Source organism: Ascidiella aspersa, chromosome 1 (genome assembly GCF_963924565.1).
Source record: "Ascidiella aspersa chromosome 1, kaAscAspe10.2, whole genome shotgun sequence".
Lineage (NCBI taxonomy): Eukaryota > Metazoa > Chordata > Ascidiacea > Phlebobranchia > Ascidiidae > Ascidiella > Ascidiella aspersa.
The window spans coordinates 3,544,811-3,616,899 of record NC_139447.1 but is presented as its reverse complement, the minus strand read 5'-3'; the positions used below and the strand labels follow the sequence as shown (position 1 = coordinate 3,616,899).

At 35.5% G+C, this 72,089-nt stretch overlaps 2 protein-coding genes across 2 annotated transcripts in view; one reads left to right on the top strand and one right to left on the bottom strand.

Moving 5' to 3' along the window:
* The window catches only part of LOC146166591 (CREB-regulated transcription coactivator 1-like), a 20,118-nt gene extending 5,771 nt beyond the window's left edge, over nt 1–14,347 (bottom strand). Inside the window, exons 1-11 of the mRNA XM_083383307.1 lie at nt 14,117–14,347; nt 11,943–12,065; nt 11,012–11,205; nt 9,257–9,369; nt 7,033–7,156; nt 6,268–6,419; nt 5,718–5,879; nt 3,428–3,684; nt 1,607–1,681; nt 1,484–1,538; nt 39–196 (exon numbers count right to left, since the gene is read on the bottom strand). Coding sequence (XP_083239433.1) covers nt 39–196; nt 1,484–1,538; nt 1,607–1,681; nt 3,428–3,684; nt 5,718–5,879; nt 6,268–6,419; nt 7,033–7,156; nt 9,257–9,369; nt 11,012–11,205; nt 11,943–12,065; nt 14,117–14,230 — 1,527 coding nt within the window. The 5' untranslated portion in view covers nt 14,231–14,347. The remainder of the gene's footprint in view (nt 1–38; nt 197–1,483; nt 1,539–1,606; nt 1,682–3,427; nt 3,685–5,717; nt 5,880–6,267; nt 6,420–7,032; nt 7,157–9,256; nt 9,370–11,011; nt 11,206–11,942; nt 12,066–14,116) is intronic.
* A 22,729-nt stretch (nt 14,348–37,076) lies between these two features.
* LOC146166590 (ras GTPase-activating protein 1-like) lies at nt 37,077–71,881 on the top strand. The gene is made up of 22 exons (XM_083390944.1): nt 37,077–37,194; nt 38,053–38,210; nt 38,645–38,797; nt 39,066–39,165; nt 40,234–40,346; nt 40,829–40,929; nt 41,556–41,657; nt 42,199–42,349; nt 42,958–43,169; nt 45,111–45,282; nt 46,317–46,401; nt 54,545–54,622; nt 57,895–58,052; nt 60,087–60,218; nt 61,094–61,226; nt 61,448–61,555; nt 62,376–62,570; nt 63,610–63,818; nt 64,542–64,665; nt 65,430–65,555; nt 66,257–66,376; nt 67,195–71,881. The coding sequence occupies exons 1-22, from the start codon at nt 37,138–37,140 to the stop codon at nt 67,279–67,281; spliced, it is 2,874 nt and encodes a 957-aa protein (XP_083247070.1). The 5' UTR covers nt 37,077–37,137; the 3' UTR covers nt 67,282–71,881.
* The last annotated feature ends 208 nt before the right edge of the window (nt 71,882–72,089 follow it).

Below are 72,089 nucleotides of genomic sequence, written 5' to 3'. Positions count from 1 at the left end.
TATCTATCACACCGTTTTTTTTCACACTTGAGTCTCACCCTGGGCGAAGTAACTGGCGAAAAGTTGGAGTGGCTTTGTAAGGTGGGTGAAGTGGGTGAGGTTAGGGGGCTGGAGAGGGAACCTTGGGTTGTTCGATGGTACTGCTGCTTCTGACCCACTTTGGAAGCGGCGTTCACGTCAACACGAAGAGGGTGACCTGGAAAAATTCACTGTTATCGGCGTGCTACAGGGTCCTTAAACTTGATTAGTTTTAATGGGTCAACCACGTATGTCGAATTGATATTTTTCTAGAATTTGAAAAAAAAAAGTAATTGAAAAAAAACAAGCAAAATAAATACGTTAAAACCGATGCTTTGGCGCTTTCTCGCATGGCAAATAAAACTTACTTACCTACTCAAAATAGGCTTTATTCACGCGAACCGTTTTTTTAAGGGTCCGTGTAAAAAAAGGTTTTTTTTACCTCTGGCTTACTCTGCACTAGGAACCGCCTACGCAGACCATTACCACAAGGCAGTGGTTTTACCTGTTAAAAATCACCCTCAAAAGAGGTAGTTTGACAAATATTATGGGACAATTTTGACAATGGTATGAGACGTGTCTGCATCATAAATAGCTTATATTTTTATTATTCTTTTGATTGTTAAAAAATAGATAGTTCTTATATTGTTTTTTATTAATTTATTGTATACCACAACGAATTTATTGTATACCACAACAAAATTGAAATTATTCAGCTCCTCTCAGAAATAACGACACTAAAAACCACGATTTTCGGGCCATATAATTAAAAACCACTGGTTTAGCGGCTCCAAATGTTCAGAGTGTCGTGGGCATGTCTATTGTCTACACCCGAAGATTGCCAAGCTGTGTACTCGGATTTTAATTTAGCAAAACGCCATGCGAAAACGTGTGTACGTGTACAGTTTGATTGGCAAATGTGGTTTGCATTAAAAACTAACAATATATGAGCATTGAGCAATGCACCACAGCCGGTTGGCCGCTGTGTGAATTGCCTAATGCCAATCTTGTGCAACAATATGGCCACTTCAACAATATAATTAGTCGTTTCCAATTTTACGAACCATTTCGTTCATTCGTTGTGTGTTGCAACCACTCATGAAAAGTTAGTTAGTAAGTGTGATCAGGAGCATAACGGCATTACACGCGCATACATATTAGAAAGTCCACAGTGGACCATAATGATTGGGGGTTGTAGTAAGACGAAGTAATAATATTAAAAGCCATGCAGATTAGGAAGCATTTTGAACGTTTCGCATATATTTTTATTCATTTGCAACATCTCTTTGTTTATGACATCATGTTATTTTGAAGTTCAAAACCTTTAAAGAGTTATTGAAAACGTTTAAAATAATTAACACCTACATATGCATGGGCTTTGGTATTCTCACTACGCCAGACTACACACTGTTCCAAACAAGTTTGCAGTGAGAGTCTAACATAGACGATGTTCATTGAAACTTACATGTTTCGACGTTTTGTTGCGAAATGTGCCGCTGCATGTTTTGTTGGCCTGGAGGCTGAAACAACAGAAAACACAGCTTAAATCACTTTCTCAACACAGATAGAGGTTTTTGGAGGCATTTACCTGCATTCCATGGGCAGACATGTTTTGGTTGTGCGAAGGACTTCCTGGGTGATCTGGGCTTTGGTGAGGCCACCCCTTAAGTAAACAAGAAAATTTCAATTAGAAAAATGCAGTGTAGTAATGACTTAATTCATTGACCTGACTTAAGTGCACTTAAATAACAATTTTTAAATGACTTGACTTAAGTCACTAGACCAAAATGACTTGACTCGACTTAAGTTTATTGCCAGAATGACTTGATTTGACTTAAGTCTTTTGACCGAAATGACTTGTCTTGAGTTTAGACTTGACTTAAAACTTTTGGAAAAAATGACTTGACTTGGACTTACAGTAAGCGTTTTTAATAAAATATTATCTCAAGTTTTGCACGTTTAACAATTTTATTGCTGCATATTGAGTTTGTGTTATTTTTTAGTTCAATTGTTGCTCATAATTGGACGAGTTTAGCAGTTTTAATAATTTAATGTTTATTTTTTTATGTCGATGACATGACTTGAAGTCGACTTGCTCTCATAATAACTGGACTGGGACTTGACTTGGGCAACCGATGACTTTAACTGGGATTTGATTTCATATATTGGCAAAAAAATGATTGAACTGAAGTTATTTTTGAAATGACTTGTTTACAACACTGAAAAAGTGTGACCTGAATTGGGGCAATCAAACCAGCACAACAACGATTCTATTCAGTCAGGCGGCAAAAAATGTCTTAGCGACAGATCATTTTTACCCATGGGTGAACAACATCACACAAACCACAAAAGTCAAAATGCAGTATTATCTAGGTAAGCATGGGAAAGTACAGCTTTATCGCATTATCTGTTCCTGTATTCAACTATTGGGGATGGAAAAGTTCTTACGACACATAGAATTTGCATGATAAAGTTTTTTACTTATTATTTATTCTACCACTTAGATTAATTATTATGATTTGTTTTTTTATTTCAAAAATAAGATAATACATTTAGAGGAATTGTCTTACACAAACTATGAATATATAAACTTTTTAACAAAACTCAGCAGAATATAATCTGTTTGATACCTATTCGCAAATATGTACAATTACTATATAATGCTTTACTTTTCATAATCGGTTATAACGTTTTACTGCTATTGATTTAATAGATCGGTTTTAAGGCTTCTAATGTGAGAGTCAAAAGCGAGGTCTTTTAAAAAAGTTTAAAAAGCATGGAAAGTTTAGAAACAAATCAATTTCGGACAGTTTTCGTCAGATAACATGGCACAACATCGTACATCATGAAGATATAATCGAGGTCCCTTTGTGTTTTACAGTGTTGCAATGACTTTGACAATGACTTGACTTAAGTGCACTGAAGTTTCTGTTTTCAAATGACTTGACTTGACTTTAGTCTTTTAGACATTTTTTTGTAAAGTTGGGCTATTTATCCTTTTTGCACAGAAAACACAAGTTTCTCAATTTTAATAGCACACAGTGATTACCAAACTGTGTGTCATGGCACACTAGTGTGCCTCAAGAGATTGTCAAGTTTTGCAAGAATTTTTTGTAATTTCGGAAAATAGGTTATTTGAATTCCCAATAGGCATACACGCAAGCATTTTAGACTTTAGGTGATTTTAAATTTACTCCATTGTTGTTCTGTTAGTGTGCCACAAGCTTAAAAAGTTTGATAACCACTGGATTAACATGTAATTTAATTTGACTTTAAATTAACTTGCTCTAATTATGACTTGACTGGGACTTAAGGTATTTTTACATATGAATTGACAAGTTATTTTACAAATGACTCTTCTTTAAAAATGACTTGTTTACAACACTGGTATTTTACATGCTTCTCTTACCCTGTTATCCATTCCAGGTTGGCCGTGGTGGGGTGAATGAACACCAGGTTGAGGGGGGTATGGGTAGGTGTAACTGCCTCCGATTGGGGGGCTCTTCATCTCGGGTTTGACCCCCACCATTTTGGGTGAGGTCACGTTGGAGTATTTTATTCTCCTGGCATGTTCCGGGGACCCGAGACTGAGGGGGCTCGGCCCGGGGCCATTGTGGGTGTGGCGGCGGGCGCGATTTGGACTTGTTGGCGTCCGCATGCTGCCTCCTGCGCAAAATAAATAGGGTTTGGATAACTGACTTCAGAGTTGAGAGTTTAAATTGGCCTTGTCAGGTGAAAAACGATAATACACAGTTTCTGCAATTGCCTTTATATATAAACATAGGCGCCGAACATGCGCGTGCAGGGTGTATTTTAATGCCCTGGATTTTTCCCTGGCATTCGGCCAAGTTACATGCGAGAAAAATAATAAGATTACGCAAAATATGACTTCGGTAATTCAGTTTAGATTCATTAACAATGTTCATTACTATGCTTTGTTGGTGATTAAGCATTTTGCTCTAGTTAAAAAACACGCCCTGGAATTTTGAAAGTTCGGCGCCTATGTATATAAATATACACAATATATAGGCAATGGTTCCAGTATTGTATGGGTAGGGATAAGTGTTAATTAACATTTTTGCATGTTTAAACATGTAAACAATTAGGGTTTTGTTTGTCAAAATTAAAAAACAAAGACGCCGATATAACTTAACGGCTTCTGGATCAGAGGCAAAAAAATCATGATCAGTATTTTTCGCAATTGAAGTAGTAAAAATTATTATTGATCATGAAAAAATAGTCATATGCCAGGGAAAGTTTTAAACAACATTAGTACAACAGTGCAATTTAATTTCAAAATTAGGCAATTTAATTCAAAATTATACATAGTTGTCTTCTCAGAAAAGGACTATATAAAGACAAATTGTATTGAAATCTTGACTGGTCTATTCCGAATATACTTTGTCCTTCTTACTTAAAAGTAAACATTACTTGGGATTTCACCATATCAAATGAATGCCACAAAGTTGAAGTACTGTTACAGCCAGAAGGGGTAGAGCAATGACAATTGACAACACTGGCCAGGTTTTGTCTAAATTATTAAAAATTTAAACCACCAAAGCATTAGGGTTGTCACTTCTAAAGCTCCGATGTATTCTGAAAAAGCGTAGACCCTGTTCTCTTGCAAACAATGAAAATCCAGAGTCAATAGATAAGTTTTGTTAGTTTTAGCTATAATCTCGTTTACACTCTGCAGACATCCAGTCTGTGCTTTTAACCGAATTGTGTACACCCGGCACATTTGTGGTACGTCATACCTACTATCAGTAGATAACTACAGTAGCCAGTTGCTTTACGTAGTAACTGCTGAATTTATAGAAACTATATATTACCAACAGTACAATTTACAGCTTTCATAACATAACAATCTTGCTTGGTGCATACTATTTTAATCTGAAAAGTTTTTGTATCAACTGATAACATTTACTTCTAATATTCTAGGAAAAACTTTCTTCAAAAATAGACCTAGTTTACCTTCAAGTGCCACACAGCAGAGACTATCTATTACTTTTGTCAGCAGTTGGTCGCTTTTAGTAAGTGCAGCGCCTGAAAGTCCACATTTGTATTTGCTAATGCTGAGACCGTACAGCTTTTTCATTGTCAAATCAACACTGGACTGGCTGGAGCAAGAGTTCATGCTGACTGCAACTTTAGTTTGACTTTCGCTGCAGACTGGATAAACTGTAGATGGCTCAGAACAGATTCTGCCACTAGACTGAATCATCATTCTTAACTCTCTTAGCAATTGCTCCAACTTGATTTCAAATGAACAACTTTGGTAATTTTCTATATACAAATGATTAGCTTAATTAATTTTACAAACTAAACGAACTACAAAATTGGATTACCATTTTGCTAGACCAACTGTACACTTAAAATACCCATCTAAACTCAGTTTTTACACAAACAAATCTAAATCTTGGCTAATTAACGACAAAAAGTCCACCTGACCAAGAAACTCAAAAATGCAATCTAAAATTAAGGTAATTTTGCCAATACTACAAAGTAGAAGGCTAAACTTGGGGCATTGTGTCTTTAGTATTTAATACCACACATAGAATTTCTTTAGTCGGCTTAACTTTCAATACCATGGAAGTGTGAAACCACATTGGCAACATTGACACAAACTTGAACTGTCCAGTGTGAACTAACGCTTACCAAAACTAGTTTAGTTTTGCAAAACAACAAAATCACTTTACCGCCAATATGTGGGATGGCCGCTGGTAAGTTACCAGTGCTGCGAGCCTGGTTGTACAGACTATGGGGGTTGTTTTGGGCCCCATGTTGAGGGGGTTGCTGCTGGGATTCATCGTAGTCGATAGGGTTCGATAACGGTGATGGAATATGAAGGTTGGTCAAATCTGAAAAGAAAAAAAATAATGAATTCTACTTCCAGAGTTTGAAAACTGCTATGTAAAATATGTCGATAATTTGTTTTTGCTATATATATATATATATTTGTATATATAAAGAACATCACTGTGAGTCAGTAACAGACTTGACAAAACATTATAAACGAAAAAAACATTTACCAGACACTATATTGTTATTAAACAATTGCGAAATTTCAAGTCAACAGTATTTTAATTACAAAATAAAAAATGATCTTTGCAAGTAAATATTTAAAAATTTTTTTTTATAAATTCAGGCAAAACTACTCAAAACTACATAAAAATATAAAATACAATTATTTTTTATCATGGATAAGAAAAAGTCGGTTTTTGAGAAGTGTAAAATAACATTATTTACCAGGTAAGGAGCCAGTATTGTTTCCAATTTGGGTGACATGGGAAAGTCCCTGGGCCAACGTAATCGGGGCTGGGATTCCGTTTCCACTTAAATTCATGGAGGTACCGTCGGCACCTGTCCTTATTCCAGACATATCACCACTTTGAACAACACTAGAATTTAAAGATGGTTTGTTTAAATCCTAATGCTTAAAGGCTATGCTTAATAAGTAGATCTATAAAAGCCTAAACAAAATGGGCAACTTTCAAAACAAGAAATTATTTTGAACATAGAAATGAAAAAGCTGTTGTGGAAAACGTACACTTATAAATTTAACTATTCCTCTAAAAATCTATCTGCTAAGTGCTCATTCTACCAGGATCACATAATATCTATAGAATAGATAAACAATTTTTTTTAAATGCTAGCACAATCCTTAGTTTGTATGGGCTGAAGTAATTATTTTATTACGCTGCCCTTATATTGCAATTTAAATTCAATTAGTAAATATTGCAGCTGAAAACCTATTAATCGTATTTTTGTTTTCTTGTTTGACAAAAATGCTATTAACGTAATTTGGAAAAATATGATTTGAGGTTAAGTGATGGGCTTCCTAAAATTTTGGCCTGTGACCAATCAACGGGTCGGTATTCTGAATGCAAAATGAAAAAGCCCTGGTTTTACTAATGTTCCATTGATACACAACAAAAATACTTTTTTTAACCATTGTAATTGACAAAATTTGATTTATTCTGTTTAAAGGTAAAATAGGTTGGTTTGACGTACTTGATATTTGGGGCTTCACACGACTTTGGACGATTTCCCGCTTGAAGGTGCGGATCCATCTTCTTGTTGTCCAGGATAGTTTTATATGCAGGTGGCATATTTGGAAAGTTGTTCTCCATGAAATCTGTCAACAAACAATGAAGCCTATTAGAAGTTGTTAAGTAAAAGTGTGTGTAGCAGTTGTGAATGCCTGTATTTACACAGGAATGTTACTATAATAAATTTTGTTTAATATATACAAACAAGTTTTTATTTTATACTATTTAACAGCGTGAAAATCCCATAAAGATCAGGCCCAACAGTGACACAGCTGATAAACATACAAAGCATCGGCCCCAAATTGAAAAAAGTTATTGTTTTTGTCTGAACAGGGTTCTCAACAAAAGCATTGTTGCCAAGGTTTTAAAGGATTTGTACATAATGGAAAAGAATCCAGCATTGTACCGATGTCAAGCTCATATTAGCCACTTTGGCTTTTTCAGCTTGGACCAGCCATGTTAATAATTTAACATTCGGCAGTCTAATGTAATATACAAAGAATGCTGGAATCCAAAATCATCATATTGACACCCTGTCTGTGGAATTTTACATGCACAGCTTGATGTAAATGGTGACACTTTTTATAGACCAGGGGTTCTTAAACTGGGGTCCATGGACCCCCTGGGGGTCCGTGAACTAGTTTTAGGGGGTCCATGAAGGCCTAGTTAAAAAACTAGTGTATACTTAAAGCAATTAATTTTTAAAAGAAAACACTTTAATTTAAAAGTAAACGGTTTTGGAATGAATGTATAGTTAGACTCCATTTAACTTTCACATTTTTCGGACCGAAATAACAGATTCATGAAGTCTATTTGTATTGTGATGTCAATTTATGATGTCATTTTGGAGCATTTCCCGTCTACCGGGGTCCGTGCAAAGCCAAAAAAAATTTTAGGGGTTCACAGTAAAAAAAGTTCAAGAACCCCTGTTATAGACAGTTAAAAAGCATGTGTTTTGCTTTTTTGCTCCAGAGCTATTACAGGCAGGTTTCCCAAACTTTTTTTGGTTGTCTTGAACCATGGCGGCACATTAAAAGATAAGAGCAATTGCACCACCTTATCTACGAAACAATAATATCATAGCAACAATTGCCTTAAATACACATAAAATCAATATGTAAACATCATAATAGTATCAGTTTCAATACACAGTGTACTTTTACATGCTTCCTTACATGCCTCATTGTTGTATGTATACTTTGATTTCCAAAATTATATAAAGGCTCTCAAGGCAGGTAGTTAAGAATCACTGGTCTTGACTCTGACATTGTTCACTATCTTACAATTACAAACCTTTAAATTCATAGTAATATTAGAACTAGTTTATTATTTCAATAACATTTTTTATCCACTTGTTAACTGCATGCCAGGTATCAAATTCAAAAATATCAATAAATGATTAAAAATTCAATTCAGATTGGCAGTGTGTTACAATTGGAAAATGACTTCCTGGTAAATTGCAGCAACCACAACAATTAATATGACAAGTAATAACGTGCTGCTGTTAGCTAGTGACACAAAATCAGTAGAAATTGGCAACAACACAACATTGTGTAATTGCAATTTGAGCTACAACATTGTAAGGATAAGTATAAAATTTTATTGCACAAAAATGCATTTCGTGTTTGGCAAGTGCACGTTTTAAAGATTAGTGTGTACAGTTGCGCTAAACAAGAGAATAACATTTGTGCAATGTTTTTTTTCATTATGGAAAACAACAAAAAGAGAGTTTCAATCCAGAAAAAAGGGTTATATTTAAACTTAAATAACTGAATTTACTGTTGCTGCCAGGCATTGTTTCAAATTATAACATTGTTTTTCCGTCAAAAATTTATTAAAGTGTCAATGTTTCGACCACCTATACAGACAATCTTCTACTATTTTATCGCCTATAGTTGTAACAATATTTTTTCCAGAAGAACAATTTTATAATTGAACAATGCCTGGCAGCAACAGTATATTCAGGTATTCAGGTATTCAAGTTAAATGTGACCCTTTTTTTAGGATTGATACTCTCTTTTTCTTGTTTTCCATAATTAAAAAACATTACACAAAAAAAACATAGTTGTTGCCTTTGTTTAGCACTACTGTACACACAAATCTTTAAAACATGTGCAAATACATGAAATGCATTCCGTCGCAACAAATATTACAATTAAATAACTGGCAATGAAGCTAATAGTTACCTCGACGCCCTGGGTGGTGCATCTGTTGGTTTTGTGCGAACGGGTCCTGCGGAGTGGGGTTCATGGCACTTTGGTGCAACGCTGAATCCGAGTTGGTCCTGGACAGAGCAAAACTGTGTGGGCGACCGGGAACGAGTAGAGAGAGATGGGGCATCCCATGAGAGGGTGGGTCAGTAGACAGGCAGCAGGCAATTTTCACCACAAGGCAAAGCAAAGCAGGAACCACAAACAGGCAAAATGAAAAGAGAATGATTTTCGGTTACGTTACTACTTTTGGTCATTCACAGCAAGTCCTTCTACTACAGTAACAAATTATGCTCGGCAAGGCTAAAAAGGGTGACTACAAAAAAGTGCACAACAAATTTGGGAACATTTATATATGGAAACTAGCAGTAGCAATTTGGTCAAGAATAACCATGCAGCAAAACTATAGGATTCAGCGAAAATTATATGAATGTCATTTGAAAGAAATATAAATATCCTAAATAAATTTTACTTATCCTAAAAAAATTATAACATAAAAAAAATTAAAAAATGGTTAATTTTTGTTTCAAGTTGAGCTGCATTGGTTTAAAATTTTGTGAAATGTAATGGATCAAGGTATCTGATTTAAACAAATTGCTAAAAGCCACTACATGTTAAAACAAATAAGAACAACTGGCAGAAATGTTTCCAGTATCTAAAACAGAACAGTTTGGTTTAAAGTACAAGTTGTAATAAAAATCATTCATTTCCGTGATAATTAGTAGTTACCACCAAAAACAGTTACTGTAACATAAAAAAATCATAGCATAAAAAAAATAATATAAAAACCAGTTACCCACAGTATGAATGTGATATCACAATTCAGTTAGCAGTTTTACAAACAATGTTGATTCGTAAACCAAACAAATTGGTGTGAAATAAATTTATTTGCAGTTTGGATTGTACTAGAAATTTACTATTTTAAAAAATTTTAAAAATCTGAAGAGTGATTTTATACATAAACCATATTAAGTACTTAATATAATATGCAAATCAATCTCTACAAGGTCTGAAAAAAGATTTCCATTAAATGATTTAGAAAGGTTTAAAATTGGCTATAACAGAATAAAATAAGCTAAAAAAACACACAGAATCTAATAAGGAAGTTAACACATAAAAAATCATTTGACATAAAAAATATATTAAATAAGTTCATACATGTTGTTGTTAATTAAACAACACCAAAAGCAATTTAAATGTTTTAGTCTGGTGTTTAGCATTTCCAGCTGACATTTTTTTCTCGACAAAAATCATGCAACAACTAGTCCAAAATCATTTTTTTGCAAATCCATTGAAATGATCATGCAAAAATGAACAAAATAAAAATGCATAAAAATACTACCTACAAATTATATCTTGTGACCTAAGGAAAACTTTAGAATAATAGCCATTCAACAAAACCAAATAAACAGCATAATTCAACCGAACACATAGAAATCAAAAAATCATAAACATCCAATGATGATGTAATCTATTGTTATATTACATTGCAAATTATTTACGATTCTGTGTGCAATTATTAACTTTTTTGAATAAACAATTTTTTATTCAAGATTTTAAAAAGATGATTTAACAGCATTTGTTTAAAATAACCTTTTTAATAAATAGCTAAAAACAACAATTAGGTTATTTTATCAATCTATTGCACGTAAATCTTTTCTTTACATCAAAACCATTTTAGCCGATCCAAGTCACAATAGGCTGATTTATAATTGAACATTTAATTCTTACCTTCTCCAATTTGATTCTGGTGGAGGTGATAGAAATGGACCAGGGTACTGTCCTGAATTAGCATCAAAATGCCCAGGTCTATTTCGATGCAACTCGAAAGGCATCACCCTTCTGTGGGTCATGTAGGGTCTCATTCTTGTGTCGAACCTGGGGTGTCTCATCGGATGTTTCATATCATCAAATCCACCCGGTTGCTAAAGAAACATACAGCTTTACAAGACATCGTTTTATAAAATCTATTGGGGTGAACTGAGCAAAACAAGCAACCAGTTTGGCAAAATGCTGGCAACTTGCATGTATGTCTGCCAAAGAATCAGCCAGAAAGCCAGAAAACCAAAGTATTTGGTGAAAAATAATAAATTCATTTTAAAAAATTCTTTTTTTTGAAAGATTCATTTCACCGGCAGCGCTAAGTACTCATATTTGACTTCAAAAAGGAAATCACTATAGTTGTATCTTTTGGTGTTTACTTAGAAAAACAAGTCAGCAAAACAGAATTTGAACATGAGTAAGGAGCAGGACATTCGCTTACATTTATTTTAGGGATTTGTTGACAAAAAACTTATCTTTAATACTAGTGCAGCGGGTTTCTAGTCAAAATGAAAAACAAGCAATAAACAGTGGGAAATGAGTTTTACTAATTTGGATGTTACATTTAACAAAATGGAGACAATGCTGCACACATTTTAAATATATATATATATGTTAGAAAAGAGTAACAAAGTTTACCAATCTGTTTACCAAAGGCTGTATTTGACTAATTCTTAATAGGGTAACCAGGTAGAACTATATAAAAGACAAATTGTATTAAATATTATACAAGAAATAAACACAACTGTGCTTGACCTGATAAGAATCAAAAATTTACTGCGAACTCCTAAAAGGCAGACTGTTAACTTTCTTAGCGTAACTACTAACATAAAATGCTAACCTGGAGTTCCACTTGTGGGTTGCTTGCCATCTGATTGACATTGGGTAATGATCCTCCAAGGTAAGATCGCAAGTAAGCTTGAGGATGTGGGTTCAGATGGTGGTGGTTGGGTGGGCGAGGTCCCTGAAAAATAAGCCAAGGAAAATACGTCAAAATTGTATATGTCGCTTTAAAGCAGTAATGGAACAGGCAGTCGCAATATGGTGTAAATCAGTTTACCAATAATATCGGCCGATATTTGGCTTCTACAGATATCAGTAAATGTAGGCCGATACTTTGACCGATATTTTAGTACAAGAATATCACACAATTTTTCCTGTACACTTAACAACTTACCCTTTTTCGATCAAAAAATCAGGGTGTTGGCATCATGCCAAGTCAATAAGCAAAATAATGGTTTATTAATGAATAAAGGTATATAAACTAAAACGTTATTTAGATGTTATTCTCAAAACATTTTCCTTGGGTGACAAATTTGTAATAAATCGGGTATCTGTCAAAAAAAGTGATATTGATCTCTAGTGTAAATAAATACATTTTAGCAGATATAGCAGACCATACTGTTGGTACTCCTAGTAGAGATGTTTAAAGTAGAATATCGAATCCTTGGCTCAAATCCCATCTGGATTCAAATCCAATTCTGCAGTTTATTTCCGGTAATTGGAACCGATATAATTTAATGTTTTACCGCCGATTGTTGCGCCTAATTGTACAAACACGTGTGGTAAGTTGGCTTGTCGGTGCGGAGTTCGCAATTTCCCTAAATGCGTTAAGTTGCAAAAGTAACATTACATTGTAAAACGTGCTGGCAGTTAACAAAATGCGCTATAGGGTTACTTAAGGTCAACTTTAGGCCAATATTCAGCGAGGTTATGCAGTTATGCAATTGTCAAGTATTCGTTATTACAATAGTAACTTTATATTCTTTGCAGTACATTATTTGACTGCATAACAGATCACTAAGACCCAGCAATGCTTTAAAAAACAGGACCAAATTGCAAAAGAGTTCTGTGTGCAGTATTGCATTGTACTCACTATTGGCAAAAATATAAGTTTTGGCAACAACCTGGACATTTGACATATTACACTTTTCACAACTGCTTCAAATGACAGTTGTTAAGAATGTTAAACATATGGGAGATTTTTTTATTATAATGTACACATGTTAGCAATTTGTTTGGGCGATTTATTGCTGTGATTGTGGGCCCTGTAGGGTAGATTAAGATTAATCCCTTCCCCAAACAAAACCGTGGTTAAATAATTTAATAAAAATAGACTAGGATTCGCTATTCTGGATTCTAAACCTGTTATTCTAGAATACATTGGGATTCTACTTTGAACATCCCTACTCCTTAGATAAAACGGCATTGAAACAATTATTAAAGCAACGCACAATATTTTGGTGGAGGTGTCGTTAGTGTTTGGGTGAGGGTGGGCCGAGAACTATTATTTAATAATATTGCTTAACCTACCCAAACCAGAACGCTAACTCGCAACCTAACCCAAATGAAATTTCTCGTGGTGAGATTCTAGACCAGCGAACATTGGTAGGTGAACAAGAGTTTAGATTAAGGGATACGCAAATTTTTTGTGGAGAAAATAACAAGAATTTGGGACAATTATATGCTTGTCACCAGAAGGTTTGCAAGTTTTGCCAGCATAAGAACAACTGCGAAAGATTGTTGTTATACAAACTCTTACTAAATACCATCATTAGTTATCCATATATATATATTTTATTTTATCAAACTTAAAAATCAGCAATATTTAGACACATGGTTTGAGGTGACAGCTCCAATAATAACTCCAGAAACATTATGACAAATAAAAAAACTGTTACTTTGGTAAATTACAATAGAGCTAAACATACAAAAACTAATTTGGGGCAGCTGCAGCAAAACCATTTTTTTTAAATAAACCAATTTTTTTCAAACAACATATATTTAAAAAACGTGACACCAGATACAACAAAATACTTCATTTCAAGTTGATAAGTAAAATACATTTTTGAAAATACATAACAACAGAAATGTTGTAAACAAAGCGTTGACACATTTTTTTGATAAAAGCATAATCCAAACAAGAAAAAACAAACTGGACAAGGCAGCGTAATGGCTATTAAAAAAAGGTGTTGAATTATTGTACGACGAGTAATGAAATTATTATTGATTTACCTGTACTCTCGTAACAGACACTTCTTGCATGATACGTTCGAAGGCGGCGGTTTCCTCAGCTTGCTTTTGATTGTGCAAAGCGATCTTTTCAGAGAACTTTCGAGGGTTCGCCATGGCGGCCGCTTAAATCCACCTGCGCTCGGCCGAAACAACACTCGTCTCTTTCTATTTACGTTTATTTTCACCTAGAAATCCGCGACGTTTATTTACTACAGTTACAGCATAGCTAGCTCGGCGATCAGTCAGCCTAGCTCTGTAAGCTAATCACATGATCAAATTGTAGGCGTTAATTGGCTAAGAGGAGTGCCTTCGACGAGCGATTAACACACAATACAACACTCGGCTGCGCTAGAGCGCCCGTCGGCACGTCATTTAGCGCGATATCGATTTATATTTAGGTATTATAGCAATACTTTTTCAAACCGCAAGACGAAAACAAACGGCCTAGCAAAACATACAACATCAATTATTTATATATTTTGGTTTGTGGTGTTTTATACGGAGATCGAATAACTGGCATCCTAGATTTCAGCGTATAAAGGGCAATAGTTAAAAAGTAAATCTCAATTAAAAACGAACCTATCTTTTAAATTGAATTCATTGTAAAAAACCTAAAAAGAACAGATACAATACAAATTTCTGATGTAAATCACGAAGCCAAGCACAATATTCATAAAATAAAAACAAAACATATAGAAAAAGATATTATTTTAGCAAGGATTACGGTTTGTTGAAATTAGCAGGTAAAAATAGGCGTTAGTCCGATATTTTGTCTTAAGTAACAAACAATTAGCTTATTACAAATTTCGATTCATCATTTGCTTATTTAAACGATTTTGTATTTTTGCCTTTATTTTTTATTTCACTTCCTATACTCAAACCATTGGCCAGTATGGGGCATCTTATATTGTATATTGCCGACTACTAGGTGTACTGTTAGCTTGCTTTGTTCCATACAGAAGATCACAGAATAGAGGGAAAGCAAGGAGAACAGAGGAGTGTTCTGTTCTGGGTGAAAGACGAGGCGGTCTTTCTCGAAGAGAGGAAGGAAAAATGATGTAGGCAGAAACAAGGAGAAGTCGCGCTTAGAATATAACAAGAATATGATCGCTATAAACAGACCTACAGGGTCACTACAACGAAACGCTATTAAGTTTACTATGATATGATTTTCTGAAAATTGCATTGTAGATCCTAATCAAAACGTAAAAATTGCTTTATAATATGTTTTTAGTATTTCCTTCACATTCTGTTAAAAGTCCTTGGCCCAAGAGTTATTTGTAGGCTACGCAAACATCAAATAAAATACGGGCGCTATGAACAATATGGTTACCGGTACTGTTGTAAATTACGCTGGACTATGCAGGTATGAAACAATGCAAAAAAACTTTTTATTTCAATCTCATCCAATTTCTTAGAAAGCCAAACTGCTTTATCCTTATTTTGTTGTGCGTTATTTTACACGTTTTTGCAGCCTCTCTATATAAACCTAATAAAATTTTGCATTTAAGCTGTTATGCTGTTAAAATGTATTGGAAAACAATCAAAAGTATCATAAAAACAAATAGGAACAGACATGTTTATTATTATAGAATAATACACAAAGGTGGTACACTAAAACGATTTTAATATGGACTTTTATAGGCTACAAGACCAAACGTAACAAAATACTCTCAATTATGCTGTTCTGGAATACAAGAAAAACGTGTTAGGCAGCTATCACCTGCCTTCAAAATGTGACCGGGATTTTAATTGAACATCTTACGGTTTCTATTACTATAACATTATTTAGGTGGGAATTAGTGTTTGGATTTGGATGGGACAAGTTTTATTATTATTATTACATTCTCCTATATTTATTTCTTCCTTGCAATTTAATTTTTGACAACTCGTTTCGTTACTGTTAAAAACAAGTGGTAGGATTGTAGACAAGCGCCAATATTGTTTGCTGATAGTTAAATTCCATAACTAAAACTAGCGACACGCGAGACGCAAAATGAGCAAACCCCATGGAGTTAGCGATGCTTTGAACTGTGTTATTTTAACCATTCAGAACGATGCCACGTCGAGATTTGGCGAAGAGCTTATCGGACGATTTTCGGCATTGTATTGCCCGAAATCTTGGTCGATGCGAATGTAGAGCACGTGGTATAGGATGAATAGTTCAAAATCGGATGTGGTAACGAAAAAGATGTATTTATGGAACGTAATTTATTTCGTGCGAGGCGATCGCAAGGACCGACGTTTCGGCCACCTATTCGGGCAATCTTCTTCAGAACGTGGTCCATTGAGTTTTTCCTTTTTTGTTTGTCTATTCTAGTATATTATATATATTGTCGCCTATAGTTTAATTACATTTTCCCTGAAGAAATAATTAATTAACACCACAGAATCACACAGAAAAGAGTTGCACAAAAGAATATTGTGTAACTTTTAATGGTTTTAATCGGCAGGTGATTACATCAGTGTAGGTTATATAGCCTTATATACCAAAGGATAAAATTTTCTAAATGTTTTCGTACTATATCAAAATATTAAATTCTTGTCATCACATTATATATAAAAATAATTATATTGCATTAGCAACCAATGCAAAAAGAAAAAGTCATCAAGCTGACGGATTTTTACAAAAGCATTATGAAAAAGTTTAGTTGTTTACTATAGGCCAGGGGCAGGGGCGCCCGCAGAAAATTTTCCAGGGGGGGGGCAATCAGGAGAAAATCAAAAAAGGGGTTCCTGAATTTTCAACTTAGGGAATTCCCCTATTTTTCGTCTGACTTAATGAATAATGACGTCATAAAACAGTGACAATATGACGTCATAGAATGGTGATTGCAAGACGTGATAAAAAACTAATCAGAAACAGCCAAATACGTCCAGCAAAAGCGACCACGTGCGTCGTCAACAATCCTGTCAGGCGCCAGCTGCGAAACACGGTAACTTCAGGCAAAAAAAAACAAATTGTAGAACACACTTGCTAATCAGTCAACCTAAACAAATAACGAAAAAGAACAACTTCCAGCGTTCACGGTCGACCAAACAAAAGACGAAGAACGGCGTTTTGCACTCGATTTTGGTTTCGCATTAGATTAAGACGCGTGACCCAATTACTTTAAAAGCACGCCGCTTCGAACAGTTTTTTAAAACATGACAAAAACGAACAAAAAACGACAATATCACTTACAAAAAGAGGGTAAGAACTTCCGCCCCCTGGATACGCCCCTGGGGGCAATGGATAATGTATAATATTTTTAACCTTCATATACATATTACACTTATAAATAATACTAATAATCGCATTTTGAAATTCCAGGGGGGGGGCAAGTGCCCCCCCTTTCCCCCCCCGTGCGGGCGCCCATGGCCATGGGTTTTCAAATGATTTCTGCCATGATCCGCCACAGCCAAACCTGACAACATGATGATCCACCAAATACGAATAGTAAACATATTGGACACGCTTTAATTTTTATGGTGCTTTACTTATGAAAACGCGATAAAATCTTGTTTAGTGTTTGTTTGTAAGTCAGGGCGAACGTGGCGAGCTGGATTTTTTAGGTACACCGGCATTTTTTTTTAATTTCTTGCAAGCTTTTATTACATTGCCGAAAATACAAAATGCTAAAAATATATGTCCAATAGTTTTGAATGCGTTTTCCATTAACGGTAAAGAAGCGCTGATCTAGTTCAAAAGACCTGCATCAAAACGTAAACAAGCCGGACGTACAAAGATGATTCACGCGAAGCGGGAACATTTTTGCACTTACATAGTTAAAATAGTCAAAAAGTATTTGAAATGGACTCGTATCTAGTTTGTCAAATAGGCGACGGGCTGAATGAATTACATTGGCGGGGCGCATCGGGCCCGCGGGTCGTAGGTTGCCGACCCCTGTTTTAGACTTAAGGTTTAATAGCATCGAATTGGGGCATTCTGTCGCTTACTGATATCCTCAATAGGTCACAAAGATTAGCATTTGGAAGTCTCGTTCTATGCTTGATTTTTTACAAAATTCATTAACACTGACAATTGGTATTCACATGAAAACACTGTAGAAAGTTTGTTTTTTAAGACTACATTAGAAGATCCGCACAAAACGCTGAAAAGATCCGGAACCGGATCGCGATCCGCCGTTTGAATATGACCGCTATAGGCCATTTGCTTATTTCAAGGGAATGAGTAAATTGAATTACTCAACACTAATTAAAAGATGTCAGTGACAGTAACTTTCTTCATTAAACGTTGACTATTTAAAGATATTAACGCAACTGGTCGATTTTCACACGTAATAGGGAGTTCTTAAAACGGGATCTGTTTCTTTAAAGGCTGCTAAATTTAATTAGTCTACTTAAAACCTGGGCTGTGGAGTCGGAGTCGGACTTGGGACTCGACCGAGTCGGTTTGTTCTACTTGAGTAGGACTCGCTATACTCGAGTAAGGCTTCGTAAGACTACGCGAGTCCCAAGTATGTGCGCATCTTCAGAACCAAATTTCGAAATTGAAAGCCGCAAACTGTAAAATATAAGGTGGAGTATTTTGTATTGCGAGTGGATGTGTTGTATGACGCCCCTATGCTTTAATGGGTTCAATACGGGGCTGCAGATTTTGAGCCGGACTCAGGACTCGAAAAACTTAAACATTTGGCCGGACCCGGGTTCACTTTTTTGCTGTATCGGAGTCTGGAGTTGGACTCGGGTTATCTTTAAAGTTATCAGATAAAGAAATTGTACCGACAAATAAGGTTTAGTAGGCCTACCTACCTAACCGTCCAGTGATGCAACCGAAAAGAGCAATCGAATAAAGTCAGCATTGTTTACAACGCTTGGAATATGGTCGACTAGGTGAACCTGGTAATGAACATACTTCTACTATTCAGGAAGGACCAAAGTGCAGTTGTTTCAGACATAAGCTATGTTCCACCAGGTGGACGTTGCTTCAAGAAGACACACAGTTTACAGATAGGAATAATTCTTTGCACCGAAGACGGCGGAGATTCTGATAAAGAATTGTATGTGTGTGCCTGCTTGACTGCAGCTTCAGAGGCGTGACAAAACAATGTTTTGCACAATTTGTTGCACATTATGCGCAAAAATGTGAACGCGAAAACGCGCACTTCATTCCCAATGTGCGCACTTTTGAGATATTAATAACTCTAACTCATCCTCTGTTGACTGCTGCGCTCGAGGCCGCTTTCGTTTCTTTCAGTATTCTGCAGATTCATTGACGAGACTAATACAGGAGTGTATCCACAGTGGATTATATGCAACCTAACTACCCGGGGAGAGATGTTATGCTTCGGTTGACCAATCCACCAGGGCAGTTTATGCTGATTTTTTTTATAATTTTTCTAAAAGTATAATTTCGTTAAAAAAGGATAATTTTTTTCTTAAAAATTTTACTATAGGCCTTTATATGTTTATTTTGCTTGATATATTTGGTGCTAACATTGTGTGCTGTGTAGCTCCAGGTTCCAATGCTCTGATGTACTCAATGCACTTTGCTGTTGATTTACGAATTTCAAAAATTGGTTAGATTGTGGATAAAGTTCCAAACTAACAATGTAAGTGCAAACAGAGAAGAAAATTACACATATTTATAAAACACAATGTTTCCGTGTTTTTGTCCAATTGTATTTTTAAATGTTGCAACTAGGTAAGATAATTAGAATATTATTATAATAGTCGACTAAACAACTAATTTAAAATGTTTTTAAGTTTAAAACTGATTTTCCTTCACCATAATTTTCACCACCCGATTCGTCGGCAAGTTTGGCTTAGCCATGCCACAGCATACTGCATTTTTGTCGCAAAGATAAGCCAAAGGAATATGATTTCCTGATTCCAGGATCACGCCTGTTAGCATAGAAAGAGAAATGCCTGATTCCCGTTGGATGGGGACTCCCCTTTACCTTTTTGCGACTGAAACGCGGGAAAACGCGAATCTAGGCTAAAAGGCGCTTTTTTCAAGCAACATAATTTTATAAACTAATAAAACAGACAAAAGCAAAATAGCCTGAAAAAGTAACTTGGCGCTGGTCTAGAATCCTACCACGATTTTGCAGCTTGAAATTTAGCGGCTGTAATTCCTGTAATAACGTTATTTGTAAAATTAGCGCGACTGATAATGGAGTACAAGACTGAAAACCGTTATCGCGACGAAAGTTTTGCGCGTTTGAGCGATTTTTAGTGGCTGGTCGCATTATACGTTGATTTTACATGGAATGCGCGGCTATGACCGCGTCTGAGCGGGCTTTGGGCGTGCGTGTGGGTGGGTTAAGTGTTGTGATATTCATTATTTAATTATTATACTTGTCCCACCCTAACCCAAATAATGTGCGTTTTGGTAGGATTCTAGACCAGCGCCAGTAACTTATTGTACTTGTAGTGTAGGTTAGTTATAATGAAATGTAATAAATTGGCACAGAAGGGGCATATGCAGGGTTTCTGTAGTTTATGTAATTGGCTGCCCTCTCAACAATCAACAGGGAAGCTCTTTTAACACTGTAGCTTTCAATTATGTTTTTACACACCTTGTGCTGGAAATCCTACCACAAAAGCTTTTTTCAATATTTAAGTGTAGAGTATACCAATTTAGAAGTTGGAAACTCTGGTTGTTGCAGTGCTAAAATAAAGCTCTGTCTAAAATTTGTTGTCGTTTTATAACTGACATGCACAGGCTCAGTGGGAGCTGTTTGAAACATGACAATTAACACAGATGCCTGCTGCAATTTGTTGTTACATACAACTTTATTTGAAGGGGATTAACAGCCCATATACAACAAATAAAACAATTTACAATTTGTGACCAAGCCCTTCTGGAGCTGTGCTGACTAGGGTTCCTCTTGTTCCCAGATCTTTTCACTACTGGGTAACAGGATTGAAAAATGAAAATCCTGACGAAAATATTGTGCCCAATTTCATCATTATGATGTTTAAAACTATTTTATTTTAGCTCCAAACATTTAATTAATTCTCCCTGGTGCTGACCTACAACCCTAGTGCTGACCACTAATATTTTCACACATTATATACCAGGGGTGGCCGCATGCGACTCTTCATGCAGTTATATGCGGCTCTTACGTTCCTGTTGCACTTTTTTTTAAATATTTTGATTTCGTTTGGTTAAGCCAGTGGTTCTCAAACTGGGGCCTACGAGATAATTTTCTGTGACCGCAAAGCACGTAAAGTTACATAGCACGATGCTCCCGAAGAAGGAAATTTTTGTGCAACTTACTTTTCAAAACCAAGCTGATTAGTTTAGGTTATTGCTCGCTTAAAGTTGAATTTGTTTGTGACGTCATGGTGTTGCGTTATGCTAATAAGAATTACGTTTTTACACTTTGCAGCACTGACACTGTGAGCTATACGTTCACGGTTTTAAAACTGTTCGTGATTGCTTCACTCAAATTAAGTGATTCGTTAGAGGTTAACACAGCCGAGCTAATACCAAAGAAGCAAGTGCGCCGTCTCATTGATACCATTAAAAACAACGTGTTATTTTGTGTTAATTTGTGTATATTTTTAAGGGACCCTGAGCAATTAAAAAAATTGCTGGGGGAACGTTGCGAAATTTCTGTAAAAAATATTTTAAGAACTACTGGGTTAAGTTATGGAATATTGCCGGTTCCGACTCCCGACTGTTTGCCTTAAGGCCATTGTATTTTTAGTAACACTTTTTAAAGAAGTTAGATCGAGAAATGTGTAATTTATCATGCAATGTGTCGCGTCTCCTTTTAAATTAATATTTTGTCTATTTAACGAAATAAAGGCATTTTTGTGGGAGTGAATAAGAAATGGAGTGATACGCCTTTTTTTCGTTTCATGTGTGTTAAGTGTGGCTCTTTAAGGTTAACCAAGTAACAAATGCGGCTGTTGGTATGTGATTGGTTGGCCACCCCTGTTATATACCTTGCATCATGCCTTTGGGAAGGCTTACTGAAATTAGTTGGATCAGGATTTTAGTGCAAGCAAAGAAAGGCCATTTTCTAGCCTTGCTTGCATGCAAATCCTGATTAAGCTAACTGATTTTGGGGCACCAATTTTTTTTAATTTGGTAAAGAGTAAACGCAAAGTAAAAAAGAGTAACGCAAAGAAAAATGGTTTGCAAACACTGCAACGCACATTGTTTGGGTTACCCTGCAGGTTGGGGTTTCAAGAGTTCACACATTTTTTTATTTACTATTAATAATAATGATGTTTTTTTTACTATTAAAAATAATCACATTTTTTTTTATTTACTATATAAAATAATGGTTTATGGAACTACTGAATGTATAGTACTTTTTGCCATATCCAAAGCACAGGTATTTCAATAACTTGCATTAATTCTTTTCTATAATTTGTCAAAGATCTTATCATTGGGTTAAAAATACCGTGAAACAAACACCACATACACTAATTTAATGGTTTTCAACCAGCCTTTATCGATTTTTATTATACCTCATAATTTTTGCATTTGATTGCAGTTTAGTCCAAGCCCATCCGCAGATGTTTCGGTTTGAATGTTGTCTGGCTAAATATTCCCTAATTTGATTTTTCTTGTGATCAATTCCCCTGTACCTAAAATATCAGCGTGTACAATGTCTAAATTTGATTATTATATTATATTCTAAGGTTTAGTCTCACAGTTATTAATTTTTGTGATTACTTAGCCTTTCTTAATCCATAGAACAGTGAATCAACCAATACATCCACACAGGAGACCATTTTAGATATTATGAGAGTTACCTAAAGTAATCTCTTAATGTAATTTTCCGTATTTTTTTTTTTTATTTCCTTCTTTAAAGGGTTATGTTGATCAGCATTGTGACATGGTAATCCCAAAGCATTTGTTTTTTGCCCTTTTACTATTTGTGCTATTGTTGTAGAACGACACACCTGTTCAATCACACTACTTACAAGACATGTTTGTGCTATGCTGTGAGCTATATTCACTAAAATCCTAGCAGGGCCATCTCTTTAGTTACCTAATGTGAACTTTCTTAAGGGAGTCTGGCGCTAAATAAACCAATACAGTTTAGTCTTGAGAACGACCTCAGCTACACAGCCCCTAAACCTAGTGTGCTAAGTTATTTTAATGTTAAATAAATTCTGCAATATATTAATGTGCACATAAAACTTTCAAGTTTAATCAGCTTCTAGGAGTTTTGCATCATATTAAATTTCTAGTGAGTCTCAATAACTGCCTTCTTTTTGCATTTTTTTAGCTTGTAGTTTAGTATCAAAGCAAATTCCTAAACCCAGTTTAGATGGGGTATATATAACCGTTTTTATCGCAATTTTTTTCAATTTGCTTTTTAGAATTTTAAAGCAATAGTATATCATAATATAGTGTGGTTTATGTAAAGTACTGACAGTCAATGATAAACATGGTTATGAAAAAAAAGATGAGATGGATTTGGAGGATAAATCTTTGAAAAAGCATTGATTAATACAACCAGGTATTTTAAAGTTAAAATGGCTTAACTTTTATTATTTACATATTTCACAATAAAATTTATAGTGCCTAAAATATAACAAATTGTATTTTTTAAATACATACTAAATTCATTTCTTTACCAAAACAGTTAATCAATATCTTACAGTCCCCTAGCTGTTACTTAATGATAAATCAATTTTTTTTCTGTGTTTGAAAGCACAACTCTAAAAGTTGAAGTGTAACCCTCATGGATATTAATATGTTTGCATAACATAATACATTACTTTTCATTGTAGTATATTAACAACTTTTATATATAGAGAACAACTTTACGGATCCCAATGTCAACTTCACAAAGACAACTGCTTTCAAGTTTAGCACAAATCATGAGCTTACAGACTATGTTGAAAATGAAAAAAATTTAACAACAATATCCAGCGATTATGCCTAAAGCTCTAGATAGATTAATATGCTGTGTGGATTGTTTTTAATCAATAATACCCCAAAAAATTTGGAACTTTAATGGCATCAATATATAATGGTTTATAATAACTTTATTGAAGCTTTTGGACTCAACAATTGTTGAATGCCCATATCCATAATCCATTTTAAACGAAAGTAGCAAACTATATCAGTTGTGACGTAGCAATGAAGTAACTAAGAGATAAGGATGTTGCCAATTAACTAAAATAGCTATCAATTCGGCTGACCTAAATCAATGTGTTTTAAATGTTCTGGCCCATAAACCCTTTGGGGCAGTGGTTCTTAACCAGGGTTCAATCAAACACCTGGGGTTAGACGAGAACAGCCTCTGAAACATTACCACACTGTTTACTTATCTCCGCGGGACCTTCAAACCTATTTTCTCTCTTATTTGTATATTTTAAGGAATCTATTAATGCTAATGTCATGTTTCTCCGCATGACTCATAAAAAATGTTTTATAGGCAAGCATATGTCGAGTGAAAATTGGGTTTAACAATGCTTGCAGAGTAACACAGGGGTTTGACAGGGTATCAAAGGTTAAGAACCTCTGCTTTAGGGTTCAACAAATGTCCTTAAAATGGAATTGTGCACAGGGAAACTGTAAACCTGCGTATGTGTTGTAATGCTATACACACTTAAATTATATTATATCCTATTATATTACATATATAACGGAAAATGTCCTTTGTCACTCAATTCTGCATTCCATTCACTCCTATTTAAAACATAATGCAAAGCCATATATTCTACTGAAGATTGTGAACAGATCTGTGTTTAGTGTTCCTACATATAGACTATTTTTTGCATTTTATGTAAAAATATATGGTATATTTGAGGAAAGCCCTAAATATTTGCCGACTAGGGATGCTTTTTTGTTGGGCAGTGTATTTGTTACAAATGTGTAGCCTGTTGTTCGTGTATATTGTATTTTTAGAATTACACATTTTTTAAGAAATTCATCTTTTTCTTTTAAGAATTAAAACAAAACTATGCCCAGTGAAAATTATTTACAAATTTGAATATTGGGTTTAGTTTATATTGCTAAAAATATTTGTTATGTTTGTCTTGTTTTCAACCTCTTTTAGGCCTTTTAGATGGTTATCTATTTCTTGTGACCTTTTTCTTAAACCGTGTTTTGAATATGCTTATTTCCAAAAATAACGAAACAATACAACTGTATTTGCTAACTTAATCTATTTATACTGTCTTTACGAAACATTTATTCTTGTTTAACTTGTGAATTTTCAAGTTTACAATTGATTAGTTTCTAATGAGTTTGTTTTTGCACTATAACATGTAATAAACAAAAAAGATTTTATTGAAAAGTGGTGATAGTGTTTTTGCAATATTGTAAAAAGTTAACAAAATGCTTTACATTATAAAAATCATGTAAATAACGCAATGTTATCAATAAAACGTTGATAAAACACTAATGACCAAGCTAAGCCAAGTCATTTAAAGCAAAACGTTAATGCACCCATAAAGTCATTGAATTACGGTACTACAGCACGGATGCGTTTTACGTATGTTGTGTCAAATAAAGGGGGAGGGGCTGTTTAGGAAAGAAATTGTTATATGGAAAGTTGCGTTCCAGTTGTCTGGACGACGTTGAGTTGTTCTAGCCAAGTTAAAAAACACTTAGCCAAAGTAAAAAAAAAACAATTTTAAAAATGGCTAAACGTATTTTGTTAAATAGAATCGGGTTTATTCGCCATCCTTCCAACACTATAGTGTTAAATACGAAACAAGTTGTTGGCTGCTTATCTATTTGCTTTCCTCTGAGCCTCCGTAGCTCAACTTATAGAGTGAAGTTTTTATGTGGGGACGAGGTCAAAAGTTCGAAACTCGCCGCAGGCTACATTTTTCTACTCTTGCCTTGCCTGCATAATTAATAGACTGATTTGGTTAGTCACTTGAAGGTTCCTGGTTTGCTATTAGGTTATCTCTGATCAAAAGACGGCTTCAGAAGGGATCTCAGTGGTTGTAATGTACACGTATGTGTGTGATTATTGAAAATATGAAAACATTTTAACCGATGAGTGTCTTCATCACTGGACATTCTGACTACTAATTGTATATCTGCTCCTGTATTTGCCTTTTGTTTTCGATTGATACTGTCCTCACCAAACTTTCTACTTTTTACCTTAATTCATCAGCTATTAGCTTCTTTACGATCCACAAGATCGCTTTGTCTTGCGTAATGTTAAAAGTTAAACAAAAAACAATTAATGTTGGAAGACGGTGTTAGTTATTGATACATATTTTGTATCAAACCACGGTTATGCCACGTTTAAAAATAATAACTCACCTTAGGTTTGGTAAAATGTGATGTGGTGGTCCAGTGACCAGAGTAAAGACATGTAACTTGCCCTAAAAATTTGTGAATAACGACTTTGCAATTTTGAAGAATACTAGCGCCACCTTGCGGGTATGCTTCAAAGTAAAGGTATACAAAATGCTTCAATCACAATGATAAGTCTAAGCACTATAATTAATAAACAGAAATAATCAGAAAGGGGTACAACTAACAAGCTATTAAGTTAGCAGTCGAGATCGACCTTGCGAGACGAGAATTTTGAGGCCAAAATATACACTTTAGTCTTACCTCATTCACATTACATTCGACATTTTGATTTGTAATATCAATAATTACAATTTAAATCAAAATACAAATTTTTAGTTTAATTTTAATTTATTTCCCAACCGAAACGAAACATATGATTACCTTGAGACACAGATTTCAGTTCGAATTATTTACTTCACAAACTGTACGAACAGTTTAGAGCAGGGTGATCTAAAGTTGACAGCATCGCGGGCCACAATATTTAATGCATATTCATTGCGGACCACAAACATAAGGTCACAGGAGCGGATCAACGATTTTGTTTGATCGGGGCAAGAAATGTTAAAAAATGACGTCACAAAGCATCGTCAAAGACTTAAAAGTTCCAGAAGCATGCTGCATTAATGAAACGGAGTATTATTGATACTGGGAAAAATGGTGGGCGAAGCGCGAAAAATTTGCGTATTTGACAAAACTTTTAATTTAGAAGACTGCTTTTTATAAGCTTGGAATGTTCGCGGAAACCGTACGAATCTTAGTAAAGTTTAAAGAGCGATGCTGCATAGGCTACTAATCGCTAAATTACAAAGACGTTATCATTCCGCGCAAAAATGTATTAACCAGATAAATTTGGGTAAAATTGCATCTTAGAAAGGGACGCGTTAGCCTAAAGTCACATGAAAACCTTTAAAACAATGCTTTTCAGCAGCGTGATATATTTTACGGTCTATTTTTTTTCATTAATAATAATTTATATAGGGTCATACTTTTTATTTAATCTTCATATCAAAAAAACGAAAAACAAAGCGCAAATATATCTTATAAGTTTGCAAAACATCCATTTTACAAAGTTACATGTTATAGGACGCACTGCGGCTTTTCCTAAACCGGTCTAACACATACAAAATGTAAGTGTTCTTGCCACCCCTTGGGTCCGAATTTTGTGAGCGATAGGAAACTGGTTTATTTAACGATATGACAGAAAAATGTAATCATACACAAACAATTGCAGTATGCTTACTGTTCGTTGCTCTACGCATAGCTTTCATGTTCGAAGTAAAGATTTCGAGTTGGACTTATTACGTTCGCGATCGAGATATGGATTTCGAGTTCGAATTATTTACTTCACAAACTGTACGAACAGTTTAGATCGACGCATAACTTTCATGTTCGAAGTAAAGATTTCGAGTTGGACTTATTACGTTCGCGATCGAGATATGGATTTCGAGTTCGAATTATTTACTTCACAAACTGTACGAACAGTTTAGATCGACGCATAACTTTTATGCTCGAAGTAAAGATTTGAGATCGACTTATTACGTTCGCGATCGAGATATGGATTTCGAGTTCGAATTATTTACTTCACAAACTGTACGAACAGTTTAGATCGACGCATAACTTTCATGTTCGAAGTAAAGATTTCGAGTTGGACTTATTACGTTCGCGATTGAGATATGGATTTCGAGTTCGAATTATTTACTTCACAAACTGTACGAACAGTTTAGATCGACGCATAACTTTCATGTTCGAAGTAAAGATTTCGAGTTGGACTTATTACGTTCGCGATTGAGATATGGATTTCGAGTTCGAATTATTTACTTCACAAACTGTACGAACAGTTTAGATCGACGCATAACTTTTATGCTCGAAGTAAAGATTTGAGATCGACTTATTACGTTCGCGATCGAGATATGGATTTCGAGTTCGAATTATTTACTTCACAAACTGTACGAACAGTTTAGATCGACGCATAGCTTTCATGTTCGAAGTAAAGATTTCGAGATCGACTTATTACGTTCGCGATTGAGATATGGATTTCGAGTTCGAATTACTTACTTCACATACAGACGAACAGTTTAGATTGACGCATTACTTTCAATAATGCTTTTGAAATAGACTTATTAACTTGTGATCGAGATATCAATTTAATCGAATTTGATTTATATTAATTATGATCGAAACAAACCTTTAAAGATCGACAATTTGCCTTTATGATCGACATACTGAACGAGACAAATTTACGAAACGACCGAGTTTCTCGAGATCGACTAGGTGCGTAGGTCGCAGTAAATATTTAATGTCAAATTGTAAACTTTTTCCTGTTAAAACTGTTAAAAATGTAACAAAACACATCAAATATTACTTAAACACTTATTAACACATAACCTAGAGAAAAAGCCTTCGCTAAAACTTGCTTTTTAACATTTTCTTTTGTGTTAAAAGAAGTTTTTGGCCTATTTAACGCTAAACGTTATAACTCTTAGTTGAATACTAATCCTGGCATTAAGCGACAGTGGTGTGCGCTATAAACCTGTGCTGAATATATTTACGTGTTATAATCTTTAGTCACAAAAATATTGCAAAAATATTTTAACTAAATTTAATTTACAGCAGAATTGTCATACCCGCTAGGTGGCGCTAGAACTTATCAATATAACAAAGTCGTTTTTAATAAATAAGAAAGGTAAATTAAACGTCTTCGCTCAGGTTATTGAACCACCATGGCAAATCAGAATGATTTAAAAACAAATATGTATTAATTACTAGTACCGTCTTCCATTATTAATTGTTGTTTCGCTTAACATTACGCAAGTTAGAAAGTCTTTCGCAACCTGATACCGATAGAAAATAAATTTCACTAGAAAATACTTATTTTTCGTATTGGCAGTATCCATCGAAAACGTTTGCGTAAACACAGCAGAATGTTTAGGACGTGTCGTATATGTTAAGTGATCAGTTGGAAATGACCTACCATCTACTATACGTTCAATAATATGTGAACAAATATGTGAATTGCTGCATTTAAAACAACGTTTTGTGAAAACGACCTGATTCATTAATAATTATTTACGATTTTTTTTTAATTAAGTATGTTAGTCAACGAAGTTATGAAACACGTTTTAAACTTGGCTCGAACAACTCATTTGTACGACAACTTACTCTTTACTATTTGTTAAACATTAAAACACTATGTCGCAAAAAATAACCCTTTTGAAACTCTTTATGCTATAAATAAAAAATAACAATCTTACTATTGATAAAGTTACCGAATATGGTTGTATTGTTTTGTTTTTTAGAGAGGAGCATACTCAAACCATTGTTAACAAGAAGGTCAACTGATTACGTTTGTGGTACTATTCTAAATAGAACGACAGGAAAAAGACAAACGCGAGAAATTTTCACAAATAGACGAAAAGTATTTTCCAAAGCAACTCAAAATAAATCCAATATTCAAATTTGCAAATAATAACTAGGCATAGTTTTATTTCTAATTGTAGATGCAAAATATGCACTTATTTTATAAGTGAGAAACAATGTAGTCAAAATAACAAACGTCCAAAATTCTGTTATACCAATGATAGATACCTGCTAATTTTATAACGTTATACATACAAAGTGGAAACAACGTCACCAGTGTGACAAAGCAGTAAAAATACGAAAAAAAAAAACATATTCAATGACGAAGCCGTGACCAGCAGAAATACCCAAGCTCAAAATAAAAACAAAGAAGAATTATAAGAGCCACTGAATATGACAACTGCGCACGGAACTGTTTGTCATTTAGAACAGATCCAATGTTTTAGAAAAAACATGGGTTATGTCACTGGTTTTGAACCTTTTATGAGCTGTGGTTTCCTTCCATAAAATCACAACAACTTGTGACCTTTACGCTTACATTTCAGTGTTTAGGAAACAAATATTTTAAATATAAAATGACCGACACTTCCCAAAGACTGTTCTTACAGCCACTCTACACAACAAATAAGTCAATGCGTTTGGGCAGAAAAACGATGGAGGTTGTAGTTAGATTTATACAGAAGTAGGTAGCAAATGATGAATCTTTAAAATAATCTTTACTAATTTTTAAAATTGAAAGGAGTTGTCTTCGTGGATGAATCTTTAAAATAATCTTTACTAATTTTCAAACATTGAAAGGAGTTGTCTTCATGGCGTTGACAATGGAATCTGTAAAGTTGTTCAGTATATATAAGTTGTTAATATGTATATGAAGTGGCTAACATGCCAATATTCATAGATTAACACTGAAATAGAAACAAAAGTGCTATCACATAGTGAAAAAATCGATTATGTCTCTATTAGGGTTAAAGCTTAAGATAATGCAGTTCGAAAATACAATTAGTTATTTTTAGACACTCTAATTTTTATCCTGAAACTATGTTTTAAGGAAATAATAAAATTTAGACCATTGTTATTTCATAATACCTGTTTTTACTGATCAATCTTTTTTAAACGATTTATCCTCCATAGTCATCGACTCATCTCATTTGGTTTTTAAATTCCATGTTTATTTTTGACTTTCAGTATTTCATATACACATTATAATATACTATTGCTATTTCTGAAAAACAAATTAGAGAAATAATCATGTGTAATTAAAAAACATTGTTAAACCTTCTTAAACTGGTGTTTTAGAGGTGATTTGCACGATTTGTTATGTAAACAATTTTGAAAAATTATATGTTTTTAGAGAGAAGGTGGTATTTACGTAACATTTAGAAATTTGGTACACTAGAGACCAGACCAGTACACCAAAATATGCATGGGGTGCACCAGTACGAAAAGGTATACACTGGTGCATCACAAAATTTTAATGAACCATTAATACCACAATTTTTTTGATAAAACAGTCATTAAATAGCTTCTTTGCTATTTTTTCAAGTTTGTTGGAATGCTGTTTTATGACATTCAATAGTACTCGCAAGCAGCCTACAGGCAATCTCTTACCAAGAGTGTATAAAACTTCGGCAGATTTGCTCAGTTTAATTGACATAATGTCAATTTATATTGATATGCATAATGATTTTCCATACTATTTTTTTTACCTCAGTTTAACTTTTAAGTAAACAGGGTGCATGAGTTCGTCATAACAACTTTAGGGGTCACACAATCAAAAAAGGTTGAATAGCACTGCACTAGACCGCAAAGAAGGAAAACTGGGAAAATAAATTAAATGAGATAACTTTAGGTAACTATCCTAATACATAAAATGGTCTCTGTTTGCATGTATTGGTTGATTCACACTTTTATGTGTTAATATTCACAAAAATGAAAAACTGGAATACCATATCTTACTATATTTTTTAACCTATCTTATCTTTAATTTTTTTAACCTCCCATAATATTTAACCTACCTGAACCCAACCAGAATATTGTGCATTGATATAATAAACTATTTAAACCAGGGCTGCGAAGTCGGTCAAAAATACCCCAAATCCAACCCGGTCAAATGTGCGATTTCGTTGAGCCCCGAGTCCGGCCCTAACTCTACATGGTTGGAAAATATTCCACTTTTACAATTTCCAGTTAGGGCCATATCAGTTTCAATATTTGGTTCTGCGCATGCGCATGTCGGATTCGGGGCTCTGGTCGTTTTACGTGGTTTTACTCCTCTTGAGTCCGACTCCAGCAAAACAAACAGAGTCCTCAAATCCAGAGTCCTAGTCTGACTCTGATTTAAACACTGTAAAAATGCTCGAGTGGACATAATTGTATTCCGACATTGTTACTTAACACACTGATATTTTAGGTACAGGGGTATTAATCAAGAGAAAAATCAAATTAAGGAATATTTAGCCGGACAACATTCAAACTGAAACATCTGCAAATTAGCTCTGACTAAACTGCAATCAAAAGCAAATATTGTGAGGCATTATAAAAAACAATAAATGTTGGTTGAAGTCCATTTAATCAGTGGATGCAGTGTTTGTTTCACAGTATTTTTAATCCCATGTTAAGATCTTGACAAATTATAGAAAAGAATGAATGCAAGTTATTGAAATAGAAAAATACCTGTGCTTTAGATATGGCTAAAAGTACTATACATTCAGTAGTTCCATAAACCAGGGGTCTACAAATAGTTGGATTGAAATTTAGGTCACAAGTAAGTTTGGGTTGCGCCAAAAAGTATTTGCGGACCCCTGGCGTAAACAATTGGGGTTGATTACATTGACAACATCTAAGTCACCGTTTCTCAACCGGTGCGCCGCGGCGCACTGATGCGCCGTGGAAGGTGGCCAGGTGCGCCGCGAGAAAATGGGGAAAAATGTTACAAAAATTCTGTATTAGGCCTATTTGTAGAATTTGCGAATAATTTTAGAATAAACTCTAGTCACTAATTTCTGTGAATAAACACTGAGCAATATGAACGGATTCGTAGCCCTTATTGAAGTCCCAATGGTTGATGTTGGCTCTTCGCTAACAAAGAAAGAGGAACTATTGCAATCTAGTGGGCTTCCGCCTTAAGACCACAATTAAAACAACAGCAACTTCGGCATAAAAAACAGTTCGAAGTAAGACCAAAATAGGACTAATATCTAATACTCGTAATAGCGTTTAAATCAAAATAAGACATAAATTCGTTTGAATAAGGCCTAAATGGCAAGAATAAGGCCTTTGCTACCTTTTACTTAACCCCAAACCCCACCCATAACTTCGACACAAACTCCCCTAATAATTTTTACCATAACCCAAATTCTAATTCTACCCATTACTCGCGCCTAACCCCAAACAGAGGCAAACAATCCTGTGCCAAAACACTATGGCACCCAAACGACGACACCAAAAGGCTGATGCCAAGAATATGTCCTTTAATTCTCTTTGGGCATGTCTTATTGAGCACATCGTATTTTATAGGTCTGTGGAGCACGGAGTCATATTTGAGACTCTGCGTACCGTAATCGATTTATTTTGCTGAAATCGGACTGATGGAGTCCCGAGTCTGACATGCGCAGTATCAATTTTAAAACTAATAATCCCGCCAAATGCAAATTAAAAAGGCGAAACAGCATATGGTGGATATTTTCCAGTAATGTATTGTGGTTGGATGAGATATATGACACCCCTATGAGGGGATTGTTGAAAATCCACCTTAATTTAGATACGTAAATGGGAAAATTAAACGCTGTAGGATTGCAGACGAGTCGGACTCGGGAGTTGGAGTCGGGTTATTTTTAACCGACTCCGCAAGCTGCTTAATAGATAATAGAATTGGGAGCCTGATGTAATAAAAATTGCCAGCAAAAAACAAAGTTAGCAGTCGACTCGCTCGTCAGGTGCGCCACCACGTTTTGAAAGGTTTACAAGTGCGCCCTGGGGTGAAAAAGGTCGAGAAACACTGATCTAAGTAAACTCTCCGAAATACAAGGCAGGTTAAATCATTGCTTAAACAATGGCATAGAATGTAAACTTGCAGATGACAGACTGATATTTTTGGCATGTGGCATTTTGTCCAGGTGAGTACTGATTTGTTTGCACTTACCAGACTGACAGGGCTGCGGAGTTGGTTAAAAACAACCCAAATTCCACTCCCGACTTCGACTCCAGTCAAAAGAGCGATTTTGTCAAGTACCGAGCCTGGCCCGGACTCTACAGACTGTATTTCACCAAATTGCGTAACTCTTATAACGTGGATATTCAGCAATCCACCTATAGGGGTATCAAATAATTCATTCACTCACAATACATGGTTGGAAAATATTACACCATTACAATTTCCATTTGGCGGCCATATCAGTCTACTTGGGTAGATTTACAAGGTCTTACCCGAGTCCAGACTCCGACTCCAACCAAAACAAATCGACTCCTCGAGTCCCGAGTCGATTCCACAGCCCTGCTGGCGAGTGAAAATTAAACTTCAAAATCAACCCTGGATCACTTTGTAATTTTGCAGATCCGTGGACAGTATTGCAAATTTCAAAATTTGATGCCAAGAAAACACAACTTTCAATAGTTTTAAGAGCACTTATTTGTTGTATGTTATGCAATGAATTTAGGAAAAATGAATGTAACAGACCAAGAGCCATCATAACAAAATGATTGATTCTACAAATGTACACATGCCTTTAGAAAGGCTTCTAAAAATTGGGTGCTCTTTTAATTTGGTACATCAAAAACGGCAAAAAAATACAAAAAGTAACGGTCTACAAATACCACATACTGCAACGCACATTATTTGAGTTAGCGTGTGGGTTAGTGACAGCCAAGCATTATTATTAATAGTAAATAAAAAAATGTGTGAACTCTTGAAACCCCAACCTGCAGGGTAACCCAAACAATGTGCGTTACAGTGTTTGCAGACCATTTTTCTTTGCGTTACTCTTTACTTACCAAATTGAAAAAAATTGGTGCCCCAAAATCAGTTAGCTTAATCAGGATTTGCATGCAAGCAAGGCTAGAAAATGGCCTTTCATTGCTTGCACTAAAATCCTGATCCAACTAATTTCAGTAAGCCTTCCCGAAGGCATGATGCATGGTATATAATGTGTGGAAATATCATTGGTCAGCACTAGGGTTGTTGGTCAGCACTAGGGAGAATTAATTAAATGTTTGGAGCTAAAATAAAATAGTTTTAAACATCATAATGATGAAATTAGGCACAAATATATTCGTCAGGATTTTCATTTTTCAACCCTGTTTCTCAGGAGTGAAAAAATCTGGGAAAAAGAGGAACCCTAGTCGGCACAGTTCCAGAAGGGCTTGGTCACAAATTGTAAATTGTTTTATTTGTTGTATATCGGCTGTTGATCCTCTTCAAATAAAGTTGTATTTACCAACAAAATGCAGCGGGCGTCTGTGTTAATTGTCATGTTTCAAACAGCTCCCACTGAGCCTGTGCAGGTCAGTTGTAAAACGACAACAAATTTTAAACGTAGCTTTATTTTAGCACTGCAATATCAAGAGTTTCCAACTTTTTTTCTAAATTGGTATACTGTACACTTAAATATTGAAAAAAGCTTTTGTGGTAGGATTTCCAATACAAGGTGTGTAAAAACATAATTGCACACCTTAAAAGCTGTTTCTGTATGCCAGAGATCTCGGCGTAAAGTGCAATGAAATTCAGACAGCAGACTGGTGCTTATGTACTGCATGGTAGCTAATGGGAAAACAAGACATTTGCTACTTGCCCTAAACGTTGCTAAGTTTGTATAGCAAGCTACCATTTTGTACGCTTAATGGCACCTTTCCATGAGAAAACATATAAAGCTACTATGTTAAAAGAGCTTCCCTGTTGTTTGTTGAGAGGGCAGCCAATTACATAAACTACAGAAACCCTGCATATGCCCCTTCTGTGCCAATTTATTACATTTCATTATAACTATAACCTACACTAAAAGTACAAGAAGTTACTGGCGCTGGTCTAGAATCCTACCAAAACGCACATTATTTGGGTTAGGGTGGGACAAGTATAATAATCAAATAATGAATATAACAACACAAAACTCACCCACACGCACGCCCAAACGCTAACACGCACGCTCAGGTTCGAAAGTAAGGCCAGTTTCCCGCTCATAGCCGCGCATTACATGTAAAATCAACGTATAATGCGCCCAGCCACTAAAAATCGCTCAAACGCGCAAAACTTTCGTCGCGATAACGGTTTTCAGTCTTGTACTCCATTATCAGTCGCGCTAAATTTACAAATAACGTTATTACAGGAATTACAGCCGCGAAATTTCAAGCTGCAAAATCGTGGTAAGATTCTAGACCAGCGCCAAGTTACTTTTCCAGGCTATTTTGCTTTTGTCTGTTTTATTAGTTTATAAAATTATGTTGCTTGAAAAAAGCGCCTTTTAGCCTAGATTTGCGTTTTCCCGCGTTTCAGTCGCAAAAAGGTAAAAAGGGGAGTCCCCATCCAACGGGAATCAGGCATTTCTCTTTCTATGCTAACAGGCGTGATCCTGGAATCAGGAAATCATATTCCTTTGGCTTATCTTTGCGACAAAAATGCAGTATGCTGTGGCATGGCTAAGCCAAACTTGCCGACGAATCGGGTGTTTTCACAGTAATTTTATACAAACTTTATTTTGGAATTCCCCCGTTATGCGAACAATATTTTTACTACGATGAATTCTTGGAAAAGCTTTGATTCAGAATAAATTAGCAAAAGACCATATGGTTACCGATGGTTTATCGAATTGAAACCACATACTAGCTTTTTGTACATGTTATGTATTTAGTTTATTAGGAACGCTTTTACCCGATACACAAATCAACTTTGTGAAAAAAGAAAAAAGAAAGTTACGTCTAAGGGAAAGTCGCAATTTCAGTCACACTTCATTCGCTTTACTGACTTGATGCTTTTGCCTTCAAACACCTTAATCTACAAATTGGGGAGAATTTCTTTCGATTGAGCATTATTTCTGGATTTGCAAGCATAGCTTAGCAAAATTAGTTGAGTTTAAAAGAGACTTTAGCCATATGACCAAAATAAGAATAACATTAACGTCAGAATAAGACTAAAACGACGAATTTAGCTTATTTCGACAGGGTTATGTCTTATTCAGAGGATTAGGTTGTTATTCTGTCTTGGATATTACTGTATAGTTGGCCTTGTTTTATAGATTTTTCTGCATTAGGTATTGATGCTTTTAGATCATATTCTGTGTTCCCTTTAAAAGTGGCAAACCACTCAGTAAAGAAGATAGATCAGATGGTGTCTATATACTTGAAAATACAATTTAGTACCCATATTATGATTTAGGATAGCTATCAGAAAATTTTTAAAACTGTACTTCTGAGAAAAATCTGATGCCGTAAAAACATGAATCCGTACGATGATGTTCCTTTGCCAGATGGAATGATGTCAAGTCCTTATCAGGTGAGAAATATAATTTTAAATGGTGATTTGGCACTGAGCTAGAATCCTACCACAATGTTGAAACAATTATTAGCGCACAATATTCGGTTAGGGTGTATTAAATATTTAATAAGTTTGCTTAACCTACCCAAACCAAAACGCTAAACATTATAACCTTGCGATAATCAAGTGTACAAAAGATATGCTTTCTATTTGTATTTCGCTGCTAATAGTCACCAAAATAGTTCTCTTGTACATAGTTGTTAACAGGTCAATATTCAAGTTGCAAAACCATATATGTTTTAAAGTACAGGATTTTAAATAAGAACTACTTTTGTATTTATATAGTCGCAGACAGCGATTTAATGATACGGTATAAAGTCAAACAGCTTTTCACGTTGTTCCCATAGATTTCTATTACACGACCTGGTTGCATTCCAGTCCCATATTGCCAAAACTTTTCAGAAATTGTTTAACAACAGTTCGGCCAGTGATATCATATGTTTTGGAATGTAACCGCCATAGTAGTTTTATAGGCTATTTGGCATACGCATTGCAAAACCTTTTAGTGGGATTTCTGCTAAGAACAATTTTGGCATTAATTTTTGCTGGTAAAACTAGAAATTATATTGCAAATAATAAAGATTTGCTGTTTGCAGAATTGCCCATGTAACTTCCTATTTAAATTCAAATATACTTTCCATTTTAGCTGAAAATGGTGTTTGTAACAGCATTTTTTATTTTCCCAATCAAAACAAGTTTTAAGTCGTGCAGGTGAATTATTCAGGCTGAAAAGTGCCAGTTAATCTAAGCATAGAAATATTTGCCATACACATTCTTAGAAACATTTGAATTTTTTTAATTGATTGTGATTTGTAGTGGGCATCAAATCCTGGTGGCACAAACTATGAGGAACCACAATATGATCAATCATATGATCATGAAGAGGTTCACGAAGATGAGCTGGTGGCCATGATGAGCGGAAGTCATGAGTTTTCCATTGACAGCGACTACCCCGACACGCCTCTACAACACTGGTAATTTTGATGTGAACTGTTAAGCCAGCTGCATCCAGCCGGGCTGATTGCTAGTTTTTAACTTACTTTCTTACCAATCTCCTTTAATTACCTGCGCAGCATTTTCATCTCATTTACTAAAATAGAAATTCTGACCTAAATATGTTTATTTTTGTGACATTTTTAAGTTTACCTGGTACCAATGGTAAACTGTATTTTCTTCAGTTTAGCTAAAAATTAAAAAAAATTTCACTACTTTTAGTAGAAAGTTAGCAAAACCATGCATAACATATATATTTGCTTTTTTTCATTTTTTTTGTGCCAGTAGGTGAAACAGCAGATTGTATCAACATCTTGCTATAAACCTTACCTTTATGGAACCCACTTGCCTACAGATAAGTGTTAATATTACCCATGTTTTTATTGTTCTTTTAACACCGCTGTTGTTTTTCCAGTTGGTATCACGGTCGATTAGATCGTCACATTGCCGAAGAAAGATTAGAAGACGCCCGCTTACCTGGATCGTACCTAGTTAGGGAAAGTGAAAGAAAATCTGGATCTTATGTCCTCTCCTTTCTCAGTGAAAACTGTGGCCCGACCCATTTTAGGTACTGCAGAATTTTATACTTTTTCTAAACATTCTTTTGTGTATGTGTATTGCCTACATTTTTTTATACATATGCATTTGTGTCACTGTAAGTTTAATATGATTAATCCTCCAACCTAGAAACTAACGAGAAAAGATAATTATTAATAAATAAACTAAGATTCAATATTCTGGATTCATTTTTCTGGATTTGAAAATCTATTATTCTAGAATCCTCTGGGACTTAAAACATCCCTAGCTATGTGTAATGTCTGCGCTTTACCATGTAGGATAATATCTGTTTGCGGTGATTTCTATATCGGAGGTCGACAGTTTGATTCTCTCGAAGGTCTGGTGGCTTACTACACAAGGGTCTCATTTCTTCTGGAGGTACATCTTGTTAATTATACCCTGTAAAATGACACATGCTTTAATCTCAAGTTTTTATTTTAAGATTAAATAAAGGTTTTTGTGCTGGTGTACATCCACACGCTATGCACAGTCATGTTTCTATACTGGAACTGTGTTTCTATACTAGTGACAGTCTTGGATAGATGCTTATTCGAGTAGCCCAGGGATGTCCAACCTGCGGACCGTCTGAAATTTTGTGCCTGCCCGCTAGTTATTTTCACTCCCAAGTAGTATTTTGAACGTTCAATATTAGCCTAATTAAAATGTTCCAGTCAGCTTTTAGGGGCGCACTAATAGTATAGTATGGTAAAAAAATATATATATATAACTCTAAAGGCCCGTTATAACTCTAAAGAGCAATTCTTTATCTTGAAACGTATTAGGTTCTGCGGGCCCATTAAATTAATTCAAGTGTCAATGTTGGACATCCCTGGAGTAGCCCAATCTAAACATGCCTAAAGTACCTCCCACCACTCCGGTTTTGCAAAGAGACATCTTCTTTCAGACATATTCTGCAGCATTCAGACCATAAGGTTGATTTTTGCAACCCCGAAGTGCAGGGACTTTTTGGCTACTCATCCAAGACTGCAGCCCCGAATTGAATGTAGAACCCTATTAACACCCCTGTACCTGTTCAACACTTAAATGTGCTAATGAATTCTCCAAATAAAGAATACCGACAATAATCTGTTATAGGTTTATATCAGGGATGTCCAATGTGCGGCCCGCGGGCCACATTGCGGCCCGTCTGAAATTTTTGTGCGGCCCGCTAGTCATTTTCACTCCCTAGTAGAATTTTAAATGTTCAATATTAGCCTAATTAAAATGTACCTGTCAACTTTTAGGGGCGCACTAATAGTATAGTATGGGGAAAAAATTTATATATAACTCTAAAGGCCCGTTATAACTCTAAAGAGCAATACTTAATCTTGAAACTTAATAGGTTCTGCGGCCCATTAAATTATTTCAAGTGTCAATGCGGCTCACTATAATAAAATGTTGGACATCCCTGGTTTATATAAACACTCAGAAAACAACTTTTTCCAGGGCGAAGTTTTAGTTCACCCAGTTCCCCCGCCTGAACCTGTTGATGATAGAAGGAGGGTTCAGGCAATTCTTCCCTATCAGAAAGTTCCCGATGCAGACAACGATGAAATTTCGTGAGTATTTCTACTTTTATTGTTTTTTTGATCTTTCATAATGTTAGATCGCAGAGTTAAAACCTTATGACAAGGGATAGTAATAGAACTCGTCCGATACTAGGGTGGTATCAGCGCTGATCGCTGCCGATTTCTTTTTTGGAAGTTTAGCCAATAATAATAGTGTTTTCCAATTTGAAAAGAAAATTTCTTTGAAAAGAATGCTTTAATTTGGTCAATTCAAACTTCGCTTTTTACCCTAAAACGAATTTAGGATTGGCAACGTTAAGACGACGCATTTACTATTTTAAGTAAGTTTCCTTAATTGGGTTATTTTTACAACAATGATGTCATTTGGTATTAAATTAAACAGCCAAAGTTTTGGTGCTGGAATAAGTTCGAAACTATCAAGCAACCCTACTATAGTGGTTTATTAGTGAAAACTTTACTTCATTTTAAACAGAAAAAAAGTTGTTTGCCTATGATTTCATTGGCTTTTTTAGATTTGAAAAGGATGATATTTTTATCGTTCGTAACGACATGGAAGGCGATTGGATGTGGGTGACGTCTTTACGGACAAACGAAAGTGGTTGTGTGTTTCGAGGTAAATTTGACAATTATGATGCTACTTGCTAAATACCATAACATATTTGGCCTGGTAATAGAAGCCCGCTCATCTTTTTAACACTGACCTAAAGATTTACATTAAAATTTCTCAATTGGGGGTGGGGGGAATTTTGAATGTTTAGGGGGAAGTTTGAATTTGACCACAAAGCACATTTAGTTGTGGGTGAAATATATTAAAGTAAGTTATGGGCAAAGTCCACATAAAAATCTAAACATTGCTGAGTTTTTTCGCAAGCCAGTCAACACTTTGACCAAATTGTGCAGTTCCTTATTATTACATCACAAACACTGTAACTCAATGACAATATGTTGATTGTTATCATATGTCATGCTTCAACCAAAAATAAACAAGTCTGTATCAAAAAAATTTGCCAGGCCCCACTGTTATAATCACTGAGTTAACTTGAAAATGAATTTCAAAGCCAAGTAGGTTGAGTTAATCGACATCATCTTACAAAATATGTTCTGTTACCTATTTTATCATCAGTTGATGTCTTTAAGATAATGTCGATTACCGGACCTAATTGGCTATGACATTTTTTTATGCTACACTGTGCTAACCTATTGCAACTTATGCATTGCACTTCATATCTTATTATATAGGACTCGTTCGTGAGGTAGGTCGAAATGTTGACCCTCATGAGGGAAAAGAATGGTTTCACGCTCATATCAGCAAAGACCAGGCTTACAGTCTCCTTTCAGCAGGTAACTTAATAAAATATTTGCAAAGTTTTTTAAAAGAATTTAGCAAAATATGCAGTTGCCAAATGTGTAGGTACAGTTGTCAATTGTGTATGTGTAATTGATAATTTTCTAAATAATAATTGTAAGCATTGATTTTGGTACTTTTTATGGAAAGATTTTGAATGCTTTGTTATCAGAATTGTATTTTGGCTACAACAAACTAGAAACCTCTTTCAATGTCATTAGATTTTCCCAAAAAGTAGTAATTCTACTTGTAATTTCTGTTGACATCAAAGTAATGCCAGACTTTTTTTATTGTTAAATTCATTGTGTATTGTTCTGGCAATTTCTTATGTTTCTTCAGTAAACTATTTGGTTTTCAGATTTTTTTTTTTTTTTTAATAAATTTTATGTAAAGGCACTGGAATTAATGCTATATGAATAATGATAAATATTATTAATATTGTTATTATGTTCATTAAATTGTGTACTTTTTCCAGTTTATTCTCAAACCAGGTTATGTGATACCTTGTCGATATTTTGTCACTTCTTCTTTCTTTAGTTAACCGGCCTGGCAGTTTTCTGATACGAGAAAGCGATTCCACGCCTGGAGATTACGTTCTCTACTTCTTCACTGGAATAAACATTCAACGCTTCAAAATACACAGGAAAAACTACAACAAGTTCGAAATGGGCGGCAGGTCTTACACAAGGTACAAACCCGAAATTTAGAGAAAATAATAAACTCTGTTAAGAGGAGATTCAGAGGCAAAATTCCTAAACCTTTTGCTAATTCTGAATTCCTAAACCATTTGTTGTTCCCAATGAATTTATTTATTTACTGTGAAATAAATTTGAAAGGTTGCTGTAAAAGAACTGTCTACCATTTATAATTTATTTTGTTTTGTTTCAAGTTCAAGTAAACAGCAATTCTACAGTATAATACTTTTATCAAGTGTTTTTTTAATAATAGTCTTACATTTGTACTACTAAATTTTATTTTTATGTTTGTTTTGCAGTAAGAGTACAACTTTTCTGAAAAATAATATATTTTTTTCCAAAGAGTAATAAACTGGTGAAATGATTTTTAAACAACTGTAAATAGTGTAGCAAAAAAAGCAGAAACTTTTATATGTTACCCGGCAAACTTTTGCAATCCCGTTATTGTTAGGAAAGATTTATAATATACAGCCTTTTTATAAAGTTTGCAACCCATGTTACTGTGTATTAGAATACTGGTTTAAACTTTAAATATAAAAATGTTATTATACCCTTAATCTAATATGTGTGAAAAAACGAACTGTGTGTTTTTTGTAACCAGCATCGACGATATAGTGGACCACTACATGTACGAACAAATCGTCGAAGGCCAAACCTTGACGTGTGCAGTCAAGAAAACCATGGATATAAGCCGGCAGTGCCAAGTGGATATTTATGAGACTCTTAATCGCGCAACACAAGACGATCATGTTGGATCTCGAGCAATCATAAATGAACCTGGCATCCTTAAGAAAGGACTCTTATTTATAAAAGGTAAGGAACTTTACATTACTTTATATCACTAGTAAATCGTTTTATTCTTATGTTTTCGGACACTTTTTTGGAGAAAAAGATAAAGTATTTGAACTTTATTAAATTTTTAGATTGAACTTAATTTTTAAAATGGTGTGAAGTCCTCAAAAATGTTTTGTGTGGTTTAGCTGTTGTGATATCCAATACTTGATACTCTACGGAAATACCCTACCTGATATTTTAGTTAAAAATATATTGCAAATCGACTAAATACCAAATAACACCATTCCAATGCTCAAAATACATGTAATTCTATTGTTTTAATGTAATTTTTTCATATTATTATGTCACACTTTGGTTTAGAGTTAGGAAGTTTAGTTACCACCAGTTCTTAACCTACTATGTTTTGATGAAATTGCCTTTCAAAGTAGTATAACTGTTTCGGATTGTAAATGGTGTCTAAATTCTCATATTAATTTGATATTGCATTGACAGTAAAATCTACCTAGTATCGGACGAGTATGGATACTATCCACTTTGGTTTTTCTTCTAAAATCCCTATTTAACTGTATACTAATTTTTTTTGTGTTGTTAAATTTCTATATTCTTATAAAACTTTTAAAGCAGCTTATCCTTTACTTTGTTGCCTTTCATGGTTGATGTTTTTAATCTGTCTTTTAAAAGTGTTTTTTGAAAAAGTAGTACAAAAGGCATTCATTTCATGTGTGTGTTCGTTGTCAAAATTATTGTTAAAAACACTATATCTGCTTTGCCATTTTTAGAGATTAATGATATAAACATAAAATCGGATATACATATATAATTCAAATAAAAAATGATCTATGAAAACTATAAAATGGTACCACTGTAAAAAATTGATTGGCTTTATAGATACAGCAAATTTTTTTACTCTGTATAACAAACAAAAAATGGTCGACGAAAACAATAAAATGGTACTACTTTAAGACATTACTCGATATAGATAAAAACAAAACTTTATTTATAGAAAAAACAAAAAAAAACATTTTTTAAAGTTTAGAAGTGGTGCTAATATGTGTGAAAAATGGGCAGTTTTGTTATTAGCGTTCAGCACAGTAAAGCTTGATACATACTTCCTGGCCCAGCAGTGCTTTTACGCCAACTTGCAACTTTGCCAAATGAGTCACGCCTACATTTTTACAAGTCAATAGTGACTAACAGAGTGACATGGGATCACACTCCATTCTACTGCTTGTGTGTAAAAGTTGGCTATTTTTAATTCAGCTTGGTTGGCAAATTTTTCTGACTTATCTTAAAGATGGCTGAAGAAGGTTGGCTTTAATTAGTTGTTTTTTTGTCTATAAAACCAACAATTTATGTATGTACTGTAAAACACAACTAATTAAAACCAACATTTATATTATGTCCATGCTATATATATTTTTTTTATTAAAATACACTTCTAAAAATTGAAATCTAGGGAAAAATAATCCGATCTCTAAAATCACAATTTCCTCTTAACAATAAGAGTTAATTAATTGATATAAAAAAACTACACATTCCTAATTAATCGAGATGTTAAATGCAAAGAATTTCAGTTATCTTTATGATTTGACTTTTAGTTAGTTAAAAGATTCGTCCGATTAAAATCGATTATTCCTCTTTAGATTACTAGCGTTGTCATTGGTGCGTTCCTCACCTTGTTAGTGATCGTGACGTCATCGGCCCAACTTTTGACAATTTAAAGCAAAAAATTTACAAAAGTGACCGAGAAATAAAAATGAAAAATGTATTATTATTTTCTTCTTCTCAAATGTTTATTACTATATGCACCATACAATGAAAACAAAACAATTAACTAATATTTGGTAGCATATTGCTATTTTCCATGTCTGGACAACCTCCTAATTATCAAAGCATTAGGCTGTTTTTTAACCGACTTTACATTTTAAACCATAAAAAAATTAAACCATATTTACATAGGAATGGGAAAGAAAGGGCACGAAACAAAAAAGTGGAAGCCACTCTTTTTTGCCTTTCACGGAAAGAACCAGCACCTCTACTACTTTGAGCACGCCAAGAAGACGAAGCCCAAGGGATTAATTGATCTCGGCTACGGAGCTGTTTATCCGGTTGACGAGAGCTACTTTGGGAGGTTTGTCTTTTCATAATTGGGTATAATTTTTGGCGCCATTTGTTCGAAATAGGGCAAAAGACTGTTATAGCAGTTTTGCCTTTCACCCAATTTTACTGTGGAGGCGTGGAGCTATTGACTCAGATAGATTTACCTTTTAATTTTTATAATATATATGAGTAATTATATTGGCCAAATAATTCAAATTGATGTAATGTATGAACTCAGGAGCACTTCCCTTTGTACCAACAACAAGCTTGGTTGTTGAAATAGCAGTTTTTAGGCAAGGATGTGTCGGTAAGTCTCAAAAAATTATGTCAAATCTCAAAAAATTATGCAAATTCTCAAAAAAAATCATGTCAAATCCCCCCAAAATCATGCCACATCTCAAAAAATTCTGCCAAGTCTCAAAGCCCAACAGAAAATGAAAAATCCGATTTATGTTCAGCTCTACTGTTGTTTTTAAAGTAGTGCTAGATAATTTTTATATTGTAATTGTAACTTTTCTGTATTGTGCCAGATTTTTAATATTCCTGCTTAGATTTTATGGCATAACTGTAAAATATTAAAAAAAAATATATATTTGCCGACGTCAAAAAAACAACAATTTTTTTAATAAAAAAAAAAGTAATGCCTTAATTCAATAAAATCGACATTTCGTTGTTTACAAACGTTCTGTAATACCTCATTCCATCATCAGTGTAACAAAGGCAAGATAAAAGCGATAAATCACTTAAAATGTTTTTAAAATATGGCCGGAAGTCGTGAGTTCGAACCTCACTGCAGAAGTGCAGACTAGTTGTTTTTTTAGCCTGCTCTGCTTGCAGCATTGATCAACAGGTTCGGTGAGTCAGCAATGGCTGTTAGTAAATACGAAAGCCGCAATCGTTGATGAAAAAGGAGCTTCAAAAGGCATCACAGTTGTTAAACACATGTGTATCTTTCATTTTCAAAACAATTGTTGTTATTTACGCCAATTGCCTAAGATACACCTGTGTCGACTAATCTCAAATTTCATAGTTTTCCCCATTATAACTTTTCCATTTATGTCACAGGCCGCACTGTTTCCAGGTTGTGGTGCGAGCTCTGAACGAGGTGACTGCTTCCTACTTCAGCGCAGAATCCGCCGAATTAGCGCAGGTGAAAAAATGTTTCTAACAGGCCTAGTTATAGTAATCAAAAACAGCTCTTCTTGTAATTGTACTTGTTCGCTGTTATTTACCCTGACGAAGGTCACTTGAATAGGTTGCCGAAATGTTGGTTGATTACAATTACCAGAAGAGCTGTTTTTAATTATTATGCCTGTATATATTGTGCTTAAGAGTGTTTAAAATTTTTATCACAAAAAAATTTTAACGTGATTAGATTATGATTTTTCACTTCACTATAAGAAAAAAATTGTCAAACTAAATCCCGCATGACCGACAGTGGACCGATGTCCTGTCGTAGTAACGGTCCTTGCACTCTGGAAGTGTCATTTTGAAATGATTCAAGTCCCTGTAAAGTCTTTTTGAAATGACAAGTCAAACCGAGTCCCAAGTCATCAGTTCATCACCAAATGAATGAACAAGTCATCACCAAGTCAAGTCCCAGTCAAGTCCCAGTCAAGTCATAATTAAAGCAAGTCAACTTAAAGTCAAGTCCTTGTCATAAAAATACGACATTAACTGATAAACTCGTCCGTATATGAGCAATAACTCAAGTAAGAGTGTATTAAGGTCAATAACTCAATTTAAAACCATAGACTTAATGAGAAAAAATAATTTCAACCGAAGTAATTTTTCCGAAAGACTTAAATCAAGTCAAGTCATTGGAAAATAGCGACTTAAGTTATTAAAACACTGCACTGTGGTGGTATTTTCAACGGTCCCGCTGTTTTGTTGATTTGTCTTTAGTATTTAGTATCGCACCAACTACAATTTTCAGCCTGAAATATCACGTATCTGTATCAAATTCAAAAGGCGGCCGTACGGTTCGCTCGAAACATCAGGCATTGGTTTAAGCTTAGTATGTGTATCCACAACAGAATCTTGACCTCCAACAGAACACATAATGCCGACGATAAAAGTTCTAAAAGTTTTTAATAGCTTGGGAAGCGCACCGCTTCGAACAACAATCAATCAGCAAGGTCCACAAATTTAAATATAAAATGCCGTTGATCTATATGGCGAAGTGCATATTTATATTAAAAGTTTCAGACCTTGCTGACTGATTGTTGTTCAAAGCGGTGCGCTTCTCAAGCAATGGTTTAGGTGAAAATATGAAGTATCGCACTCAGTATAGTAACAAATCAAAAAAATAATACTAAAAATTCCTTCTTCCTTGTACGCTGTAATCATGCAAAAGGGCGAAATAAATTGGCAAGGGCGGCATATTTTTAGTTTTTTCAAATAAAGTTGATCGTTCTTTTCAGGCAACATTAACGTACTTGCGTTTGTGCTTACGTTGACAAAAAAGCGAAACATGTTTTTATTCCATTCATTCTTTCACTCTTGTGGTCAACAAGGCCCCAGTGTTTTCACGTGTTGCGAGAAGTCACTTGAAAAAAAAGTCACTTTGAAAAGTAATATTTAAAAATTTATTAACAAGCACCAAAGCTAAATCTTAAAAAAATAGGTATTAACTAGGCAATGTCAGCTGGCTTCCAAACCCGTGCCAAAATCTTTCATGTTTTTTGTTAAGCGATGTTTGACGAAAACGGCATTGAAAGCGTTTCAAACTTCCCAGTACTTTGTCAACCCATTAGTGATATATAACCAATGTAAGTTGTGCGAAACTGCATTGCGAAGCTGACAATTTCCCGGTAAAACAGCAGCATGTTCCTACCTAGAGCAGAAGTCATAGAGACGGAAATAGCTCAATTCGTGAATCGTGCTTACTTAACAGCTGCACTAAATGCACCGCCTTAGCCTTACGGATACAGTGGTTATGTGCTTTTGGTTCTTTAGCTGATTTATGGAACATTTTAACTAATATGAAAGCTAAAAATACCCGACATTTGGCATCAGGAAAACACTACTAGGGGCTTGGGCAACAATATCTAAAGCGAAATATACTATAAAATAAAGTATAAACCATAGTAATAACACCAATTAATCACCTGAATAATACCTAAACCTTTCGAAATACGTCCTAAATTCGTCGAAATAGAGCCTAGATTGCCAATAACACTCTTGAAACTTTAATATCGCGCCTGGAGATTCGTAGTTTAGTTGGGGCCTTTCTGGTCGCGCCGGGGAACTTTGAATAACTTTGTAGTATTTGGGGCTTCTCTCGTGCCAATGAACTTTAAATGAGTTTGTAGTTTAGTTGGAGCATCTCTTGTCGTGACGGTATGTGACGAGCAGGGGCCATGGTCTGGCATCGGCCGTTTTGGTGTCACGGTTTGGTCGCCCTAGTTGTGTGAACGCTGTTTTGTCACCGTTTTTTTGCCCCTGTTTGGGGTAATGTATGGGGTTAGAAAATAGGCTATGGTCGAAATTATTAGGGGAGTTAGTGATGTACTTAGGGGTAGGGTTTAGGGTTTGGTAAAATGTTGCATAGGCCTGATTCTGATCATTTAGGTCTTATTGCGATTTAGAAGGTATTACGACTAATAGTCCTATTTTGGTCGTATGGCTAAGTAGATACAGATTAATCATTTCCCTAGGAGGCCTATGTTCGTGTTTCGGCTTTTGAACTGGTCAATAAACGTGACCCTTGATGCTTCAATTCGGCATCTTTTTATTCTGTCGTGTCGTTGTTTCGTTACAAAAGCCACGATGTCCATTATAGGATGCCAACCTTCCGTTCATTGCGGTTGCTCATTTAATGGTCGTGATGCAGAACGATTGATTTTTTATATAGCTTGAAAAAGGCAAGCAATACTGGGCCAGTTGAACACGCTATTCTGCCTATTAGCTAAAATATTTTTATTTATTTGACTTCCAACACCTCTCTTAGCACCTAATTGTCGGGCGTAAAATTAAGTTTTTGCTATAAAATCTATATAAATCTCAATATTTTGTTTGACAAAGATCGTCGTGTTGTTTTTTATCGTTTTTTTCAGTAATTTGACCAACTGTAAAAAAAGTGCTAGGGTGGCCTCTGTGTTAAAGTTATATCTGGCTTAATAGCTCAACAACCGTTAGTTACCTTATTGCTAGGGCGAATATGTTTTGACTTATCAAAAAAGTCAAAATTTTGTCAAAATTTACACGTTATGTTAAAATTTGTCAATAAAGTTAAAATAGAATAAAAATGCACATAAATCGCTTACAAAATTAAAAAAAACAAACTAAAGTCAGCTTTTTGAAATTGGTCGTTCGGTTATTTTGAAATTTATCTTTCCTTTAATCAAAAAACATAAGTTTAAGTCATTTTAACCGTATTATATCTTTATTAGAACAATATAAGGCATGAAAAACGCGTGATTAACGACGCCTAGGTTATTTAAATCAATGTATTTCTAACAGGTCAAAATTTGTCAAAAATTTTAATTTTTCCGGTCAAAATTTTCTATTTGTTTAGTCAAAAAATATTCGCCCTACTTATGACATTTTAGGGACAAAATCTTAGCATTGCCATTTTTAATATACCAAGTCGCCGACACATTATTGGATGCTGAAATTTCAACCAGATTCACCGACATTTATTAGAATTACAGTTTGTTCTCATTTTTTGTAAGCTTTTCAAGGTAACGCTAAAATCGCCTTCATATCTTTAAAGTTGCCAAAACTGTCGTTTTCAAAGCATTGTTTTCTAACATTTTTTACGTCAGTGCGCAACTATAAATCTCTGGAATCCATGTGGTGCATCTGGCGATCAAAACAAATGCGAGGATTTTTTGTCTACCATGGATTTCTCTTAAATTTCAAGTTTTTATTAGAGGCCGCATAGTTGCACAATCTTCGTAAAATACTCTATGCTCAATGCACTAAACCCAACGAAAGGGGTAAAAATTATATAACAATATATATTTAAAATATTTTTGAACATTTTTGAAGCGCTGTTTCTGGGGCCCATTTTTGTCAGTGTAAAAAAATTCTCCTTAACCAAAATTTTACCTCCCAATACCCGACACGGCCGGAAAATTTCGAACTCTAAGCCGACCCTATCATCATGTGGGTTGTGCTTACACGCGAAATTTCCTGTCGCTTTTATCGCCGACAATTTAAAAAGTATTTTTCTGTGTTATATGGATTTATTTTAAATTCCTGGCAAATTTTTATTACAGACCTCATAGTTGCTTACTTTTTGTAAAATACTGTATGGTTAATGCGCCAAGCCGAACGAAAAGGGTAGAAATTATATAAAAAATATGTTAGAATATTTAGTTTCAGGTAGCTATTTTAAGCAATGTAAAACAAATTGTTAACTTATTATCAAATTCTCCCAAAAATTTTACCTCCCAAATCCCGACACGGCCGGGAAATTTCGCACTCTAAGCCGACCCTATCATCATGTGGGTTGTTCATACACGCGAAATTTCCTGTCGCTTTCATCGCCGACAATTTGAAAAGCGATGGCGCGACACGAGTATAGCCTGTTATTTGCGGTATCCGTTCACGACAGGCAAATAACACGACCACCAAATGTAAAACAGGGTACGGACTATGGCTTGAGGTTTGGGGTGGGGCTTTCTAAACTTTTTTTCTGTGGTGTACTTCCAAAAACATAATAATAGCTCGGTATTCCTTACAACAAGTTCATTTATTAAAATGAACTATTTATTAGGTTTTGGAGTTAAATTTTTCAACCATTGAAGTTTAAAATGATACCTAGTTTTGTTATGGGCTTTATATCTTTATTGGGTTTTGTATTTTGCATTTGAAGCTTATTTTCAAGTGTAGAGTGTCTTAACAGCAAGGCTTGGGGGTATTACGCGATATTCCTAACTGACTTTTGTTCCGAAGTTAATGTTGTCTTAATTTTGCTCGTAAGGGTGGAGTCCTTTTTAGGATATTCAACTATGAAGCCTATGTAATGAAAAATTGCAAGCAATTTGAGAGAAATACCGGTATACGCCAAAAGTTTATCGCTCTTTTCGCTCGCCAGGTGCGCCGCCACCTTTTAAATGTCTCTAGACGCGCCCTGAAGTAAAAAAAAAAGCTTAACCAACCTTGGCTGCGTTGGCTGTTCTCCCCACCCACGAATGCAAATTCAGCAGCAGTAGCTTTAGAAGTAGCATTGGAAGCAGTATCCCCGTGTTTGTATTGCTTCCTGCCAAGCGCAGCTTTCACTTCCTGGCCAACAATATCCAATCGCGCCACTTCTTTGCCGCGGCCTCTCTCTCTGCCATTTCCCTGTATGTTGACCTCCCCCACAACGCTCTCTTTCGCTCGCTCTATCCACCGTTTTACAATATTTATCCCTGTGTACGACTTGTCCATTGGTTTCGGATCAATATGGTTGGGTTTGGGTTTAAACGTCCAGATTGGCGACTTGATTTTTTAGCATTGTTGCAAGTTGTAGTAAGACGTAGTAAGAATATCAAAGCCTCACCCCCATAACCTGGCCATTTCTCACTCTATCCACCAGTGGCAAACTGAGTGTGTAAAATATAAAGATATCTCCTCTCTCTCTTTCACCCTTACACGTAATGACGACAATGACTTTAAATGGGAGTAAATATTCTTTAGACTTTCCGGTCTTGGTCGAAGTCAGTCATTAATAAGTTCTAGTTCAAAATAATAAATGTGTTTGTGGCGAAATATATTTTTCTTTTAAATGACTAGAACATACTAATGATAATGACTGACTTCGGCCAAGACAGGAAAACCTAAAGAATATTTACTGTGTCCACTATTCCACCATTTGTGTCCTTATTTACGACTTGTTCATTGGTTTCGGATCGCTTTGGTTGGGTTTGGGTCTAAATATCCAAATTGGTGACTTGATTTTGGAGCATAATGGTTTAAGGTTGTATTATTGACGTATAAAGAATATCAAAGCCCACACAGAAGTATGTAGAATTATGAACGTTTCGAACAAACCTTATAACTCTTTAGTTTTTAAAAATGAACAAAGAGTTATTCGAAACATTCAAAATGATACCTACTTCTAAACGGGCTCTAATATTCTTACTGTGACTCGTTTATTTTGTGCAACACTGATCGGTTGCTGACTTGCGTGTGGCATTTTTTTTTTAATTAGTTCTTCCGAAAAACTCAGGGTTTTTATTCAGTAAATTTTTTTTTATTTCTATTTCTATATTTTTTTGTTGAGCTAACCATTTTTTGGTCTTCAGTTTTTTGCCATTATTTTTGGACTCAGGGTTTAAAATCCAAATAATTTGGAATGCACTTTTTTAATCAAATCCTGTTTAAGATCTCGTTTCGCCACATTTAAATGGCGTTAGGTTGGGTGCACTATTCACGGATTTGGAATATGGATTGATAATGAATTGCAGAGCCTAAAAGTTCGAGTAGATCGACATCATCTTGATTAAGACGTTTCGATACGAAATTGCATCATTCACAGATAACGTGACTAGAAGTCAATCAAATCATCACTTATAAAAGCTGGGACGCCATTGTTAGCATTCTGAGTTTCCAAATGACATTATCCCCACACTTTCGTCGTAGCAGCGATGTACTTTTGGTAGCAAAACCGCACCATGGTCGAATAGTTGAAGAAAGGAATACCCTGTTGACAGATAGCAATGTTTTGTTGTATCCAGAATGAAAAGTTAAAAAAATTAGTTTAAAAAACATATATGAAGTCTGCCTTTATAAATGCGCCGTGTATTGACTTCCATATTGCCCCGCCAGCAAATTAAGCCGTTTTTTTAGTTTTCATTAAGGCGTTAAAGGCGAAAACCTTTTGTTAAAGGGTGTTTTATGAATGGTAAAATGCCGTCGACATCCTGTTTATGGACAATCGCCTGTTTTCACAACACAGGGTCGTTACTTTAAATCGCTTAATCAATGTCGCCCAACCGGTGTTGCCAATTCGTCTCTATACAGGCCTTTAAAGTAGCGATTCTCAAACGGTGTGACTCTGCTCTAGAGATTTATAAAAGTTCTTCCGCGAAACTTTTTTGGAATTTCGGAAAATTAATTGTTCGTATTTCAAATTGGTGTACAAGCCAAGCGTGCGAAACGTAGTGCACACTATTCATTAGATTGCCGACAGCCGACTTTGACAACTTAAAACAGACTGTAAAAATCACCTACAAGTCGCTTCGACGAAAGTGTATTAATTCAATTTTTTCTTACGACGGCAAGACTAAAAATTAGTCTTTGGCAAAATCCGAATTAGAATAGAACTAGAATAAGAGAACAACCAATTAACAAATTAGATTAGAAACAACAATGCTAAAAAATCAAGTCGCCAATCTGGACATTTAAACCCAAATCGAGCTATAGCGATTCAACACAGGGATAAATATTGTAAAACGGGTTATTCGAAACATTTAAAATGCTACCGACTTCTGTATGGGCTCCTTAATAATACAACTGTTTTCTAGCAGGTTGCCGCGGTATTTTTTATTACCCCTTAGAACAGTGAAAAACAAGTTTTAAGTTTCTTTCCTCCAGGTATAAGCCGTGGCAAAAGCAAAACCAATGAAAAAAACAACCTTATACCTCGTAATTGGCCGTGTAATTTAATTGCGATCTCCGCAGGAAGCGAGTGATTAGCGTGACCGCTATTAATGCCCGCATATCCAGACGTGCGACTAATTACCACCTCCCTATGCTAGATTGAGGTTTAAGGCCGGATGGTGACGGTGATTTGATCTTGCCGACCAGACTTGACTCGCCTTAAGGTCCAAAGGTTGGCCTGATGAAAATTGAATAACCTCTCGCCGGTGAAATAAGCGAGGCGAAATCTTGTACAACTATGGACAATTCTAGTTGTTTTAACTCAGAGCAAAATGCAAAAATGTCGCCATTGTGGCCCTTGAATTTTTATCTATACTAGGTATACTTTGATAACTAGATAATCCTAGTTTGAGTTTGAGCAAAATGCGGCTAATTCTAATTCTAACTTAATTTGTGAATTAATTTTGTGCTCTAATTCCAGTTCTAATCTTATTCGGATTTCACCAAAAATGCTACCATAGTGTTGCCCATAATTGGACGAGTTTACCCAACTTTAATAGCTTAACGTTTAATTTTTATGACAAGGATTTAGGTTGAAATTAACTTGCTTGATTATGGCTTTACTTGGACTTAAGTTATTTTACATATAACTTGACTTTATTAAATAAATTTTATAAATGGCGTCACCGGGACTTCGGTCATTTCAAAGTGACTTGTTTACAATACTGCCTAAACAACCTCATTTATTTATGTTTCAGGAATGGATGAGGTTGTTGCGAGCCAACTGTGCCAAGCCCAACCGCCAACCTGCTCCTAAACCCAACAGTGCAAGACAGGTGGGTAAATACTAAACTTTGCGGGGATCGTTCTATGTGACTACTTCAAAAATGGACTCACATTAAATAACCAGAAGTATAACCACAAAATTACTTTGAAGAATCAAAGAATCACCACTAAAATTAACCAGAAATACCGTTAAAAAATTACTGTAATAACATCACATAAATTAAACAAAAATATCCTAGCACAAATTAACGAAAAATCACAAGCATCAGCCAAGAACAAAAAAAAGGTTGTCTTATCCCAAAGATACACCCAACTTATGATAGACCGGATGACATAAAAATTTGGAAAAAATTCAGGCCCATAGTTTTTAGTTGTTTGCTAGACAGATGGGTTGTAAACGTTTGTAAAAAAATGCTGCAAACAAGTCATCAAGTTCCCGGTTAAGTTATTTGTTAAATATTTGTTAAATAACTTAATTCTAAACATAAGGCATTTTTTTTAATAAAGTCTCAGCCCAAGTCCTTATTTAGAGCCAGTCTCAAGCCAAACAAACTAAAAAACAACAACAACAAAAAACAATACATAGCAGGCAATATGTTTTACGTGCATTTTTTAAATAGAATTTACATGAAAAAAATGTGCGGCAACCATGCATTTGGTGTTGCAAATCAAATCCGACACACCAACCCACTGTTTTAGCTGATCAACTGCTGTTTTTACGTGTCTAGAGACGAAAGTCAACACCTGAACGCGACCAGAACGGTAGAACGATTTAGTATTGATCGGCATAAATATTTAACACGTTTTAAACTTAATTTCCGCCCGTATGCCAGGCTCGTCTATGTAGGAACGAAACTGGCAAGCTTGACCACGAAACCGTTTTTCCGGCATCCAGGCAGACTTGGACAGCTAGATTTATGTTAGCTGTTTCAAATTAGATTAAAAATAGAGCACTTCAGTTTTTTTCCTGTTTAGATTAGAATTAGAATTAGATCATTTTGAGTTTTCTCAAATTAAATTAGAATTAGAATTACTGAAAAAAATAATTTAAACTAGAATTCCATTTTATTATTCACATCGATTTCATTTGTATCGTGAATTATTTTAATGAGAATGTGATTGGTAAATATGAGTGTGCTAATTTTTATATGTTTTAACATGGCCTATGCTTTTCAGACGGTAAAAATCACATACAAGTCGTTACAACCAAAGAGTTTTAATTTAAATTCTTTGTTTTAACTAAGAGAATAAAGAAGCCGTTGGACAAAGTAGCATTTTTGGTAAAATCCGAATTAGATTAGAACTAGAATTACAGCGCACAAGCAATTCACAATTTAGATTAGAATTAGCCGCATTTTTCTCTAATTCGTTAAATTCCAAAACTAAATTATCTAGTTGTCTAAGTCTACATCCAAGTCTCAACTTTTCTTGGCCTCACGTTATAGCCACTTTTCTGGCGTTTCGTTAAAACGATACATTTTTTAACTTATTTTCAGAGAAACTTTCAACCAAGTAAATGTGAATATTTTTTTTTTTATTTCGAAAAGCAATAACAGTAGGCGGGTCCTATTCAATGTTTTACAATTGTTACCTCAAATGGTCTGAAAACGATGTAGAAATCTCCACGTTTAAACTTGTTAATATCGATTGGATCCTAAGCATTTTCTGGAGTATATTTGTATTTCTATAGAAGGAAACAGCACACAACAAGATCAATATCAAAGTGCCATCCAGTTTTATATTTTTCTAGTATATAGTTTTCTAAGGAGTTTACTAAAAATGTTTTAATTTAAGTAAAGAATTCCTACCCCAAAACGAAACTAGTTTAACGCAATTGAAACGTGAAGATATTTTAATATTTTTCTAAATACACTTTGTTTGATTTCAACCGCGGCGCAAAAACACTTTCAATCTGGGGCACTATAGGTCGTGGATGTAACCAAGCCCAACATACAGTAAGCTTGATCAGCCCTGTATCATAGTGTACGGGCACCAGTCGCCTTATAGGTGGCTGTGGAGTCCAGTACAGACCAATGTTGAAATGCAGTGTATACCAGGATCAACATGAGCTCTATCAGCCTGTAGCATTGGCACCACTCGCCTTATAAGTGGCCGTGGAGTCCAGTACAGACCAATGAGAAATGCATTGTGTACCAGAACCAATATATGCTTTGTCAGCCTGTAGTATTGTTTACGAGCACCAGTCGCCTTATAAATGGTCGTTTATTACAAATCCGTTGTATACCAGGACCAACATTGGGTTTATCAGCCGTGTAGCATAGAGTACGAAACCAGTCGCCTTATGACCGTGACCCATTGTGCAAATACATTGTATGATACGCAGTGTTTTTTTTTATCTCTTGTACGCCAAGGCTTTTTAGGTGGAACGCGAGTAGCTTTTCTGGCCTTTTTTAGGAAAATCAACGCAAGTGTATTGCTATTCAGGTTTCCTGCAACCCTTTAAAGTTGAAAAGTCTTTAAATTGATTCGCGAATTAGAAAGTCTTTAAAAATCGTTATTTTTTTTTCTCCAAAAGTCGCGGTACTTTATAGACGCAAAAAAAACTTTAGTAAAATGGAAAAAAATCATGTAGTAGGCAGATGACAGGAAAAAGCTTAAGTTTGGTATGCAACCAGAAAAGGTTGAAATACACTGAAGTAGGCATTAGTGTGTTTTTACTGTTGCTTGTTGGATGTATTCTTACGAAGCTCGTTGCTTGTCAAGAGGATATATAGTTTCAATGGCTCGGCCGTTTCAAAGGCGCAATGCAGTCAGGCAAGACAAGTCGGCCAAAACAATGCAACAAGTAAAACATTTAATTTTTTTTATTTTTGGCATTTTTCGTGGTTCATAAACGAACGATTATTTTTTGGGGGGCAGTGCTTAAATCAACTTTAAAAATAAGGCCAGCTTTTTAATGGATTAAATAAAAAAACTCGACTTGTATTAAGTACATTATATCTAGCCTTTTAACGAATTTCAAATTTGTAGAAATCAACTGCTTGTTTAGGCTAAACTATTTTTTGCCATTAGAAGCTTGTTTTCCGCTAAAAATGACGTGTTTGGTCATTTGTTTGACCGCTCATCGACAAACGTGTATATCAAAGAAACTGATAAAATTAATTAAAAAAAAAACTGCTCAATAAAAATTGTTTTACTGTAAAATAAAAAAAAATTCCAAAGGTTATTTTATTTTTCAAATTAAAAAAAAAATTTACAAAAAATAAATTTATAGAACTCACAAAAAAGAACAAATATGAAAAAAAAAACATTTTTTTTCTTCAGATTTAAAAAAAATAATTTGTATATTTCCAATGCCCAGGTGCGGAGCCTCCAAGTTACAATTGAGTCGGCCCACAAGCTTGTGAGCCGAACCACGTGTAGACCTTACTGCACACTTTCCCTCAACGCTGTCCACGTTGGAAGGACTAAGGTTAAGGAAGGTCTAAAGCCAGTTTGGTCCGAGGACTTTCTCTTCGAGTAAGTGATAAACTTTTTTATTCACAACCTTTAAGCCAGCGGCTCTCAACCTTTTTTCGCGACGACCCAAAATATTAAGCGGAAGTATGACGACTAAGCTTTGGCGACCCAATTGTTTTTTTCTTGCAAGCGAAATAAAAACTAGCTTCTTGTAAGCGAACAAAAAATAGGCATTAGCATAAAGAATTTTGAATTTTAATATTTAATTATAAGACATTATTTGAATTGCCTCCTTAAATTTTCTTAATTGAGAAATATTTCTCAGAACCAATCTCAATAAACATATAAACTACTGTGGTCGGCGATCCAACCAAATCAAACAGCGACCCAAACCCCATAGGTTGAAAAGCACTGCTTTAAGCGAACTGATTGAGTGAAGCGAACTGACTAATCTTCGTTTGTATTGTTCACATTTGTTGTAGTATCCTAGGCGAGGGCTGTCAGAAAATGTTCTAGATCACTGGTTCTCAACCTTTTTGTACCGGTGACCCCTTTTTGATGCTTTCAAATGGTCGCGGACCCCTAACATATTTCTGGCGTGATATCTGCGTTTAGTTCTTTTTAGTAAATCAGTAAGTCTGTCTAGTGCACCTTGTGTTGAGTAAAGTAACACACAACACCAAGTTACTTTGTGACACGTTTAAGTGATTTCTGCTGCTGCATCGCCGAAGCAAGTCTTAAAATGCGTGGTAGTGTTTTTGACAATGCTAGACGTTAGAATAATAGCATAAATCAAAATCCAGTACATATGAACTGTTGTGATTCCTCTGCCTTCCATTTTACAATATATTGTGTTACATCACAATGGAAGTGTTCTGTCACACTCGATGCGATTTACAACATGTTACACTGTGATTTCATCACTTGCCAAGATTGTGATTAAGCATGTTACCAAGCGTTAGTTATTTCCTAGCGTTAATTAAATTAATAATGGTATATTTATAAGTTTTTGTGGACCCCCGGTTGAGAACCACTGGTCTAGATATTACGACCCTTTTTTTCAATCAAACAATGCTTAAATTCAAAACAAATGTAGTTGGTTAGTTACCAAAATACACAGATGTTATACTAAAGATAAACTTCATTTATTTAAAATTACGTATGGTTTTTGCATTAAACTGTTTTTGGTAGTTTGTTTACTATAATTAAGCCCGTTTGATCTGAGGATTTTTTCAAATAGGCCCCTTTTAAAAAAAAAATAAAGTTTTGTTGTATTTAGGAAGTTTTATTCATGTTTGACTTCGCTTGCGTGGTTTCAAACACTTGGAAAAGCTTGCGTCATATTTTGCTTTAGTTATAAACGTTTTTTTAAGCAATGCTCCGAAAAAATACCAACAAAAATCCCTCCACATAAACTTGAATACTAAACAAAGAAATAATTCTTTATAAAAATGACCTCGAAAATGTGTGAACTTTTGTGTCTACCCACATTTTTACAAAAAAGTTTCTGGATTTCGATTAAGTGCAGAATTGTATAAAATGTTTTCTCGTTCATCACATTTCAATAAAAAAAACGCCTCAATTAAAAAATGAGATAACAAAAGTTATCGGCGTTTATAACAATTATAAATTATCGCTCTGATTAGTCCAGGGGTTCTTAAACTGGGGTCCATGGACCCCTTGGGGGTATGTGAACTAGTTTTAGGGGGTCCATGAGAGTCTAATTAAAAGATTAGTGTATATTTAAGAAGTAATCAAATTTAAAAAAAAAAATTAATTAAACATAAAACATTTTTGCTCTGAATGTATTAATACATTCACTCTAAGTGAAATCACTCCAACATTTTTTTGAACCGAAAACAGCAGATTTTTAAGTTAATTTGTGTTGTGACGTAAATTTATGACGTCATCTTTAAAAATTTCTTTCCTAACGTGGTCTATGCGAAGCGAAAAAACTTCTTTAGGGGTCCGCGGTAAAAAAAGTTTTAAGAAACCCTGGAATAGTCGAATTAGACAACTGGCTTTAAGTTTTGTTCGGTGTTTCCTACGTTTTAGTTGAACGATTATAACCCTGTTGTTTGCCTCTTTATTTAGCGACATACCTCCAGATGTGGACTCGTTCACAGTTGGAATCCACAACGCAGCTAAAAGGTCCAAGCACTCTAGTTTGGGCGAGGTCGTTGTTCATTTCAGCAAACTCAACCCAGGGAAGGTGGTCGACTCATGGTAAGTGTTGCTGTACTTGCTGTGTCCGTTTTGAACTTCATTTTGCCGAAAAAATTGAACTAAAACAGGGTTTCCATAGAGCAGGGGTTCTTAAACTTTTTTTTTACCGCGGATCCCTAAAAAAATTCTTTGGCTTTGCGTGGACTACGGAAAGGCGCAAACATTATTTCATATATTGAGTGACGTCACAATGCAAATAGACTTCTGCCGATTTCAGTCCAAAAATGTGAAAGTGTAATGGAGTCTACATTCAGTGCAAAACCGTTTTAATTTCAATTAAAGTTATTTTTAAAAGTGATTACTTCTTAATATACACTTCTATTTCCAACAGGCCTTCATGGATCCCCTAAAACTAGTTCACGGACCCCCAAGGGGTCCACGGACCCTATAAGTTTAAGAACCCCTGCCATAAAGTCTTCGAATCTTTAAAAGTCTATGAATGTCATTTAGTTGATTTGCATTTTGAAAATTCTCTAAAAAAAAACATGTTAAGGTATTTTTTAATAAGGAAGCGCATAAAAACAAATGTTTTATTTTTATTCTCATATATGTTGAAATATACTGTTTTGTTTGCAAACTGTATTCAAAACACGACCGAATCGTCGAATTTTAGGTCTTAATGTTGTGTCTCCTGCAAAACCCCAAAATAAATATAGACTAAAATTATCTAAAAGTGATTGCCAACTAACTAATTCTTACCCACGTTCCCAGGCAGTGTTTTTTTAAGGTGTTTTTTCAAATTTCTCCAGCGGTTTCCCAAAATTTGGACTTGCAACTAATATGGCTATGTTTTGGTATTCAAATGAAACATTTGCGATCTCTTAAAACTACTTAGCGGTCACCCAAACCAAACCTTAAAAAAAAACTGTTCCCAGGTACAATGTTACCCCTCTTTCGACTGGCAGCATGCCCCCCACCCCCACCCAAAGCTGTGGTTCTGTTCGTGTGAGGGCAAGATATTGCAACGAACTCATCATGCCAGCTGACGAGTACGCAATGCTGAAAGAGGTAAAACAGTATTTATCAGTAAAAAAGTCGATGAAAGATGCATAGTACATACACATACGTGTGCAACAACTGTGATCTAGCCCTTCTTAAGTCTTTTAAGGTTCGAACTCACGACCTCCGGTCAAGCCGAGACCGTATTTTTGTATGGCCTTCTGTCACCGCTTCTTGCTACAACATCATTCCGTGAAAGTTTAACCCGCTTTTGTACGCCCGCTTTTCAGATTGTCACGACCGACATGAAGGTGATATACGCCTTGTCCCAAGTTTGTGGCCAGGATCGAACCAAGCTGGCGTCAGATCTCATTAAGACCTTTCAACAGCAGAAACAGGCAAGTGTAACGGCGGGTAAACTTGGGACATACGACGAAAAAAATAAGGTCGCTGTAAATGTTTTTTTCGTTTCAAAATTTCCTAATCAAGATGATTTTCGCTTTGCAATTTCATTATTAAGCTACATTACAGATCCGTGCATAGTGCAGCCAAGAAAATATCTAGTGGTCCAAGTTTACTCCACATTTTTTTCTAAAATTAGAGCATTTCGGTTTTCCGAATTTGATTAGAATTAGAATTACTAGAATTACATTTGATTATTCACAATCAATTTAATTTACATCGCAAAATATTTTAACAAGAATGGGAATGGTAAATATTCCTGTTCTAACGTTATGTTTTTTAGCATAGCATATGCTTTTTAGGTTGAAAAATTACATATCAGTCGTTTCAACCAAAGAGTTTCATTTCAAATTCTTTGTTTTAACTGAGAGACTAAAAATGTCGTTGAACAAAGTAGCAGTTTAAAATTCGTTTAGATTAGAATTAGAATTAAAGCGCACCAGCAATTCACAAATTATATTAGAACTAGAATTAGCCGCATTTTGCTCTAATTCTTTGAATTAGAAATCTAGAAATATCTAGACGAGAGACGAGAGAGGTATGTTGGCCTTTGCTGCAAAAATTAATAAAATGTATAATAAAGATTCCGTGTTCCATTGGGTTTTTCTTTATTGTTTGACTGTTATATATTTTTCGCACAGTTACAAGTCCATTGCCCTGATGAAGATTTTCCGTGTAGGTTGTCAAAACGTCAGTACATTTAATAAAAACATCTTTCCTCTTTCTCTTCTAAATCCCTCCTCTTCATTCCTCCAGGAGTTGGAGCTGATGCGCGTGCTCAATGAGCGCGAGATCTACTCAAAGGAGTCGGAGCCAGGGACCCTGTTCCGCGCCACCACCCTCGCATCCACGCTGATGGAGCAGTACATGAGGAGCAGGTGTTCCAGCTTTATCTCGCTCGCTCTTAAGGACGTGGTCAGGCAAATCGTGGAAAGCGCTCAGTCTTGTGAGGTGAGGTTTGCGTATATTAAGTGTAGAGCAAAGCCTTTTATTGCTGCGGTCATCTAGCAGTGTTGTAGTAACTTAAGTCAATTAGTCAATGATTTTCCATGCACAGTCTTGTGAGGTTAGGCTTGTGGATGTAAAACAGTTCAGCCAGCTGTTTTTTTTTAATATATTGACTTTCCTTCCAAATTTTTATCAAAATTACTTGACTTGACTTAAGCCTTGTCAACTAATAATTTGACTTATCCAACAACATAAGGCAGATCGTTTAGAGCGCCCTGTCTTGTGAGGCGAGAGAAGTGTAAAGCGATGTATTTTCTTGCTGCGGTCACCTAGCAGTGTTGTAGTGACTTAAGTCGATAATTTTATTTGACTTAAGTCACTGATTTCCTAAGACTTAACTAGAATTAAGTTTTTTGGTCAAGAACACTTGACTTGACCTCATGAAATCAAACAACCTGAGGCAAATCGTGGATAGCACACATTCTTGTGAGGAAGGTTTGTGGATGTCAACTGTAAAGGAATGTCACAACCCAGTTGTTCTCAATCTTTTCTAGGTGGTACCCCCTAGCAGTGTTAGTCAATAATTTGACTTTTTTGCACTGTCACTGTTTTTATTGTTTCTAGCTGCGTTTTCCCTAGGGTTTTATCGAATGTCCCAAATCGGATCTTCACCATTGTTTCTGTTTATATTAAACAAGGCCAATAGACTGGAGCTATGCTCGAGCCATTGATTGTAAACCAATTGATTAAGCCATTGATTGTAAAAAGAGTAATGGTGACGACATTTACACAACTTGTTTATTGAAAAAAAATATTAACACAGTTGATTTACTGACAGAATCGTTTACTTTTTCCACTTCTACCTACATTTGTAGTATTTATTGATGTTTTCGACAAATTTTTCTCTTTGACAAATGTTGCACGGCGACCCCAATTTTAAGAACCACCGCCCTTTGTTCAACTTACATATGCACCTGTATGTCGATCGAAGCATCATTTAAAACGCGTCCATTGACACGTAACAAAGCGTCTATTGTCGCAGTTGAACCCTGCTAAGCTGGAGCAAGGCGAAGAGAAGGATCTAGAACAACACAAGGACACTTTGCTGGGCTACCTTCGCGCGGTGCTGGCAGCTATACTGGTCAGTCAGTCCATATTTCCCAAAGAGCTGCGGATTATTTTCGGGCACCTTCAGCATTGCGTGGCCCTACGTTGGCCCAATGACCCCTCCGTAAAGGTCAGGGTCGTGAGGTGAGAGGTCACGGGTGTTTGCTAATTTATTTGGTTGTATGAAGGATGTCCCATACTTCATAGTTTATTCTGCTATCGATGCCCGATTTTTTTTGCGAAAAGTGTTGCGGTCTGATTCGATTCCAAATGACGTCATTACTATGAACAAATAAGCTAAATAGGATGGAATTGAAACATTCAAAGACCTTTTTGCAAGGTTGTTGTTGAACTTCCTGTAGCGTTACTAAGTTAAGTTTACTCCAGTTCTTAAGCTACTGTTTATAAAAATCCCTTTTTTGAGGTTTATTCGCGGAAAGTAACTCGATATTTATGAATGGGAAAAACAAGGACTCTGCAGACTTTTACTTGATGTTCAATTTTTAGTTGGTTTTCCATGATTGGAAACAGTCAGTTGCCTAGATTTTAATTTCTGCTAGAGTTTTAAATTTAACAAAGCTACAGGGGCTCTTCAATAACCACTGGTGCAATTTAAATAGTTGTTCATGCAACTACGATATATCTGAAATGAATTTGTGTAAGCTTAGCTAAAGCCTAAAAAAAAATTGAAAAATAATAGCTTCATTTAGTAAGATCTCAAAGCCCATGATGTTGGACATTAATGAACAATTATTCGAAACGTCCACAAAATGATACCTACTTCTGTATGGGCTTTGATATTCTTACTAGGTCTAACTACAATCTCCTACCATTATGCTCCAATAGCTTGATTTCTTCTTGTTTTAGCGGCTTTATGTTCCTGCGTCTTATATGCCCAGCCATTATCAACCCGAAGATGTTCAACATGGTTTCCGAGACTCCATCGCCTATAGCCGCAAGAAGTTTATTGCTCGTCGCAAAATCCATACAGGTAAGTTCCATTTAAGTCTATACGTTTGTCTAATTTTAAGTTTAATATTTATCTAAATTTTAACCAACTTGGCTACTCCTAATTTTTTCCGTAATTTGAATAAATATACTATTGGATCTCAACCTTTTCTAGCTTACGGCACCCCTCCGAAGTAACTATTGGTTTGCGGACGACCCTATAGCATTTGCGTTGAGTGGTTTGCTGTGATGTCACAATAAACAAACTGAATCAAAACATATTTCTACAAATCATAGAACAATACAATTTGATTTATATTACTCTCATAATAATCGTACCCGAGTCCCCGTCAAGTTATAATTAGACCGAATCAAAGCCAAGTCATCAAAATTTGACGTTTTAATAAAAAAACTATTAACATTTGTGAACTTGTTCAGTTATGACCAATAACTTAACTATAAACCAGCAAAAACGCAACATAAGGCAAGCAAATTATTTTGTTGTGCAAAATTTGAGATAAACAACCCAATTTTATACAAAAAAATGCCTAATGAAATAACTTCATTTCAACCCAATTCAATTGTTTAAAATACTTAAATCAGGTCACGTCAATTGTTCAAAAGAAAAGACTCTAGTCCAGTCAAGTCATATTGCCCAAAAGACTCCAGTCAAGTCATGTCATTTAAAAACAGTGTCATTGACTAAAGTCATTGCGACAATGGTTTTACGACTGAAGAATCTCTTTTTCAAGCATATTTGAGCTAATCACCTTTTCATATCACGCTTATTTTAATCTGAAACCCCAGAACCTTGCTAACCTGGTTGAGTTTGGTGCCAAGGAGTTTTACATGGAATGTGTGAACCCGTTCATCGTTGAAAACAAACAGAAGATCGCAAACTTCATCAGCGAACTCGGAGATAAGAACATCAAGGTAAGAAAAATACGAGCTATTTGAAAAGGTTTAAAAAAATATAAGAGGATTTTTTTAAGACAGAAGGAGACTTAAGCACTCCTTACTATTTATTTTCAACCAAGGGGTTAATAAATTGTAATGATTACCCAAAAATGCAGTTTCAGCTAAAAAAAGCTTTGTTACTTATTTTATAATTACTTATCAATGTTGCACTGAATATGTTGTATCGGAAATCAACTTGACCCTTGCAAGATAAATGTCGACTTCAATTCCTGATCAGTAAGATATGTATATTAGGATTGGTAAACAAAAACACTTTTTTGTCGAATTTTAGTGGGAACCCCCTGGAATGGTTAGGTTGCTTCTAAAAACCCCATAAATCAAATGTGAGTACGTTTGGTTCAGTATTGACCGTGCTGCGTCAATTTGAAAATTGAGATTTTGGGTAAAATTATTCAAAAAAATGTTATCCTCCCCCTGAAAAAAATGTTATTACTTTTTTTTGCATTGCTTGTAATGGAATAGCTATAAATATTCAAATAGAGATATACTATTTGAAAAAATTCAAATAGGGATATACTATTTGAAAAAATTCAAATAGAGATATACTATTTGAAAAAATTCAAATAGGGATATACTGGTGATGCCTCTTCGGCGAAATTCGGTAATATCGGAAATTTTTGCTTCCAATACACCGATTGTTACCTGTTCCTTTTTAGATACACGGCCTCCCTATTGATCGCTACGGAGCTAAGGTTGATATTGCCCGTGATCTTGCGTCGCTCTTCCAGATCTGCAAGGAACATCTGCCTGAACTACAGACCCTGTCTAACAAAGAGGTTAGATATCACGGTTTCCTGCCAATTAGTGCCATCGGTTTTAACAATTGAGCTACACTGGTCAGCCTTATCAGGATTACAGTAAAAGCAAGGCCGGGCTAGAAAAACAACTAGCCTGCAGTGAGGTTCGAACTTATGACCTTGGTCATAATGGGAATTTCGCTCTACCAACTGAGATAAGCAGGCTCAGATAGTAGTGATTCTAGAAACAATCGTAGCACCGTTGCCTGCTGCATCCTGTTCGTAAAACTGGTTTGCGGTAAAGTTTGAACTCACGACCTCGGCCATACTGGGTCCGTCGCTCTGCCAAATGACCTACACAGGTTTAGAGAGGAGTAATTGGAATGACCATTAAACTGTTTGCTACATCTTGGCCAGTAGTTGTCGTTGGCCAGTAGGACTCCTGAAGGGTTGAACAGAATACACAACATGTTGTGTATACGAACGTTTCAGCTCTTTACCAGTTAACAAAGAACATTCGTTTGATCATATTTAACTTGTTTTTAGTTTTATACGTGAGTTCGACGAAACAAACCAGGTTTGAGAAGCTTTCTTTTTTTAGAACACAATACACGTTTTTTTTAGTAATTTTAATTAAAATACCAAAGCCATAATATTCGATAAAATCGACATTTCGCTGTTACAAACTTTTCGGCAATACCTTATGCCACCACCATCAGTGTAAAATACAAACTTGTATTGTATTTTTACACTGATAGACTTGTATTTCTACACTGATGATGGCATTCGCTTATTTCGTCATTTTTGACGTCACTCTTGAAAGTTTAGCAAGCAAATCTCATTTGTTTTACCCACAGGCTTCGTTGAAACGACTTCTGGGCGTTATCGAGCTTCTCAACAACCAACAAGCAAGCTACCAGCTCAGGTTAAGGCAGGAGCGGTGACCTCCAAGCATTTCCATTAACAACCAAAAGGGCTCGAAGCGAGGCAAGATGTTCTGCCGGAAAAAGGCGCTCAATTTCCCGCAGAGCTAGAAACCTGGACTTGGGCAGCGAACGACCGCCTCTTACGGCTAGCAAAATGCCGCCAATGCTCGGACATCGGCGGTTAATGGTTTACCGAATACCACGCTCAAGCGCAGGGTTCAAAATTGTGATTCCCGCGCCAAACGCAGAAATAGCTGGAAAAATAACATTGTCCGAACAGAAATACTCAGTTTTTTAACACAATCCGTTGGGTTTAATTTTGCAGTTACAATGCTAAACCCAGGGTTCAAAATTTGCAATTTATAATGCCAAAGCGCAGAGGTCAAAATTCGTAGTTACTTCTAAATTGCAAGACCTAAAAATTAAGTTGCCCATGTACATGGTTTGGAGATTTGTAGTTACCTATCGCAAACCAAAAGTCTCGAAATTCCTAGTTAATATGCCTTTACGTAGTCCTAAAGCAAGGTTTACATTTGTCATAACTTTAGGAGTAAACTAGCGCGTTGTTTTGTATTTACCATTCCAATAAAGTCAGGTCTTTGTTTCAAACTACCCGAATAGCTTTAAATTCCTAATTAATATGCAGAAACACACAAATTTGTAATAACTATGTTCAAACGCAGTGTCAAAACTTCCGTATTAATCTGCATAAACTCAGAGCGCTAAAAAATAGATTTACCAGAATAAAAAAAATCAAGCCGATTGCCAAAATAAGAATTAAGCCAAAAAGAGACTTACATTTGTTGTGTTTATGTCCTGTATATAGCTCGGCTAATCTTGTGAGATTATTACGAGTCGGTTATCGCTCGTACCGATTCAAAAAATTTCAAGATTAATACAGCTTGCCTATTTAAAAATTACATACCTAAAGAAGCGGAACTTCAAGTTGTTGAACGACGTTACCATTACACAAAAAGCAAATCGGGTTGTTGACTGAAACACCTGTGCTAAAACATATGTTTCGTTTAGGGAGCAAAAACGTTTGGCCCTTTTTGCGATTCAAAACTCTTACATGCGTTTGCCACAATACAATGGTTAGACTCTTGTGAAGTGGGTCTATGTTGGATGCCCAGTGACAGTACAAATAACTCCTATGACGTCACAAATAACTCCCTATGACGTCACAAATAACTTCCTATGACGTCAAAAATACCTCCCTATGTCGTCACACATAACTCTTTTGTCTTTATAAATCACCTAACGTAAGCTTATCCGTTTCATTCGAAATAACCTTAAAACACATATAGGGAAGCAGCGTATTTTTTATTGTTTCGAAAAAAGTGACGCAATTTGGTGTGGCATAAAGATATTGCAACGGCCCGAAAAAATGCCAAAAAATCAAATCCAGATTATAAGGTAAAGCGATAAACCGATTTCGAAATATTGAGTTTTGTTTTTACCCAAAAAGAAGCGTAAACAAAACTGCCACCGCCTTATACAGAGTAGGCAAAAGTAGGCTTACGGTTATAAAAAGTAGGGTTTGGGTCTAAAAAAAATCCATTGGTGTCAGGTCAAGTGAGCGTGGTGGCCATTCAATTCTACCTAAAAAAGTTTAATAACTGTAAGCCTACTTTTGGTCCACCTTGTACATATTTTAAATCGATACTTGCATTTCTAGAAACCAACGACTCCGAATGAAAAAACCCACTTTTTAGTCACTAAAGTGCCCAATCCCATGTAAACATATCATTACCAGTGAGATTTTTTACCCTCCATCGACCAAATGACCACCAATTCACCAAAGATTTGCGCCCAACAGCCCGCCCTCCACACCCGCTTTCCCGCGTACTTTCAGCAGCTCAGGAACCCTGTGAAAATCGCGCAGCAGTCCTGCGTGCTTACCGCCCTGTGCCCTACCCGTGTTCGCTGTTCGTTTATGTGTTTATTTTTATTTTGAAAGGCCTGCAGCCGTCCTACACACACCGTACTCTTCATCTACCTTTGCGCTCCCGTGTGTTTTACGTTATTTGTTTGCCTCTCCAAGACAGGGGTTCTTCTTAAGCTTGGTCGTTGAACTCTTTGGGAGTATGTGGATTAGTTTTTTGGGGGGAAGGGGGTCTATGAAGGCATTATTTAAATCATAGGGTACCTCTTGAGAATTCTTTTTTTTGGGGGGCCAAGAAGGCCTTATTTAAAGCGTTTGGGAATAATTTACCAAAATTTAACGAATTGTAAAAAGCCACGGGATAAAAAAACACAAAAAACGCCAACTGTTTAAATTACTTTTTTTAGTTTACACTTAACTTCGATCGAAACAGAACAGGTTAACTTGTTTTATTATTTCGACAATTTATTACGTCATCTCTGAAAACGTTCTCAGCAAAGCTGGTCCCCGCCATCTCAAACGTTTTTTACGGTTTACCTTAAAGTTTAAGAACCCCTGCTTTCAAGAAAGCCTCGTATTTTCCATACGGCGCCTTTCGATATTTATTTGCGGTTTCCATCCTAAACCTGAATACTTATTGGGCTTTCCCTTCGTTTCATGGCAATTTTGCGCAATGAATAGTGCCCTAAAGACGGTTTTCAACTAACTGCAACACGTAAGATTTTTTTGTTTACATTTTTATTGACAACCTTATTTGTATAGGACTATAGTACTCAATTCCAGAACAGAGAGTTTCGAATCTTCAAGTTTCTAACTTTTTTGACTCGAATAACCGAATGTAACCATCTGTGGCTAATTTTCCGAGCACAAATTACCGAATCGCCTTTTCTTTTTTGTCGTTTTACCATTTTCAAGCCGCCTTCGCTAATGCCCGACCTTGCTGTTCGACTTTTTCAGTTGCGAAAACCCTTTCAAAATGCCCGGCGCCAAACGCGGATCGCCAAACTTTTCTGCGTGCCGTGAAATAGTTCCTTGCCTTTGATTTTTAAGTGTTTTTTTTTATCATGACGGAACCCTCGCCCGTGTGAAGCGTGACAGCCGCAAAATCGTGACGTATTTATTTTTGACGTCTGTACAGAGATTATTGACATCTCATTCACTTTCAAATTGCCTCATTAGGTTCCTACCCACAGGCTGAGGACAACTGAATCAAGCATAAAAAATTACTGTGTGTATAAAAAAAGGGGGTAAAAAACATCGTAATTTCTTTATTTGGTCTAAATCGCAAAATACAACTATATCCACAAATGTGTGATTTCGCAAGCATTAAACTAAAATACAACACCAACTTTTCTGTTAACGACCCATCACGCTCTAATCGCACCCAACTGTGCGCACGCCCCCTAGCGCCCGAGCTGTACTCTACCGCGCCGCCGCCAGGTGGCGATCGCGCACCAACTTACACAAGCGCAAAGCTCGCGAGAGACCGCCTTTTCTTCACACCGATTCGCGCGTCGCCTTTACGTACTCGTACCTTCCTCTCCTCCGTTTTACTGCAGCATACTTCCGGCTCATCCGATCGAGAGCGAAAAGAAACTGTGTCGCGTCTTTGTAGTTCGTTTTTCCGTTTCCGTTCTTTCTTCTTTTCCGTCGTCCGTCGTTTATTCGCGCCTCATCCCAAACAAGTGTTTCTAAAGCTCTAAGATTCCGATCGCCACGTGGTCGCCCGGTTTTGATTCGTTTTTGTTGGTTTTCTTTATGATGATAATGTTTTGTATCTTAAGTTTGTTTTTTGTCGGCTGTGCGTTTTGAATAGCGGGCCTGGATCACACAACAAACTTGGATGATTCCGGAATGGTTTTTAGCAAAAATGGAACTTGAAATAATGATTTTGTTATGTTTCGCTAAAAAGCAAAAAATGTTAAAATGCGTCTTACTTTTTTTCAAAGTTGGCAATAGTAAAAAAATGACTCTTATGCTATTTTTTACTTGGTCAAATGGCCTGGTTTCCCCTAAAAAATCAAGGATTCAATTTTTGTTTTTAAAAGGTAAAATTTTGCATCATTGGACAATTTTTGTAGCCTTGGACGCCAAAACTAACCGGCTGTAAAGAGCAAGAGTGCAAATTCTCCGGGATATTCGACTCGTCTTGTATCATTTGTCAAACCACTTCCATCAAAACCCACTTTCCATCAAAACCATCAAACCAATAAGCTTTCAATTGGCAATTTATTTAACATAAAAAAAGCTTTTGTTATGGAACATTTAATGCACAATTTTCAAGTTTTTAGAAACTAAACAAAAATACTATTAGACACTTCTCGCATTCAACAGTACTTATTCGCCCTATCAGTCCTGACAACAAAACGTCATAGTTGTGCCTAATCATAGTACCCCTGCTCTGTACTCGAATACGAGTATCTCTGCTATGTGCTTGTGTCAAATGCAAGTACGTATTGGGTGAAAGGGTTGAATGCGAGTACCTTTGTTTAATACTCGTGCGTCGAGTCCGAAAACGCGTGTCGAGTACCTCTGTTAGATATACTCTTGTCAGATACGGGTACTTGTAATAGATACCCGTGTGAAATACGAGTACCGAGTCCCAAGTACTCTTATGGGGTTCAGCGTGTTTGTTACTTGCGTCCACTTGTCGATTTGAGCGTCACATTACACCCTATCTTCTTATGAATCGCCACTTTGTTCTTCGTTCATGCAGTAGTCCCTCAATACAAGGTGACCAAACGTTGGTTTTATGTTACCTTTGTCTCTTTTAACATAGAGTTTTAAGTTCGCTGCATTTTTTTAATTTTGTCTGTAGTTTTTAGGATTGCTGATTTAATCCTTGGTGATAACCGTATTGAACTAATTGTAAATCTGATAATCGGTTAGCACTGTCTAACGACAAATGTATTACAATCTTGACAACCATTTCTTTAGGTCA

Coding starts and splice junctions, on each gene's coding strand:
- LOC146166590 (XM_083390944.1), top strand. CDS start 37,138: ATGAATCCGTACGATGATGTTCCTTTGCCAGATGGAATGATGTCAAGT. Junction 58,053..60,086: donor TCCGAGGACTTTCTCTTCGA/GTAAGTGATAAA, acceptor CTCTTTATTTAG/CGACATACCTCCAGATGTGG. Junction 63,819..64,541: donor GTAAAGGTCAGGGTCGTGAG/GTGAGAGGTCAC, acceptor TTCTTGTTTTAG/CGGCTTTATGTTCCTGCGTC.